This window comes from Miscanthus floridulus, chromosome 5, assembly GCF_019320115.1.
Source record: "Miscanthus floridulus cultivar M001 chromosome 5, ASM1932011v1, whole genome shotgun sequence".
NCBI classification, from domain to species: domain Eukaryota; kingdom Viridiplantae; phylum Streptophyta; class Magnoliopsida; order Poales; family Poaceae; genus Miscanthus; species Miscanthus floridulus.
This window is the reverse complement of record NC_089584.1, coordinates 137,079,009-137,130,020: the sequence shown is the minus strand read 5'-3', so window position 1 is coordinate 137,130,020 and position 51,012 is coordinate 137,079,009. Positions and strand designations below refer to the sequence as shown.

At 46.1% G+C, this 51,012-nt stretch overlaps 7 protein-coding genes across 8 annotated transcripts in view; all 7 read right to left on the bottom strand.

The window, feature by feature from the left end:
- Window positions 1-1,868, bottom strand: part of LOC136453777 (uncharacterized) — a 2,672-nt gene extending 804 nt beyond the window's left edge. Inside the window, exons 1-2 of the mRNA XM_066454327.1 lie at window positions 1,401-1,868; window positions 1-1,320 (exon numbers count right to left, since the gene is read on the bottom strand). The exon at window positions 1-1,320 is cut by the window's left edge and continues 248 nt beyond it. Coding sequence (XP_066310424.1) covers window positions 1-1,320; window positions 1,401-1,868 — 1,788 coding nt within the window. The remainder of the gene's footprint in view (window positions 1,321-1,400) is intronic.
- A 94-nt stretch (window positions 1,869-1,962) lies between these two features.
- On the bottom strand, window positions 1,963-4,998 carry LOC136450910 (PTI1-like tyrosine-protein kinase 3). The gene is made up of 6 exons (XM_066451593.1): window positions 4,862-4,998; window positions 4,457-4,707; window positions 4,221-4,347; window positions 3,839-4,112; window positions 2,853-2,985; window positions 1,963-2,118 (listed from the first exon to the last, which is right to left on the bottom strand). The coding sequence occupies exons 1-6, from the start codon at window positions 4,950-4,952 to the stop codon at window positions 1,963-1,965; spliced, it is 1,032 nt and encodes a 343-aa protein (XP_066307690.1). The 5' UTR covers window positions 4,953-4,998.
- A 13,497-nt stretch (window positions 4,999-18,495) lies between these two features.
- Window positions 18,496-22,900, bottom strand: LOC136453776 (probable methyltransferase PMT19). The gene is made up of 6 exons (XM_066454326.1): window positions 22,095-22,900; window positions 21,779-21,989; window positions 21,225-21,528; window positions 19,626-20,015; window positions 19,441-19,518; window positions 18,496-19,273 (listed from the first exon to the last, which is right to left on the bottom strand). Exons 1-6 carry the CDS (start codon window positions 22,764-22,766, stop codon window positions 19,060-19,062), a joined length of 1,869 nt encoding a protein of 622 aa, XP_066310423.1. The 5' UTR covers window positions 22,767-22,900; the 3' UTR covers window positions 18,496-19,059.
- A 3,493-nt stretch (window positions 22,901-26,393) lies between these two features.
- Window positions 26,394-30,107, bottom strand: LOC136453775 (protein ENDOSPERM DEFECTIVE 1-like). The gene is made up of 6 exons (XM_066454325.1): window positions 29,061-30,107; window positions 28,835-28,954; window positions 27,637-27,753; window positions 27,466-27,555; window positions 26,862-26,969; window positions 26,394-26,743 (listed from the first exon to the last, which is right to left on the bottom strand). The coding sequence occupies exons 1-6, from the start codon at window positions 30,039-30,041 to the stop codon at window positions 26,684-26,686; spliced, it is 1,476 nt and encodes a 491-aa protein (XP_066310422.1). The 5' UTR covers window positions 30,042-30,107; the 3' UTR covers window positions 26,394-26,683.
- Window positions 30,108-31,540: 1,433 nt separating this feature from the next.
- Window positions 31,541-37,322, bottom strand: LOC136450909 (uncharacterized protein At3g49140-like). 2 transcript variants are annotated; one of them, XM_066451591.1, is made up of 13 exons: window positions 37,031-37,322; window positions 35,929-36,037; window positions 35,620-35,845; window positions 35,333-35,435; window positions 35,178-35,242; window positions 34,413-34,532; window positions 34,209-34,304; window positions 33,458-33,614; window positions 33,309-33,371; window positions 33,116-33,225; window positions 32,888-33,040; window positions 32,303-32,398; window positions 31,542-32,215 (listed from the first exon to the last, which is right to left on the bottom strand). In XM_066451591.1, the coding sequence occupies exons 2-13, from the start codon at window positions 36,003-36,005 to the stop codon at window positions 32,117-32,119; spliced, it is 1,365 nt and encodes a 454-aa protein (XP_066307688.1). In that variant the 5' UTR covers window positions 36,006-36,037; window positions 37,031-37,322; the 3' UTR covers window positions 31,542-32,116. The 2 variants fall into 2 exon arrangements, with proteins under 2 accessions (XP_066307689.1, XP_066307688.1); XM_066451592.1 differs by lacking the exon at window positions 33,309-33,371 and having other exon boundaries at window positions 31,541-32,215.
- A 2,332-nt stretch (window positions 37,323-39,654) lies between these two features.
- LOC136453774 (extensin-like) lies at window positions 39,655-41,457 on the bottom strand. Its single transcript, XM_066454324.1, has 3 exons — window positions 41,229-41,457; window positions 40,041-41,042; window positions 39,655-39,867 (listed from the first exon to the last, which is right to left on the bottom strand). Exons 1-2 carry the CDS (start codon window positions 41,455-41,457, stop codon window positions 40,066-40,068), a joined length of 1,206 nt encoding a protein of 401 aa, XP_066310421.1. The 3' UTR covers window positions 39,655-39,867; window positions 40,041-40,065.
- A 1,176-nt stretch (window positions 41,458-42,633) lies between these two features.
- Window positions 42,634-46,806, bottom strand: LOC136455435 (AP2-like ethylene-responsive transcription factor BBM1). Its single transcript, XM_066455461.1, has 9 exons — window positions 46,674-46,806; window positions 45,859-46,564; window positions 45,492-45,574; window positions 45,316-45,324; window positions 45,104-45,192; window positions 44,887-44,960; window positions 44,706-44,756; window positions 44,504-44,580; window positions 42,634-43,939 (listed from the first exon to the last, which is right to left on the bottom strand). Exons 1-9 carry the CDS (start codon window positions 46,804-46,806, stop codon window positions 43,053-43,055), a joined length of 2,109 nt encoding a protein of 702 aa, XP_066311558.1. The 3' UTR covers window positions 42,634-43,052.
- Window positions 46,807-51,012: the final 4,206 nt, after the last annotated feature.

Here is a 51,012-nt window from a genome sequence, read left to right as displayed (position 1 = left end):
TCTTCCTTCATAAGCAGCCCTAAATCTTGGTACAGAATAATATTCATGCACATAATCTTCTATTTTCATTCCCCTATTGGACAGTATCCAAGCTAATGCATGCTTGCAGGGCTTGCCTGTGAGCTGCCACTCTCTGCATGAACATGAATGATGTTGGAGATCAACTGTGTGTCTCCTCTGATTGTTCCAGTTGTCCAGAAGTGTCACTTCAGCCACGTCTTCATCACTACTTGATACCTTAACCACTTTGAGATTATTGCTGATAGCATTCAACTCCTTCATGACATTAGGGAGTATACCATCACGCATTTCCCTAGCAATCTTCCTCCTCAAAAACCTCTTCTCCATGATGAGCTCTCTCAGGCCATCAACCAATTCGTGCAGCAGCAGTCCTTTCATGTGCCTGATCTGAGCATTACAGCTCTCGGATACATTGTTGGTCAAGTAGTCACATTTACTCTTATCTGAAAACCCACATCTGTACCACAGTCTGTTGTGATGCTGCTCCAGGAATTCTATGGCATCTGGTGCAACATCAAATATCTTCTGCATGTGCCACTTGAACAGCCCCTCTGTGTAGCTTCTTGCTGCTGGATACAAATGATCAGTGAAGACATCTCCCTGATAGTGCTTCATGAAATTTGAATACAAGTGCCTCATGCATTCTCTGTATTCAGCTTGCGGGAACACTGCTCCCACTGCACTTCCTAAACCTTTACAAGCATCTGTACAGATCACTAGGCCTTCAGGTGATCCTATAGCTTTATGCAACTGCTCAATAAACCATTTCCAATTGTCCTCTGTCTCTGAGTCAAAAATGGCGTAAGCCAGATGATACAACCAGTTGTGCCCATCTACAGCAGTAGCTAAAGCCAACTGCCCAGTGTATTTACCATTTAAGCATGTGGCATCTACCCCTACAAATGGTCTGCAACCTACCAAAAATCCATCTACACAAGGCTTTAAGGCTACAAAAATCCTTTTGAACCTCTTCTTCTTATTCCCTTCTACCTCTATTTCTACAATGCTTTCTGGTGAACTAAGCTCCATTTGTGCTTTCCAGTTCACCAACAATTGGAAACTTTCCTCATATTTACCATGTATGTGCTGAAGAGCTAGCTTCATACCTGCCCATGCCTTAGAATACTTCAACTTGATCCCATAATCATCTTCCAGTTTGTCCCTAGCATCCTTGGCACCTTTGTTTGGATTTTTCTTGAGCCATTCTGTCAACCTGCTAGCACACCAGTCTTGTGTTGCCATTTTTCCTTCTCTCAGCTTTGTAGTAGGACAGTTATGCTCAGCAGGCAATACTTTAATCTGCAACAAAATTGAATACATGTTACAAAAGTGTACCAAAAACAGTTTACAATAGAAAAATAAGAATACACAGGTTGTACCTCTATTGTTTTGCCATCATAAATCCTTGATGCATGTATTCTCCATGGGCAGCCCTCAGCTTTGCACTTGGCAATGAACCTGGTCTTGTCAGTCTTCACATCAGCAAATTCAAATCCAGTGATCACAGCATAGTGCCTCACAGCTTTCCTGAATGCTATGATATCAGGAAACAAGGCACCTTTCACAATGTTGGGATTTTCTGGATCATGAAGGACATTTATCTCCTGAGGATCTGCATCATTAACTTCTGCCTCAAGAGGAACACCTCCTTCAGCAGGAATATAATCAGAATTGTCATCAACTGGTTGTGTTGCAGTGGCATTTGTGGTTGGCTGTGCAGGTGGTACTGAGATATAGATGTGTTCATCATCAACGCCCACGTACTCCTCTTCATTATCAAACATGTCTGGCTCCCTAACAGGCTCAAAGTCTGGCTCCTTTGTTGTAGCTTCAGTAGGTCCTGGCATGTTTTTTGTGGGTTCAGGAGCCTCTATATTGTGTTTTTTGGGTTCAGGGGCCTCAGGCTTTTGTGGTGGATTCACTTGGCTAGGTTGGTCATCATCAGGAGGAATAACACACAGAGGTTCTAGCTCCTAGCTCAGCATAGTCATCAGTAGTAGATACTGAATTATCAAATACACCTAGCAAGACCTGGCAACACATCAACCGTGGATCTACACACTGCTTCACCTTGTCTTCAGTTAACCTTGGTGTAGCCTGCAGAATCAGAAGGCATTATCAATGAGGCGCTGTTTTATTCTTCATTGTGTTTTGAGGGCACACAATGTGAAGTATGATGATCTGGTAGATTCTTTCAGATAGCAAAGAACTGCAGCCTATGCAGCAGATAAACTCCTTTGAAATAACTAGTGTTGTGCTGAAGTCACTTTTGAGGAGCCTGAGAACTTCAGGTCCAGCAGTGGTTCACTCTCCATAGATCACAGCTAGAATATTCTCACAGTTAAGGGCTGTTCATGAATCATGAGTGCCTAGACTCCTTATTCTTAATATAATAATCATACACAGCTCTCCTGTATGTACGAGAGGAAAAAAAAGGGGCTGTTCTGTTGGAAAGCGATTGGATCCACTAACTCTGAAGACATGTCTGATACTTCAGATTTCCTCTCTATTCTACTAAGATATTTGATACATGATGTTCAAGTTCATCATCATCGCATTTATTGCCACTCAAAAACCATTGATAAAAACTCTGGCTTTGGGATTAACAGAAGACATTATTATCTAGTTGATGAATACCCACATGATACCATACACACAAACCATAAATGATACAAAGCTTGGACCCTCTGGCACTAAATTAACTTGTTAAGAAACACCATTACAAACGTATACAATTTGTTCCTTCTCTATTGTAGACACTACTAATTAGATATAAATTCACATCTAACTGCAAAAAGAAAAAAAAGGAGAAAGTTAGCAAGTGAACATACCCAAGTTACCAGGCTTTGCTGGCCTCTAGGCATTGTATGGTCTACTGGCTTTCTACCTGTCAAAAGCTCCAAAAGAACTACGCCAAAGCTATATACGTCACTTTTCTGGGTTAGTTGACCAGTCATTGCATACCTGCAGAATCAAACCTCAAGTCAAATTGTAGATTGATCAGACAACAGCGTTACTTCAATCAAGAATCTAAAAAACAATGCCTATTATCAAATTAGTTGCTGCTAGCTGGAGAGTATCAGATTGTAGCTTGCTCGTAGTTCAGGAAATAATTGGCTGGTAGCAGCAAAAAATAGAACAAAAGATTCAAGATTGCCATGGACTGAGCTGTAATGTTAATTTTTTTCCTAATCTATGAGTGCTATGTAAAAATAATCTCATTTTTCCCTATGGAATGAGGTAAAGATTTAAGCAAGAATGTGAAACTCGGTGGCCTGCCGCCCAGTCTGTCTCAAGAACAGTCATGGAGTAGTCACCTGGCGCAAGGGATCCATACCATACTTTCGGGAACAGGACAGGTTGCACTATTAGCTCCAAGCAAGTGGTTTTCATATAACTTTCTGGGATAGAATTACAGCAAAACGAAATAGCTAACGTGGTCCACAGGTGGTCTTCATATACTTGGCAAAATGTGGCTTGCTATCCAATGGACAAAGGCTAAACGCTAAAGAAATTAAACTATTCATGTGAAGTGCCTGAAAGTTGGAAAGCTACAATATTAAGGATATGATTGATTTCTAATGTGTTCCTTTATGTCCTAGAAACAGCTTATCTACAAATATATGAAACAAATCTTCAACTTTAGAAATAACAAGGCATAATTTTTGAAAATTAATCAGACAACTTAGAAATAAACACCACCCAGCTTGCTGATATACTAAAATATTAATCAGACAACACATGCAAAAGTAGAAAGCACAACTGAAGTTAAGCAACATATTACAAAATATAGTTACTTTAAAAAAAGGATTTTTACTCTGGGGCATGATATCCGAAGGTTCCCAAGACACGAGTTGAATGCAACCGGGCAGCCATATCTGGTGCTTGATTTGAGAGATTAAAGTCTGCTATCGTTGCCTTGAAGTCTTCAAACAAGAGGATATTACTTGATCTAATATCCCTATGGATAATGGAAGGCTGAACTTTCTCATGAAGATATTCAAGTCCTTTTGCAGCACCAACAGCAATTTGCACTCGCTGCATCCAATCAAGCGCTGGGCCCAGTTGAGCACCTTGAACTCCTTTTCTTCCTATTGACATGAATTCAAAAACGAAATTGCAAATTATCAGTTGAAGCTACAGTATTCAATTAAGTGTGGAGTTGTGCAACAAATTGCAGAGGATATGCAAAATCATACCATGTAGAACGTCATGCAGAGAACCCATGGTGGCGAATTCATAGGCTACTATGCGAAGATTACGCTCCATACAGTACCCCAACATGTCAACAAAGTTTTCATGTTTCAACCTTGAAACCAATGAAACCTAGCATCAGAAGTAAGCATCATTTTTCGATTAGGAACCCATAACACATTAGCACTACTAAATAACAAAAGAGAAACCCCCATGATTAATAATCAATGACAACACCAACCTGGGTCAAGAATTCGGTAGTGGGTTCATTTTCAGTAGAATCAAGTTTCTTTACTGCCATTTTTGTTCCATTATCAAGAATCGCATAGTACACTCTCCCATAAGAACCTTCACCTATCAAAGCTGTTGAACCAAAGTCATCGGTCTTTTCTATTAGTTCATCCAAGGATAGAACAGGGATATTGATAGGGGGAGCAGCATTGTGCGGCTCGACTTTTCCAGTAGCAGAATCTTTCAACCCCTTGGTCACCCCTGAAGAAAAGGATACAATGACAACAAATTCTCTGTAGATGTTAGAAAAGGGAATTTCAAAAACAGCAGCACGAAGATGGTTCACATTTTCAGTAACTGGCAGCAAGTTAAGAATATAGGAGCAGATGATCCAAGTACACTTAAACGAACATACCATCAATGTCGTTGGTTGTGGCCTTGACATGATCATTTCCACGCTGATCGGATTCATCCACTTGGCAATTGCAGCAACAGCGGCGCCACATTGCTACCTCTTAGTCTAATTTACACCTATTCTGCAAACCAGAAATATGTCATCAGGAGAACACATTTATCACTGCAGACGTTTGGACATCATGCATCACGTATGTTAACGCAGACAATACTGAAGAGAAGCCTGTCGTGCCAGTAGAGTGCATACTGCGAACACAAGGTTGACAAGTACCCTTGTATGTTCGTTTTGTGATGAGTGATTGTCAATGTGATCCACGAAGTAGGTTGAGTGGTGACTAACCCTACCATGGCGAAAGCTATGTGTGCGACATGTCTTTTGGCTTGTGTTGTGCAGGTGTGGAGCTCGGATGTGGTGGTCGATGGCGAGGTGAAGGTCAAGGAGGACGTGCCGTGCCGACAGACCGGGAGCGGTGAAGGACGGACGTGAGGCTTGGACCGAGGGACCCAGAGGCCGGGTGACTAGCCATGGTGGCTGACACTTGGGACATCGACAAGTGCAAGAAGACATGGAGTGACGGTGTTGACCGGGTCAAGACGGCGGACGCGTGAGTCGAGCGAGGCTCAGGAGGACTTGGCGGGCCGGCCGGTCGAGGACGGCGGTGACACGCGTCGGATGGCGGGGGACGCGTATGGAGTACGCTACTCGCGGACGGTTTGATGGTTTGGGCCTCAAAACCATCGGATGGACGGTTTACGGGTTTGGGCCTCAAAACCCGGGCGGAGGTTCCGAGGAGGGACGGACGGCACGTGGCGGCATCGGGGAGTTCGCGTCGAGGCGAAGCTACCAGTGAGAAGGCGCGGTGGCCGTCGGATCAAGATTACACCGGGTTGGACAACAACGCCCTTGGGCTTAGCGGTTCAACTCATTTGTATCCAGGGGCAAAACTGGGAATGTGTAATAGCCCTGTTAAATAGGATGAGGGAGCCCCCATCTCCCTCACCTCCTCCAGTTTTCATTTTCTCCTTTAGGGTTTCTTCCTCTAGTTTGCTTCCATGTATGAGAGAGGTCCACAACTCAAATTATGACTTGGTTTTGAAGGAATCGGTGGCCGTAACCACCGTATGTCCTCCGGGATTCATGATTTAGTTGTGTTCTTGATGTGATTTTGGTGTTCTTCACGAGCTCCTTTTGTTCCTTCTTGTTTTCCCTCTCGTTTCTTCGATTTGGGATGGTTTTGGTTCGTTCTTGTTGCCTTGGATCGATCAGTGACATGAGTAGAAGCTTTCCACCGAAGGAAATCCACTAATTCCTCACGAGATCGCAGATCCGGGCAATTTTAGTTCTTGACCTATTTCTTGGGGGTTTTCTTCAATTCCTTCGATTCACGGAGTTAGAGTTTGTCTCGGGCTATGATCTTTTAGAGGTTGCCTTTCTACTCGCTTGTGAACTCTTGTGCAAAATTTCAAGTCATTTGGAGTTGATTTGATCAAGTTATGGCTTGATTTAATTTTTCCCGAGAAACTGCTCGTTCATACCGGACGTGTCCGATATCATACCGGACGTGTCCGATATTTCTCACTTTGGAGTTTTGAGCTGAAATTTTGTGGAGACCTTCCCTTGGTGTCTAAAGAGCTATGGTTAAAATTTCATGATTTTTGGACACCGTTTGATGGGGTTTTGGATTTTTCTCTTTTGGTCAGCTTGCTGCTGAAAATCCCGGACGTGTCCGATATCATACCGGACGTGTCCGGAAAATACCGGACGTGTCCGATATAATACCGGACGTGTCCGATATTTGCAGGAGCAGTGCTGATTTCTTTTGGGAGTTTGCTCGTTTGGGCTTTGATCTGTGTTCCGTTTGCTCTGTGGTGACCCGCTGTGTTCTGAGGGAGCATCCACCCTTCTCTAGGGTCGTGGTCATCAAGTCTTTCGTGTATGCTTTTTGGGGATTGATGTTGGGACAGTGGTCGAAGATTTCGAAAGAAATTTGAGGCTCCCATTCACCCCCCCCTCTGGTCGCCGTTTCCGGTCCTTCAATTGGTATCAGAGCCGGTTAAGGATCATTCCACCTTAATCGGTCCGTGATCCACGAAGGCGACATGGAGCGTGGTTCTGGCAAACCACCGCACTTCGATGGGTCAAACTATCCTTATTGGAAGATCCGCATGTCTGCGCATCTCCAGGGGATTGATTGGCTCGTCTGGGAAATTTGCGAGGATGCTACTTACGTTGTGCTCCCTACCGCGGCCCGTACCACCCAGGATCACAAGGATCGGCACAACGCAAATAGCAAAGCTCGCAGTGTGCTTTTCTCGAGTCTTTCGCTTTCTGAGTTCGAGCGTGTCTCCGATTGTACTACAGCTCGAGAGATCTGGGTGAGGCTTCAGAGCTATCACGAGGGGACCACATAGGTCAAGACCAGACTCTACGAGACGTACAAGCGCGAGTACGAGAACTTCTCTCAGCTTGATGGCGAGTCCATCGATGCCATGTTTTCCCGCTTTCAGACTATCGTCAACAAAATGAAAGCGAACAAGGCCAACCTACCTTATAGTGATCATGAGAGGGCGCTCAAGCTTCTCTATGCCCTTGATCGAAAGGTATGGGATGTGAAGGTGTCGGCGATCATCGAGTCCGCCAACTACGACACCCTCACTGTTGACGAGCTTTTCAGCAAGCTCAAGTCCACAGAGATCGACTACCAAACCCAAGCCAAGCTCAAGAATCCCTCTGCACCAACCATGGCTTTGGTCTCAGGTAGTGGTTCAAGTTCATTGACTAACCCTTCACAAGCTTCTTTCTCTTTGTCGTGCTTGATGTCAGTCACAGAGGAGCAGCTGGAGTCTCTTGGGGATGATGAGTTGGCACTCGTCATCAGTCGGTTCTCTCGGTTTCACAACAACCGTTTGAATCGCCGACGCAGTGGTGGCCCGAAGGAGGGATGCTATGGATGTGGAGATCCGAACCACTTCGTCGCGCACTGCCCCAAGAAGAAGCCCTTCATCAACAAGTACGACTCCGGCAAGCGCAAGGATAAGCGCGACTACACCTCTGGCAAGCACAAGGCCAAGGGCGGTTTCGACAAGGAGGCGATCAAGAAGGCGTACCGCAGGAAGGCCAAAGCTCAAGAACGCGCCTTCCTCGCCTCCCTCAGCGACCTCGACGACGACTCCGACGATGATCACTCTTCTTGTCCCTCGACCGACGATGAGTCCGAGAAGAAGCGCGAAGACAAGCTCAACGGTCTCTGCTTTGTCGTCGGTGCAAACCGTGGTGGGTTTTGCACTATGGCGGTTGACGGTGGAGCAAAGCTCAAAAAGGACGTCGACGTCGACGACGACGAAAACGAGGTACCGCCCACACTTGACTCACTTATGCTTGAGCTTGATACTATGAATGATACATTGATGAGTCAAGATAAGTTGCTTAAGCGTGCTGCCCGCGAGAGAAAAGAGTTTAAGGACCAGCTAGAGGTTGCTTTGAAGGAGTTGGAGCTTGCCAAGAGTGGTGTAGTGGTGTCAGAGGAGGAGGAGTGCGATGAGTGCGCTATACACATGTCTAACCTCTCTGACTTGCAATCCAAGTATGCTGTTTTGCTTGATGAATGTGATGAGTTGAAGTCTCGTTCTGGGTTGCTCGGTGCGTGCAAGTCCTGCTCAGGCTTGCAATCTGAGTTGGCAGAGAAGGTTGCCAAACTTGCTGAGTTTGAGAAGGCCAACTTAGATAGCATCACCACTACATGTGTTCGATGTGAAGCTTTGGTGTTGGAGCTTGAGTCCTGCAGGCACGACAAGATGGGAACCGAGGAAGAAAACACACAACTTCGATCCATCTTGAGCTGGGTGTCGTGCAGTGAGCCCCAGTTGGGCATGATGGTGAGCCAGTTCAGGCGGGGAACTGACTCATCGGGAGTAGGCTTTGCTATAGGTGGGAAGGGTGAGCATGTCTATGGCAAGGTTGGTGAACATAGTGGTTTGAACCCAAGTGAGAAACCCACCAACACTCCCAAATTGATCAGGATCCCTCCACCAGAGTCTACCAAGCCTATGATCAAAGATGGTGTGTTTGAAGAACCACCAAAAGCTCCACCATCCAAGCAAGTTTGGGTTCCCAAACCGAACCACTTTCGGAACTCACTCGATACTCTACCCAACATCTCTAGTGCACCCCTTCCTAAAGCCAAAAAGCCTCAGAGAGTGAACCACATCCACAAGAGAGTGAGTCAACCACCATCCAAGAGAGAGGTGAGGTACCACTGTGACTATTGCCATAGAGATGGTCATTTGGCTGAGTTTTGCTTTAGGAGGAAGAGAGATGAGCGGCGTGAGTACGAGTTGAACAACCGGAACATGTACCGTCCTCCCCATGGCGTACATGTACCGCCTGTTCAGAGGCACAGTGTTAGGCCTAGAGGTGCAATGCCTCAAGGTGCTAGGCCTCAGGTGGCGAGACCACGTGGTGGTCGTGCCCGGCGTGGCCCAAGTCATGATCTATATGACTCTGGACCTCGCGACCGTGGCTTTCAGTCCCACACTCCTAGCGGACCACGTTTTCCCCCACGTGGTGATCGCTTCTCTCTAATGGGACATGGCATGTATGGTGTTTTTCCTAACACTTTTCCAGGGCAAATGACTCAACACTGGTATTCTCCTCATTTCACTAACCCCAGTGTTGTGCCATTTGCTCACCCCCTGTCTTTCTATTGATGCAGAGCGGAGGCCTGGAGAACACGTGGCTTGTTGATTCCGGCTGTTCGCGCCACATGACCGGAAGTTCCAAATGGTTCTCCAGCCTCGACCCCATGCAATACAAGGAGTACATCACATTTGGGGACAATAGCAAAGGTAAGGTGCTGTCTCGTGGGACCATTCGGGTCAATGAGTCTTTTATCTTGAAGGACGTTGCTTTGGTTTTAAGCCTGCATTTTAATTTGCTCTCTGTTTCGCAACTCCTTCAAGATGGGTTTGAGGTGCGCTTTAAGACTGGACTTTCTCGTGTGCTCGATTCTCAGGGACATCTAGTGTGTCAGATCGTTCCTTTCGGCCGAGTTTTCAGAGCTGATTTCTCTCAGTCTTTCGGTTCTTCTCGCTGTTTGGTTGCCGGATCTTCTTCTGATTTGTGGAAGTGGCATAGGAGACTTGGTCACTTGAGCTTCGATCTCCTAGTGAGGTTGAGTTCTCTTGACATGATCCGAGGATTGCCCAAACTTAAGTTTGAGAAGGATCTGGTATGCCATCCCTGTCGCCACGGAAAGATGGTGGCTGCTTCCCATCCTCCAGTGACTCAGGTCATGACCACGAGACCCGGTGAGCTACTCCATATGGACACTGTTGGTCCGGCTCGGGTTCGGTCAGAGGGAGGGAAGTGGTACGTTCTAGTGATCGTGGATGATTTTTCTCGTTATTCTTGGGTGTTTTTCATGGAGGGCAAGGACGAAGCGTTTTCTCATGCTCGTGACTTGATCTTGAGGTTGCAAACTGAGTTACCAAAGAATGCCATACGAGCTATCCGCAGTGACAATGGCACTGAGTTCAAAAACTCTCAGTTTGACACCTTTTGTGCTTCCTTGGGTCTTGAACATCAGTTTTCTTCGCCCTATGTCCCTCAAGCAGAATGGTGTTGTTGAGCGCAAAAATCGGACTTTGGTTGAAATGGCCAGGACGATGCTCGATGAGCATAGGACTCCTAGGCGTTACTGGGCCGAAGCCATCAACACCGCCTGCCATGTTTCAAACCGCATTTTTCTTCGTGCTTTCTTAAAGAAGACATCCTACGAATTGCGGTTTGGGCGTCCACCCAAGGTGAGTCATCTTCGAGTCTTCGGTTGTAGGTGCTTCATTCTTAAGCAAGGTAATCTTGACAAGTTTGAATCTAGATCTTCGGACGGTATATTTCTCGGTTACGCTTCTCATTCACATGCGTACCGTGTGCTTAATCTTGAGACTAACCGTGTTGTGGAGACTTGTGAAGTCACCTTCGACGAAACCATGCCCTCTTCTATTTCGGTCTTTGAACGTGCAGGTGATGAAGAGATGGGTGATAGCATTTTTGTTGAGGATGACGATGACGTCGATTGGGATGATCCCAAGCCATCTCAACCGGCTGCCCCGATCGAGCCAGCTTCGACCACTTCGGCTCACGGCCCCGAGCCCTCCACCTCTACTTCATGGGGTCCGTGCGAGCCGCTTCCTCAATCGACTGAGGAGGCCCCAGCTGTGGATGAGGGGGAGGCGACTTCGTCTTTGGGTGCACCTCGACATATCCAGCGACGCCATCCTCCTCAGACCATGATCGGCGACATCGACAAAAGGGTAACGCGTTCCAAGTCTTATCATATTTCCCATTTCGCTCATTCTGCTTTCGTAGCTTCTTTTGAGCCTCGAGATATTGGACACGCAATATCTAATGCCGATTGGGTTAATACTATGCATGAGGAGTTAGAGAACTTTGAGCGGAACCAAGTGTGGGTTTTAGTTCCACCTCCACCAGAGTGCCACCCCATAGGTACAAAGTGGGTTTACAAGAACAAGCAGAGTGAGGATGGGGTGGTGGTGAGAAACAAGGCGAGATTAGTGGCTCAGGGTTTTTGCCAAAAAGAGGGAATAGACTATGAAGAAACCTTTGCTCCTGTTGCCCGTCTAGAAGCCATTAGGATTCTTTTAGCTTTTGCAGCTTCGAAAGGGTTCAAGCTGTATCAGATGGATGTAAAGAGTGCCTTCTTGAATGGGTACATAGAGGAAGAGGTTTATGTGAGGCAACCCCCTGGCTTTGAAAATCCAAAGTACCCCGACCATGTTTTTAAACTCCACAAAGCCTTGTATGGTTTGAAACAAGCCCCGAGAGCCTGGTATGAGCGTTTGAAAGCTTTCTTGCTTGATAAGGGTTTTAGGATGGGTTCCGTAGATAAGACTCTGTTCCTCCTCAAGCAAGGCACAGACATCCTTTTGGTTCAGATATACGTGGATGATATAATCTTTGGTGGCTCTTCTCATGCTCTTGTTGTCAAGTTTTCAGATACTATGAGCAGGGAATTTGAGATGAGCATGATGGGCGAATTGACTTTCTTCCTTGGGCTGCAAATCAAGCAAACTCGTGAGGGGACGTTCGTGCACCAAGGCAAGTACACCAAGGACGTGCTCAAGAAATTTGATATGGGTGAGGCCAAGCCTCTTTCGACGCCCATGTCAACCACGACGGCCCTGGATGAGGACAAGGAGGGAGAAGCAGTGGACCAGAAGGAATACCGAAGCATGATCGGGTCCCTGCTGTACCTAACGGCGACGAGACCGGACATCCAATTCGCAGTCTGCTTGTGCGCGCGTTTTCAGTCTTCTCCGCGCACGTCTCATCGTCAAGCCATCAAGCGGATCCTCAGGTACCTTCGTTTCACACCCGAGTTTGGTCTTTGGTTTTCAGCTTCCTCCTCCCTTTCTCTTTGTGGGTATTCTGATGCGGATTATGCTGGTTGTCGTGTTGAGAGGAAGTCCACTTCGGGGACTTGTCAGTTTCTTGGATCTTCTCTTGTGTCTTGGTCTTCTCGCAAGCAGTCTAGCATTGTCCAATCCACCACAGAAGCTGAGTATGTTGCTGCTGCTGCTTGTTGTTCCTAGTTGCTTTGGATGATAGCTACTCTGAGAGACTTTGGGTTAGAGTTTAGGCGAGTGCCTTTGTATTGTGACAGCACCAGCGCCATAAGTGTAGCCAAAAACCCAGTCCTTCACTCAAAGACAAAGCACATAGAAGTTCGCTTTCACTTCTTGCGTGACCACTATGAGAAAGGTGATATTGATCTGCACCACATTAATACCCAAAACCAGCTCGCAGATATCTTCACCAAACCACTTGACCAAGCCCAGTTTGCTCGCTTGCGAGGGGAGCTTGGAGTTTGTTTCCCTTTTTAGAGGAGGGGAACTTTGGTTGTTGTATTCTAGTTTTGCTTTTCTTTGTAGTTTAGTCTTTGTTTTTGTTTTTATATCATACTTGCATATCATATCATCATGTATCATATTGCATCCTGAGCTTCATCCTTATAGTAGCTAGATTGACACTATGCTCTTGTTGGGGATGTTATGGATATACATGATGTGCTTTTGGCTTAGGCTCCTCATGATCAATTGATGCATGTTATGAGCTAAGCTTATTTTCCAAACTGTGAACTTGATTAAAACTTGTTGAAACATGAAATGTGTTCACCACTACTTGTGGCACTAGCATGTGTAGAATGTGTTGAGATCCTTTTTCTTGCTTCATGTATATGCTTAGTTGCTACGGCTCATACTTTGAGTTACACACTTGCTTGAGAAACTTGAATTTGTGCTAAAACTTGAAAATCAAACTAAGTGAATTGAAAAGATCGGGATGGGTCTGTACTATCCTATGTCAGAGTATCGAGACAGCTCCAAATTGCACTTATTGGTGAACTTGAGCTCTGTAATGGATACCGAGATCATTGTCTTAAGCTTCTGATTGCTTTTGGCATAGGCTTGACATGGTCGCTAAGTCAGGTTTTGGTGGCACAGATAACCTCCCGCACACACTTGTCTGACAAACTTTGGTAATAAGCTGCATAACTCTGATAAATTTCAATTGGTGTCTAAAATTTGATCAAACCACAAGTTTGTCTCATGACATGATGTGTGAACTTTGTTTGGGGTAGTTCACTTTGCATACATGTGTAGCACAAGGTCGATCTCCTGTCTATTTTTGCTATGTGCTCCTTTGGTGGTGAACCCTCTTTTAAAATTGCTCAAACTTGATCAAAATTGCTTAAATGCCATATTTCGTCTCATTTGGTCACTTTGAGCATTTGCTAGCACTTGTATGTGTTGCTATATATACATGACAGCATCAACTAGAGCCTCTTTTCAATCTACTTACTATAATCTTGAAGCTTCTGCATTCGTGCATTTCTGCATTCATAGCATAATTTGAGGGGAAGATGCAATCTTTGGGCTCTAGCTTGATAAGTGCATGTGTCAACAAGGGGGAGAAGTTTCCACACTCACAATGTCACCTAAAGTTGAGCGATATGCATTCATTTGAGAGAGATTGCACTTGTTCAGGGGAAGTTGCATTTGAGGTGTGTTGCTAGATGTGTTGAGCTTTTGCCTCTTCTGGAGGGTCTAGCAGTTTTGCATTTGAGGTGTGTTGCTAGATGTGTTGAGCCTTTGCCTCTTCTGGAGGGTCTAGCAGTTTTTCGGTTTTTCGAGCTTTGCTAGTGGTGTTGAGCCCGTTGCCTCTTCTTGAGGGCTAGTTTTGTTTTACTTGGTTGCGTCGAGCCGTTGCCCATGTCTTTGGGGACCAAGTTTTGCTCACCTTCAAATGACCCAGTTTTTTGCTTTTCTTTGGCTTTTGGTCATTTGGGTGAGTTCTTTCTTTTCTCTTCTTCTTCTTTTTCTTTTGCTCAAGCTGTTCGTGTATTGGTGTTGACAATGCACTCATCAAGGGGGAGATTGCGAACACAAGGTTGACAAGTACCCTTGTGTGTTCGTTTTGTGATGAGTGATTGTCAATGTGATCCACGAAGTAGGTTGAGTGGTGACTAACCCTACCATGGCGAAAGCTATGTGTGCGACATGTCTTTTGGCTTGTGTTGTGCAGGTGTGGAGCTCGGATGTGGTGGTCGACGACGAGGTGAAGGTCAAGGAGGACGTGCCGTGCCGACAGACCGGGAGCGGTGAAGGACGGACGTGAGGCTTGGACCGAGGGACCCAGAGGCCGGGTGACTAGCCATGGTGGCTGACACTTGGGACATCGACAAGTGCAAGAAGACATGGAGTGACGGTGTTGACCGGGTCAAGACGGCGGACGCGTGAGTCGAGCGAGGCTCAGGAGGACTTGGCGGGCCGGCCGGTCGAGGACGGCGGTGACACGCGTCGGATGGCGGGGGACGCGTATGGAGTACGCTACTCGCGGACGGTTTGATGGTTTGGGCCTCAAAACCATCGGATGGACGGTTTACGGGTTTGGGCCTCAAAACCCGGGCGGAGGTTCCGAGGAGGGACGGACGGCACGTGGCGGCATCGGGGAGTTCGCGTCAAGGCGAAGCTACCGGTGAGAAGGCGCGGTGGCCGTCGGATCAAGAGTACACCGGGTTGGACAACAACGCCCTTGGGCTTAGCGGTTCAACTCATTTGTATCCAGGGGCAAAACTGGGAATGTGTAATAGCCCTGTTAAATAGGATGAGGGAGCCCCCATCTCCCTCACCTCCTCCAGTTTTCATTTTCTCCTTTAGGGTTTCTTCCTCTAGTTTGCTTCCATGTATGAGAGAGGTCCACAACTCAAATTATGACTTGGTTTTGAAGGAATCGGTGGCCGTAACCACCGTATGTCCTCCGGGATTCATGATTTAGTTGTGTTCTTGATGTGATTTTGGTGTTCTTCACGAGCTCCTTTTGTTCCTTCTTGTTTTCCCTCTCGTTTCTTCGATTTGGGACGGTTTTGGTTCGTTCTTGTTGCCTTGGATCGATCAGTGACATGAGTAGAAGCTTTCCACCGAAGGAAATCCACTAATTCCTCACGAGATCGCAGATCCGAGCAATTTTAGTTCTTGACCTATTTCTTGGGGGTTTTCTTCAATTCCTTCGATTCACGGAGTTAGAGTTTGTCTCGGGCTATGATCTTTTAGAGGTTGCCTTTCTACTCGCTTGTGAACTCTTGTGCAAAATTTCAAGTCATTTGGAGTTGATTTGATCAAGTTATGGCTTGATTTAATTTTTCCCGAGAAACTGCTCGTTCATACCGGACGTGTCCGATATCATACCGGACGTGTCCGATATTTCTCACTTTGGAGTTTTGAGCTGAAATTTTGTGGAGACCTTCCCTTGGTGTCTAAAGAGCTATGGTTAAAATTTCATGATTTTTGGACACCGTTTGATGGGGTTTTGGATTTTTCTCTTTTGGTCAGCTTGCTGCTGAAAATCCCGGACGTGTCCGATATCATACCGGACGTGTCCGGAAAATACCGGACGTGTCCGATATAATACCGGACGTGTCCGATATTTGCAGGAGCAGTGCTGATTTCTTTTGGGAGTTTGCTCGTTTGGGCTTTGATCTGTGTTCCGTTTGCTCTGTGGTGACCCGCTGTGTTCTGAGGGAGCATCCACCCTTCTCTAGGGTCGTGGTCATCAAGTCTTCGTGTATGCTTTTTGGGGATTGATGTTGGGACAGTGGTCGAAGATTTCGAAAGAAATTTGAGGCTCCCATTCAAACCCCCCCCCCTGTGGTCGCCGTTTCCGGTCCTTCACATACCATAGCTTGTCTCTAGCAACTTCAAAACGTGGGATGGTCAACTTCAAGCAAATTCTAGATTCAGGTTAAAAAGGTCAGCAAATTCTAGAGTGCATCACGCATGTTAAAAAGGTCAGCAACAGCACAAACGGGATGCACATAACCATTTTCGACTAAAAATCCAGACCACAAAAATCACCTCAGACAAATTCCCTACAAAAGTCACCTTAGAAAATCACCACAGATAAACCTCTACTGCTCTAGAGCCAGCAGCCACGCACCCACATACTCCTACATCATTTCGCCGCGCACCTCAGATGCAGCTCGCCGCACACAGCCTGGAGGCCGCAGTCCTGCACGATCACTCACCTCGACCGCAACCAAATTCCCAAGCGCACGCAGCAACACCGAGATCCAAGCCCCGGCACCAGCATGACTAAACGGAGCGCAGTCCTCTTTCCCCTAAAACGCTCGCCCAATTACTACACCCGGAAGCGCCGCCCACAATCCCCACTACAATTTCCCCCCGAATCGCGCGGTTTCGCCGCCCGATCGCCCGCATTTCAGTGGAGAGGCCGCAGAAGCTCGGGCCAGGGAGGAACTCAGGTGAGAGTCTGGGGATACCTCGACGGAGCGGGTGCTCTCGTTGCGGCGTCGGCGCTGCTGAGCTCGTCGTTGGCTTCGTCCCGAATGCAGGACGGGAGGTCAGAGGTGGGAGGCGGAGGGCGGTGGCCGCATTTTATAGCGCGTTTCCCTTTTTGTTTTCTCTCTCTCGAGCCTCTTATTTTATTCTGTCTATTTTCTGCTTGGTCGCCGGGTGCAACGGTTTTTGTGACGCCGGAGTGCCGGACAAGTTGGTAGAGCGTCCGGTTCCGGTACGTACAGCCGGCGAGGGAAGGAGTGGAATGGCCGCGTGGGCCCCACACGCAGGTGTAGCCTCCTTGCCAGTTGCACGGCTGCAGTTTGGCCGTGCCAGAGAGGACGTTTTGTTTTGTTTTGTTTTTCTGTTGGGTATCGCTGGTTCTCAAAATGTTAAGTTTCAGATTTTGCTACTTTTTTTTTAGTCTGTCTACTACACAACCATGTGTTTTATGCAGTTTCAATCCATGAATTTTTTTGCATCATAGGATTAAGATTCAACAGCTTCCACCCTTCTTCTACCTGACAATCACAAGATCACACATCACATATCACAAAAAACAATTTTTTCTATGAAAAGACAAATCACAGATCGCAAAGGAGGAGGAGGAGGAGAAGCCTACCTAGGGCCGGATCCGCTGCCGCCGCTGCTACCGCCACTGCCATGGCCGACGCGGGCACGGGGAGGCGCGCCGGGTGCGGGCGCGGGTGCCGCCACTGCCATGGCCGGCGCGGGCCCTAGACATCATATATGGCCACGCGCAGCGCCGCGGCCGAGGCGTTCTATCCTGCGAGCTCGAGCGGGTTGCCCCACGCGCGCTTGATCTAGAGCAGCAGCTGCGCCTCGTCCGCCGCCGGCTAGGAGGACTGTGGGGCCGCGTAAGGCAGCAGACCCAGCAGCAGGAAGCAGCGCGAGTAGCAGGCCAGGGAGGCACGGGCGTGGTGCCTCCATGCACGTCGGTTATAACATGTGGGCCCTAGACATTATAGATAAAAAAAATTCATGTGGTTTTTTTTTTTTTGCTAAAACATATGTGTGTTGTATAGTATTTCTATTTTTTTCACGTATTCTCAATTTAACCTGATGCGAACTACAATGTTTTTATGCCCTTTTTTCTTTACGCAAAAGAATTTTGTCCTAGTGATGTTTTCAGCTGTCGACACCTCAGAAGATTCTGTGATTGCTGTATCTGCGAGATGTGAGATGGATGATGTCGGGTTGCTCGTTTTGGTTTAAGTTTGTCTATTTGTGGAGCGGATTGGACCTCGTTTTGTTTACTCGGTCTATTCAAATCTTTTGGATCGAGCAAGTATAGAATTTCCAGTAGGGGTTTCTGAGCATTTTCTCATCGCCCCATCGTTTGAAGATTCACACAGTGCCTGCTGGAGCACCAGTCACAATAAGTAATTCTAACTGGGGATCAAACAAAGATAGCAAGGCTGCATTTGGAACATATACGTAAACTGCTAAAGTGAGCATCACCTCCACGCGGCAATAATAACTGCCATTATGAAAATTATGATAATGCCTACTGTATAAGAAAATCATGGCCATACTCGATCTGCACATTCACTTCGCTTGTACAACACCCCAAACAAACGTCCCGCTTTCGGCACCCCAGTCTGATGTCTGAACCGGGAAAGTTGGAAGGACAAGGACACCAGGTGAAATTTGGCCTCCCCTGTACCCCGTACAGATTACTCGTATGCAGTCCAAGCTGTAGATTGCTTAGCGACCAAACAAAGGTAGACTCAAACAGAACAGTGCAACACAACGTCTCCCGCATGTGCTGATGTACAAGTACAACACAGCTCACAAGATATATATACAACACTATATACAAATGTACAGGCAATGGATTTACCCAAAAAAAAAAGTACAGTCAATGTAGGCATATATATCTACAGAGTCGAGATCGCATGGTTACAGCTGCACAGCTAGTCGTCAGAGCTTGAGAAATCAGGCTACATATTGGAGCTAAGAAATGGCATCCATCCAGTGGAGTCGTCAGTGACTCGAATATATTGGACTGGTCATATATGTAGATCTGCAGTTCTGAATCCCTCACTGTAGGATAGCCAGTAGCCTTGTACCCTTCATCTGTATAGGTAATAACATTTTGTTTCTCGAACACCTGTACAGGTAATAACATCCCCGTCGCCTGTATACGCTTCGTCTGTACATGTAGTGATATCTTTTTAAGACAAAAGACGTACTGACAGGTAGTAAGGTCGCAGGCCACCTCGAAACATGAGAGGAGCTAGAACCTGTCGTCATGAACATGAAGAGCCTGCTTATCTCGGTTCTTGCTACTTGCTAGTACTCACTTTAGCTCCCTGGGAGTGGGAGGGAATTGTCCACAATGAGAAGCTTCTCAGGATCCAGAGGTCCATTTTCAGTGTCAACAACTCGGCTATGCCATTGTAGACGGTCGGCATCCTTCTTGACTTTGAGAACAACATCAGCTCTGTCCCGAACTATAACGGCACCCCCTGGCCGGAGAATGCGATCCATCTCAACAAGGATGTCGATAATCCCACATCTGAGAATAGCTTCGTGTCAAGATGGATAGCTGATCTAGGATTTAATTTAACTGCAAGGGATTATTATGTACTACTTGAATTGTTCATTTGCTTCGTGAGAAGCAGTCTATGCCTTTGTTGTTCTTTTTCAGAGGCTTAAACAGGGCAAGGTTAGCGGGTCACTTACTTGTGAATATGGGAGCTGAAGATTCCATTACCATGTATCAGATCATATGTTCGTGGATAAGTAGAGAAAGCTTCACACCTGAAAATATATTAACAAGTAACATGGAGAATTAATTCGTATATCTGACTGTATAGTTTGGAAAGAACAAATTATTTGAAGAAAAAAAAAGGTTTCATTAACATTACCAGTCAGTGTATGTTCCAATCAAACCACGCTCATAGATGACACCAAGAGTATTCTCTGTTGTATTTGCAGGAACCACATTCATGACCCAAACAGGATGCTTGGACATAGCAGCAGCAAAGCCACCAAAACCAGCACTCATGTCCATGACATTTCTGAAAGTTCCATTAGACAAATATTTTAGATATGTTAGATAGAAGTTTACTCTTTTCTCCCAAATCAAAGTGTCATTTTTATATCTCTGAATGGACAACCACTTCATTTCCCCACTCGCTATCCTTGGTGGCACTGCACCAAGTCTTTTAGGCCATTTTTCCATGGCACCACCAGCACAGCCATTAAAAGGTTCAGGTCTTGGAATACATGTCATACACATTGAAATATTTGCATACCTACAACCATAACAAAAGTTATATTTAGCAGGACTGTAATGTTGGAAGAATTCAATAAATGAAACTTTGATGCAAGGGCCTGTTTGGAACGGAGGAATAAAAAACATAGGAATGGAATGAAACACAGGAAACAGAGTGACAAAACAGACGAAAGGAAAAACACAGGAATTTCATAGAAGTGGGTGTTTGGAACACATGAAACAAAGAGTATATATCAAAGCTTCACTAATGTATTAGATGCTACTAAACAAGTAGTTGCAAGGTGCATGCATGGTTCTACTCCCACAGATGGCGCACGATGTGCCTTAATGAGTGAGTTTCCCTCGGACTTCGCAAAGGGAAAGAAACCATGAGGTTGAAGTGGATTTTAAATTTCCTCCAAAACGTACAGGTATAGGAATCTTTCCTTTGAAAAGGAATCAATGAATCCTTTGTTCCAAACACATCTACAGTATCTAAAACTACAGGAATGCCAATTCCTTTGAAATTCCCGTGATCCAAACGCAGCCTAAATATTAGATTATTCCATGGCTCGACAAGTGTTTTCCCCCAGTTCGGCAGCAAGTTCCTTGGAATACACTGGTGCACCTTTATTGTGCTCATATTACTTTGAACTATCCATACTGTGAACTCTCCTAAAATGTTCCTTGTACTATATTTGACTAAATAAACTTGACAGCTGCACATGACATTAACCCATTCAGAACAGAACATAGGTAGAAGATGATATAGTTTTAGAATAAGTTCATACTGCAAGGCCTTTAGAATAAACAACGAATACAACTTACTAATTTTCGTCAGTGTCAGATTAGCAACCACAAAATCAAATTAAATACGTTTATTTATCCAGCTAAACTATTGTGTGCATTGTCATATCGCAAGGATAACATGAACGAAAAAAAAAGGATTTGTGCCGTGGTTGATAAGACAACAACATTTCAGGATGCCGTGGTTTTTCTTAAGCCGGCGCAGAGCCTCTGCACTAGGCTGCACCACTCGCGCATGTAATGCTGATGATTGATTTCTCTATCCTTCTTATTAATGAAACGCCGGGTAACTGGGTCTTTAAAAAAATTCAGGATGAGTGTTATCCTTTTACAAATTTACACAACTTCTAAGTGGAACAGGATAGCTGAAGCTAAAATTTGCAAATGTTTCGTTGCAATGGACTGGAGATGCAAAGTGACAAGGAGGCTATTATAAACTTACCAGGCACTATCTGGGTCTTCTCCTGTACAGAGTGGTGGCGATCCTAAGAGCTTTGCATTTGCTTCTTGGTCACAGTGGAGATGACAAGAAGGTTTTCTCCAAACAGAAATTGTGCCATCTTCAGACACCTTGGTCCAATGAAGCTTATTCAACATATCATCCATAGCTAACTGATTGTCCTGCATGTCTCTCGTCGCTTCATTCGAAATGTTGTATGTCGATTTCCAGTTGACAGGTGGCCTAGAGAAAACCCAATAGCCACCAGGTTGGAGAAGACGGTCAATTTCCAGCATATAGAGCCCATCTGGAATCAGCTATAGGTGAATGAGAACAATAGCACTCGACCAAAAAAAAAAATGTACTTTAGTACTGACATCGACATATGAGGTGTTCTGTTCAGTGTTCACTTTAATTTGCCAATAGGAAATGAGTCACTTTAATTTGAAGAAATTAGTAATCAGTGAAATAATTAACTAGATACAGCGAATAGATGATGCATCAGGAAGTATGTTTGGTCAGGATTCAGGAATAGCATGATGTCTTGCATGTCCTACCATGAGCAGTCCATGGAACAAGGCAGTCCGCACAGTGCACCATGTCGAAGGACCTCGATGGATATGGTAGCCTGTGAGCAACAAGCGCTCCGATCATTGCAGGCAGTCCACGCTCCAAGGCGAGCTGCACTTGTGGTCCAAGTCTATTCCTCGGAGCAATGGACATGGTGAGTATGCCATAGTTGAGCAGATAGTCACCAAAGCTCGCAACCTGCAGTGACACACATCGGCACGTGAACAGGGAGGAACATGACAATTACATCGATCTCGACAAGGGATGGCAATCAACTATTAAAACTTTTATGCGAGTACACACCCCGCACCCGAAGTCGAGCGCCGTGCGCACCACGCCGCCACGGAGCGGCACGACGCGCTCCAGCTGCTCGACATAATCCCGCACCCCCTCGGTGAACACCAGCCACTCCCCGCGACGGCGAACGGGGTCCTGCTCCTGTCCAGCCGCCACCTTAACAGGGGGCACCGGCGGGAGGTCCACGTTGGCGTACCTCGCGCGGTCGCGGCGCGCGGGCCAGGGCGGGGGCGGGCGGTACCCGGGCGGCGGCGGGACGCGGCAGTGCGGCGGAGGCGGCGGAGGGTGCGGCGGTGGGTCCTTTGGCGGGTGGTGAGGAGGAGGAGGCGGCGGCGGGCGTGGAGGGCAGTGGCGCTCGCCCGAGGGAGGCTCGTGGCAGGGGACGTCGTGGGTGGCGTTGGGTGGGCACGGGGGAACGGGCGGCGGCGGGGGGTGGGGGTGGGGGTCGGGGCCGGGGTGATCGGGTGCGGGCGCCGGGGCAGCCGCGGTGGTGGAGGCGCTGGCGGAAGGGGGAAGCTGCGGCGACGAGGAGGAGGACGCCGCGTGGTGGGAGTTGGAGACGACGGCGGAGATGAGGAGCAGGGACGCGGTTGCCGCCGCGACGGCCGCGGCCGCGAGGGAGAGCGCCCGCGGCAGTGCCTTGAGCACGGCCGTCGTCGACGGCACCGAGAGCGGCATGGCCCCCGCGAGGCCGCGAGCCAAGTCCGCGTATCGCGCAGTACGCCGCGCAGGGAGCAACGGCTGGTGCGGGCGTAAGGTGGAGTGGTGGGGGATCGGATGCTCCGGCTCCGAGTGATGAGTGCGGCGAGAGTGGTGGCGCCGTGTTGGTATTTGAAGAGGCAGGGGCAGAGCAGAGGAGACAGGAGAGCAGTTGCTGCCGCGCGGGCCCGGCCGTTGGGGCTTCGTGGGGCCTGCGCCAGCCGTGGCTCGTGCTCGTTCGCTTTACCGTCTTTCGTCTGGTGCGCTCTCGTCGCTTCGACATGCGAAATCGCGATGGCCTAACGGATTTTGTTTTTTTCATCCGTGCAATGCCGTACAAACGTACAGCATCTCGTATGGTTCTTCAGAAAGACCGTAGACTACGTATTACTACTACAGTCCAAACTCCAAACTGAAAAGCGGCCGGCCTGTAGACGTACACAAGCAGGGTCAATGTCAGTGAATCAATGTTGTCAAAAAAAATGTCAGTGAATCAAGGCTCTGATCGACAGGAATTTGCTTAATTTGTTAGCACTTAAAAGTACAATTATTATTAGTACTCCTATAAAATGTATATATTTGCACTTGCACGGTTTCGAATTATTCCGACAATGGTAGTATTAATCTCAACGAGTCGTACGGGTAGGACGACAACCAATTTTGCAGCTAACGCGCAACACACCACGAGTCCAAAGGAGGCCGTGGCAGGTCGTACAGTACAACCCCACCGTAGGACTGCACGAACCCATGTACCCAGCACATCTTTTACCACGATCCAGGAGGAGGATCTCGGCTGCCGTCGTACGTTACGTTTACGTACAACTGCATCTGTCCGTGCTCCCTTCACCGCAACGATCTCGCGCGTCGTTCTCGACGAACGACGGCGACTCGTCATGATCGTAGCCGTAGCGTCGCTGGCTTGCAACTTTGCAAAGCAACACAGGACCGCGCGGACCGCGGACCCGTCGCGGCGGGCGCAGTAACGGCTCGTCGTCGTCGGGACACTTTCTACCCGTATCTTGCAAGCTACGTACGAGAGCGGTCAGACGCGACGGATCGGTCCGCCGAGCCCGTGCCGCGTGTGTGGCCGCCGTCTCTCGCGCCGGAGACTTGCGCGCGCAGGGCGGCGACGGCGACGGCGACGGCGCGCTCTCGATTTGACAACGCAATCTAGCTACCCGCCACTTTTTTCTCCGCGCCGCGTCGCCTTCTCGCCGTACGGTCACAAGGAAACGACGAGGAGGGAGGTTTCCCTCCATGATCTGATCTTTCCTAGCCTGCCGCCTGCACATCTGCTGTACACTGTCCTGTAGAGTGCGTTTTCTTTCTCCAGGCTCCGAATCTGCTTTTCTCGCCTCTCGCCTCTCGTTTGGCTCGACAAGGAAGAGGAAGAGCCGCTTGAGATGGCGCCAAGGGACTCCGCGTCAGCTTTGACGGGACCAATCCGGGCGTAGAGATGTGCGGCCGCGCGTGCGCGTCGTCTGGTTCGCCGGAGCATCACCGTGTCCCCTCTTCGGACGGCGACAGCCACTACCAACGTGCAAACATTATCGCGAGAGCTCAGTCACTGTCTTATCAGAGCAACGGCAGCACAAAAGGGCGCCTTTCCCAAGAAAAAAGGTATTCGCACCAAAACATGTGGGCTCCATCCCTCCATATATATTACCCCTGATACAAAAGAATGTAATTATAAAATCTGTGATGGTAAAAAAATTTAAGCTTGACCAAATCCATAGTTCATACTTCATAGTATTAGCATTTTTATCTCTGAATGAATAAACTTATTATTATAAAAATATATTCTATAACTAATTTAATAGTACTTATTTTGTATCACCCTTTTATATAACTTTAGTCAAAATTCAAACTGTTTGACTCCTCGATAAACGAGAATTGAATTCTTCTGTGGATGGAAGGAGTACTAGAATTTTGTAATTATAGTTACTTTACTTAGCAAAAATAATATTCTTAAAAATGATTAACATAATTTATTGATGTTTTCATCACTTTCATTTCTTATCCATATTCATAAATATATATTTCAAATTCTATACTGCATTTGGTTTTAGATACTTTTGGTTTAATGTGGTTCAGACAACAATAATTTAACATGTAATTGATGTGGTTCAAACAATAATAATTTAACATAGATAGAAGATTACACATGGATAACACAATACAGATAAAGAGATAGCCATTTTTCCCCATTTTTAGAGATACAAATGTCAATATTATTTTACCCTCAGTTTTGGGTTCTTTCACGGCCCAGTTTCGAGTTGTTGGGTTTCTTCACCCAAGTTTAAGGTCTGCCAACTCATTTTTTTTTTGAATCACTGCCAACTCAATTTCTCCAAATACATTAGCGACTCTTTTGCACGTTTCGTGAGAAACACTTGTCTCGCTAAAATCTTATGGTTTTTAGTAGACTAGTAGTTGGTGTTCCTTAACCAAGTTGTTCCTGTTTATTCTCAAAATAATGTTCTGTTTTAGCGAGCATGGGAACGCAGGTGTCGTGCAACTACATAGACCGTCTCCTTTTCAACGCTTCCAAGGTCATCACTGATAATGGCAACAGGGCGCGCTTCTAGAAGCACAGCTGGTTAAATGGGGAGGCACCCAGGTATTTGGCGCCCAACCTATTCAAGCTTGTGCGCCGAAAGAACAGGACGGTTTGCCAGAAAATTGCACAACGGTAATTGGATCAGGTCATTGCGAACGCGCATCACAACAGCCACACAAATCCAGGAGTTTGTCAGTTTATGGATCAGATTACAAGGTGTACAACTACAATCCGATGTACAAGACATGATTACCTGAAAATGGACGCCCGATGGCAACTACTCCACCCGCTCTGAGGATATAGTTCCGTGGTTCACGGCGGAAATTCTAACATGAACTCATCTGGAAGGCACGAGAGGAAAATAAGTGCAAAATTCACACCTGGATCCTCCTCCACAACAAAATTCTAACAGCTGATAATCTTCAAAAAAGAGACTGACCACACCAAGACCGTAAGACCGTTGTGTATTGTGTAATGGCCCTTTGGAAACAGGTTTGCATCTATCCTTGCTATGTCCCTTCGCAAAGGCCGTGTGGGAGCAGGTGTTGTCGGGAAAAAATTTCGGTGCAATGGTCACAGCAGGACCCGGCATCATTGGCCTATTGGTGGGAGCTTGAGGCAAGAAAGGTGCCGAAGCAAGACCGCAGGCGCTTCAACGGAGTAGTGATTTATATCATGTGGAATCTACGGAAGGAGAGAAATAGGAGAATCTTCGAAAACACGTTCAAGCCGGCGCAGCATGTCGCCTCCTTGACCAAAGAGAACATAGTGCAAAGACTAAGGGCTATGAATTTTTGTGTGCAGCCAAACTAGCACGGGGGCAGGTGCTTTATCTGTTTGGTCCTATGACCACTGTGTTTGGCACCTAGGGTGCCGTTGTGCACAAATCTCTTTTTCTCTACTTAATTGAGTGGCAGAGCTCCTGTCTTTTTCTTCAAAAATAATATGTATATTTTTCTGACACGTCTTAACAAGAGTGTGCTGATATTTATATTTTTCGTCAAACACAGACCTGGGTTCTTCCCAGATACTAACAAAAAGGCAATGGTATTTGTGCAACACGCGAACTACAAAGAATCAACAAATTTCCGTTTGTAAAACTATGCTTGTATCTGTTTTTCCAATAGCTTGACGGCAAAAATGGTTCCACAGAAAATTACATAACATATGTACTGGAAAAGAATCAGCCATTCGTAGAATCCACTTATGCCTTTGGTGATGTATATATGATCAGGCAACTTCCGTCCTCTTGGACATCCAACAGTGGAGCACAGTTAGCTCACTCAGTTGAAGTGTTGAACAAACGACCTGGCGGCGTGTTTTCCCCCTCTTCCTTCTACTTTGCTTCATTTTGTTTCAGTTGCATCACTTGACTCCTCAAGCTGGACTCCCTCATCTATGCAATTGGAATTTGTCATCGCATCAGTTGGATATTTTGTGGCAAAGTCATATGCCAGCCAGGGAAAGTGGTATATGCTGACTCAAGTGAGATGATCATCAATTTAGATCCATACCTGCAGGTTCTGTGCTTGGTATAGGAGATTACCGCACTCCTCTATCAAGGTTCTCTCAGTAGCGATAACCTGGGCCAGATTAGAGGCCACATCGTCGATTTGTTCAACCTACATGGTAATATAAATTTTCTTGTTGCATAAATAAGTATTTACATGACAGGATATTTTTTGTTGCATAATAAATAAGTACAACAAATCAAATGAGAACACCATATTCACCACAACACTGAATCTATCTAAAACTTGCAAATTTCTAAACACAAAACTTCATCAATATTAGTTAAGGCAAGAAGCGATGATAGGTATATGAATTAAAAAGAAACACTACTACACTAGGAACTAAGTTTCTATTTCATTAAATTTGCAATTTTATTCACCCTATCTGATTTTGAGTTATAGCTTAGAAATTGCAAATCATATGGTGGTAGGTTGAAAGGTTTAAATATTCTCACTATATTTCATCTAAAACTATATATCTGATACAATGAATTTACGGATATATTTAATGATTTTAGTTATTGAACATGTCCCAGAAGCATCTAAAGAAAGCTAGGCATCACACTGTTTTGGTATATATGTTTTTCAAAAATCCCTGTAGTCTCACCTTTGGTAGGAAATTTTCTATGCAAGGTGAAAGCGGTTCAAGTAGTTGTGCTGCTGACTTGAGGACTTCTGTAAGTTCCTCGCAGTTGGCCTGCAAGCATATCACAACATGATATTTGGCCTTATGCACATAATGACAGAACTGATGTCTAATGAAGTATTGAAGTCTTACATTTACACTCCCAATGATTGGTAGCCGTAACGAGGCGTTAGACAGTGCTGTTGTTGCCCCTCTAAGGCAGCTTGCATGACTCCCCTCAATCTCACCCCACTGAATCAAATATGGCACCTGAAAGTTTCACATCTCTCTTTTAGAGTTAATCAAATACGAGACCTGAAAGTTTCACATCTCTGTTCTAGCGTAACGTAACAGAAAGGTGTTACATGCAAAATTCATATTGACCATATATATATTATTTACCTATCATAAGCAAATAAATATAAACCAAAGCATGATAACCACTTTGGTACAAAGAATCTCAAGTGTCACAATACACATAAGCTTTCAAGAGCTTCACCTATATATTTTGTATATTCTATACAGAAAATCAAACAAGGAGAGTAACACACAAATCATGTAATATATTTTCTATTTTCTTTTGAAAAATAAGAAATACTAACTAAATGGGGCAACTGGTTTAATTCTGAATACTAAACGCTATTCTGTTACATGTAAAATTCACATTGACAATATATACATTCTTTTTACCATATATCCCACTAAACAAATATAAATCAAAGCATGGTACCCGATTTGATACAAATAAACTCAGACTATCAAAATATACATGGCTTTCAAGAGCTTCACCTATTTTGTCTATTTTATACAGACAACAAAAAGAAAAAGGAGAGTACCACACAAAGGCCCTGTTCGCTTGGCTGAAACACTGTTCCGGCTGATTTGTTGCGAGAGAAAAACACTGTTTCGGCTAAAAAAAAAAAGCTGAAAAAGACGGATTATAAGAGAAGCGAACAGGGCCAAACTGTAATACATTTTCCTTTTCTTTTTTTTTTAAACAAACTTCGGAATGGGAAAACTGGATTTAATTCTGGACAGTTAACCCTATTCTGGATTTAAATAATGTTGTTCTACTTCTGAATTCAGTTGATATAGTAGTCAAACATATCCATTTAGTGACATTCCTCAAAGTCTCAACTTTTTTGGTTTAAGTGAAGAGCGAGGTTCCCACATCAGTGTCTAACTCTCTTCACATGAAACGGACACCCAACATCCCCTATAATTTATCTGATTGAAGAATTTATGTAGCTTAGATTCAACAATCTAGCAATTTGGTTAGCACCTATTATGAAGAAATGCACACTGAACACAGCAGCAATTCAAAATTCAGAAAATCCCAGCTTCGCCTTACCTGCGCATTTACTACTGAACTCAATGTATGCTCCCTTTTCATCCTCTCCATCTCTGCCCTCTTCTCAGCAACAGATACCCTGAGGCTGGCAATCCTCTCTTCGAGCCCGTACAAGGATTTCTTTGCACCCAACAAAAAAAAAACAAATCGTCGTCAGCACCTTAATCAACCAGAACAAGATAGCCACCCCCGTGACAGCTGGCCCGATGCATTAACAACCCCTCACCTCTGCAGCCGCCGCCTTGGCCTTGCCTGCTGCCTCAGCCCGGGCGTTGAGGAACCTGTACTGGAGGTACGAATTGTCCATCAACCGCAGCTGGTGCACGTCTTCCTGCTTCCCCGCGACCTTCCTGCCCCCCACGATGGCCGCCCTCTTCAGATCAGCTGCCTTCGGCCCTTGCGGCTGTGGTGGCCTCCCTGCCGCCGTCAGCTTACCAGTCACCGCCGTTGAGATCGACAGTGCCGAGTTGAGCGAGCGGTAGCACAGTGGGTTGGACGTCCGCGAGGACCCGCCCGACTCCGGCACCGACGAGCGGAGCTCTGACGAGAGACGCCCCCCGCGGCAGGACGCTGGGCCCAGCAGCGGCGGGCTCTCGCACGACAAGGCTGGGGCCATCCCGAGCGCCCGATCGGCCTCAGACAAGTCAGTGGCCGTGGACGACGTATCAGACGAAGAGCAGCAAGAGGCGGTGTCGGATTCCACCGCGGCGGAGGCTGGGCAGGAGCCAGCACGCGCGGGCGTGGGAAGGCGCGGGTACCCCCTCCGCGCGGTGGGCGCGGCCGGCCCGCTGGTGGAGCGCGGGAGCTGCCGCGGAGTAGCTGCGGACACGGCGGAGGAGTTGGAGCCCACCGAGGCGCGCAGATTGCCGGCCCCGGTTTCCTCGAAAAGCTTCTGGACAGCACGCCGGCGCGCGACGGTGCCCGTGGGCGGCGGCGGCGGGGGCGGGTGGTTCTCGTTGGCGAAGGGCGTGGCCGCCCGCTGCCGTCCACGAGGCGACGGCGTCGGGGAGCGCGACCGCGTGGAGGAGGCCGCGGAGGCGGTAGAGAGGCGCGGGGTCGAGGGGACTGGCGTTGAGAGGTACCGGGAGCTGACTTCCCTTGCTCGGCGGCGCGGACGGGGCGCAGTCGGCGGCGGGATGGGCGGAGGGGGCGGCGGCGGCGGCATCAGGTCCGCGCTCTGCGACGGCGGGGCCATGGCCGCGGCCATGCCGGAGAGATCGGAGCGGAGCGAAGGGGGTGTGGCCGTCGAGGGGAAGCGGCCAAGCGGGATGGATTTTCGGGAAAGACGGGTACAACGGCTAGTTTCGTGGAAGCGGGTTTAATTGCGGCCGCCGGCCGGCGAGGAGGGACTTAACGGTATGCACGGGAAATGTGGAAGGACCGAATCTCTGTTGTTAGCTGTGTTTTCCAAACCATGGCCCATAAAAGCCCAAACATAGCTTTACTTTGGGCCGGATTGCAGTCCGGCGCGGAAGGAGTCAGGTTAATGGGCTGAGAGCAACTTCAGCAGAACCCGATTTCCGATTTAGGTGCTGGCTCTCTATTTTGTATTTGTTCCAGCAGAAGTCCTTAAGCCAAAGCCTCTAAATTCTCTTAGGGCGCGTTTGCGACCCTGTACCTAGCCGGCCTGGCCCGCCCAACTTGTCCAGGCCTGAGCTGGCCTGCCCCGGTGGATGCAACTGCTCATGTTTGCGCTCTTGTACCAAATGAGCCCGGCCCGAGCGAGATTGTGTTTGCTTCCAGCCCAAATGGAGATATGGCTACTCTGCACTAACATTTTGGTAGGCTTACCACCACACCGTCAACTTTCCATCCTTATCGGCATTTCATCGAGCACCTGGCCTGCTCTACCGCGGCCATGGCCGCCGGCAAGCTCGAGGCCATCGCGCGCGCTCGGCCAGGCCTCAGCACCACCTCGACGTCGTCCCACCTCGACTTGCTCCGCCTCCAGTCTCGGTGCCGCGACGAAGGCATGCCTCGCCATCCTCCCGCCGCAGTGCCAAGACGCAGACCGCGGTAGCACCACAAGCGGCACGGTGCTCACCAGGTCCAGCTCCGCCACGATCGCCGCCGACTCCACATGGTCCAGCTGACCAGCTCCGGGGACGAATGGTCGGGACTCGGGACGGGGGGCTTGTGCAGACGACGTCCACGCGTTCGTGCATCGGTGATGAGGAAGAACGGCGACCTAGCCATAGCCACATGAGGTGAGCAGTCGTACACGCTCGGGAGGTGATTCCATCCTCGCGTGAGCGCTGCAGCGAGCCACGGGAGCGCTGCCACCAGCCCGGCCGTGGAGAAACGGCCATTTTCTTCGCTTCCCCAGAGCCAGGAGAAAGAAGACTTTTTGCATGAGATGGGCCAGGCTCACTTGGGGATGAAGGGCAGCAAACACGGGAAGTTGCAGCTGGAGGGTGCAGCCGGGCCGTCCGGCCACCCTCGCAAACGCGCCTAATAGATACTGACCATTGGGACTCACTTGACATTTTCAAGCTTTCACCACGAGCGCCGCACGGACTCCTAAATTGGGGGCTCCATTAGGGGCGGACCTAAGTTTTTGGCCCAGGCACTTCTATTTAGCTATGTGGCTCAAGTAAGGGCCTGCATATAGGGTTTCTTTGTTATGTAAATTTACCTGAAAAAAAAAACTGCACGGCGTTTTTCTTACAGTACACGAGTACAGTCGAGCACAGTAGGCTCTGACAGCTAAAAGCACTCGAAACTTTATCATTTTTCGTTTTTGTATAGTTCACCAACGACATAATCACAGTAGCGTTACATTACATTTATTCAGACATATTGATCGAAAAAAAACATTTATTCAGACATGAAAGAGACAACAAAGTTACTGTAGTTACAAGTTGGGGTAAGATGAACTGATTCAGGCCAACGAGACCTTGTTGCTCTGCCCTTTCCTCTCGCAGCTCGTTATTACTGGGAATTTGTAGCTGACAAAGCTTGGTCAGCTAACCAGTTTCCTCTTGCAGTGCGTCTTTTACACGAATTGGCACCTTATTTGTTTTTTATTATCTGTCAGAAACCAAACTATATTCTTGGAAGCATGTTAGAGACCATGCATGGCCAACTCTTCCTTCATCAGCGAGGTCAAAACCTCAATCAGGTATTCTGATGCTTTTGGTCATCCTCATAGTCGACAGGTTGTGCGCTATGTCCTAGCAAACTCGCATAAGACCAAATCATTAATATTGTGGTTGATTCCCTTGACACCCTTGTCTTTCAACCAGGTGCTTACATGCTCTCTAAGAAAAATCAGCTGATTGATTAAGACACATCTTCAGTAGAGGTTTTCACGTTTTTACGCTGGTAACGGGGGAAAAGCATTCGCCTGATCTTCTTTTCAGCTGAACGTTCAGAGAGCGCCTGAAACCAAAGTTTACAAGGGATTGTTCTAGCTTCCATTAAAAGAAACGAGGTAATTTTAAAAGTTTATGAAGCCCAATAACTAACCTGTGCATTGAATGAAAATCGAACGGTCCTAGCTTCCAAGCCACAAAAGGCTCTTACATCAATACCAAGGCTGTCAACACCAATCAAGCTTGCCTCCTACAGAACATATCAGATTGCAAACAAAGCTTATGCTAAAGGAGTGCTTGTCCTATTGGCAATGCAACAGTGAGAACATCATGCTTAATTAGGGTAAAGTGCATTTTTCAACCTCCAAGATAACATTTTTAGAAAAAAAAAATTGGTACTAGGTTCATATTTTTCTGATTTAAAATAAATTAGTTATGAATTTTTAGAGATTGATCCAGATTTTTATTATTTTTAGAAAATAGAAAACTACCTTTGAAACCAGGAAGAGGACCAAATTTGTCTAGTTTTGACAGTCGAAGGGTGTTTGGTACTCGATTTCGTAGTTCAAGATTGAAAATCGAGCCACCACCAAAGTTGGCGGTTGAAAAATGGACTATACCCTTTTCACAGTGAAATACTGAATTTGGACATATGGTTAAAATAAGAGCATTCCATGAATAGGAATGATAATTTGAGATTGTGAACATGAAAATAACTCATCAGTGGTAACAAACACACCTCGACAGTAAGGCCCTTTTTCCTGCGACAGAGCGACCTGAGAGCCATTGCACATTGGTCACTGTTTTCTTTGATCCGTTCTATAATCGCTGAAGCAGAATTTGCAAGAATATCTGGTTCTGAATCTTGAAAATCTTGTGGATCAATCATAAACTGCAGTGATCCACAGAATATATGAAACTGTAATGGCCACAATACTGAGAACAAGTAGTCATGTGATATACTTACCTGCTTGCCATACATGGAAAACAGTTCAATTGTCATTATCTCCAGCTTGTAGATCATTGAATCAGTACTAGTTTCAGCATCATTGAAGTCAAATCTTGATTTATCACCATCTGAATATTTGCTTAATACTAGTCAAATAAAAATTGGAGTAAAGTGGATAGCTGACGTGCAAGATTTCAACCAACTAAATTACCAATGAGGCGATTGATTCCAGAAACTGGCCGAGTTTCTCTTTTGTATTCATCTGTTTCATTTACTACATCCAAAATGGCATTGGATTGACGAATAAGATTTGAGAGAAGGAAAGAAGCGTCTTCTTATCCAATTTTGCTATGGGAGTACCTTTCCGGTCAGATGAATAACCATCACTGTTGCATTCACCATGAAACAAGCTCCTCAAGTAAGATTCTTCCTCTATGAAAGCAGGTCTCAGATATCCTACAATAGAGAGACCATTTGATGGACTATCCATCTTCTCCCCATTATTATTATGAATGGCCTGTATAGTAAAAGAGCAGCTAACGTGATTGCCTAGTTCTCTGCAACTCGAGTGATTTGATGAGAGACACATTTAGGGCTGTGCTCTTGTGAGTTGTGACCACTCATGCTATGAGACATGCTTTGGTGAAGCTTTTACTCTACAACAAACCGGCACATGAAAGTTCAGACAAATAAAAAAAGTGCAGATTGACATATATATAAAAGCCACAATGTTCTTTAAATATATTCCATTTTTAGCAGAGTTTTTATCCAATACTAATTGATGAGAAAAGGGATACTCAGAGCAAGACATCAAACTGCTGCCGCTCTTTCTTTTGTTTTACTGACATTTGTTGTCCCTGCTGAAAGATACCATATTCTGAAGCTAACGAGAGACAATCTTGATTTTCTACCTTTGCTTTTTTTTCAGAACTTGATATGTGACAACCCAAGTGGTCTGGAGTCTGCAATCTAAAGTGCATTCAAATCGTGCATGATGTAGTGCGAATTCAACGAATCGTTAATAGCATCTTTATCAGCTTGACCATTTTCACTATTTCAAGGGCTGCTGGTTTGTGGTGTCTGCACTCTTCAATAACTATTTATCGCTTACCTTTGTCAAACATTTGGCAAAGTAAATTGGATGTATTGCACGCATTGTTGCAGGCATCCCCCACTCTATGAGAATATCAGTTATTTCTGTATCAATCTGGGGACATTTCACAAAGGAAACATCAATAATGATAGTGCTTCTTGCTAATAACAAAAATGACCCATAGCACCTGCTGAAAGCAGGAAAGATAACTTGTTAGCAAACCTTGGTGTGGTGCTCATCAGGAACGTCCATTAAATTTTCACCATCCATGTAATCACTAAAATCAGTAATCACCACACTACTTTCTCCAATAATGGGTCCGTCCATTCCAATCAAAACTGTCTGCAATAGTGCAATTATTAAATCATCATTTCAAGCAAGTAAATCATCCATCCAAGCACTGGTGCACATTTTTTTTTAATTCAGAATAACACTGTTTTATAGCATGTTGACTGCAGCACTAAACTTGCAAGCTGAAAAAACTCAACAAGGGCAACCCATTAACATCACATTACTGACCATAGAATGCATCTGCGCTAACCTACATAGATAGAGAAAAAAAGGGACAAATGATACTATATTGTGAACATTGGCCCTTAAAGGAATAACTACCATGCAACATAAATACCAGATGATCCCTGGCAGATAGACTATGGAGTCTAGACTGCTATGAGTAGATGACTTTAACTTTTCGTAGAGAGAAGAATAATTTAAATTTTAGCCTTATTCATAATGGATACAAGGTCACTCATCAGGACTACCCAACTTGAGCCCTAAGGAATAATATGTGAGCTATGTAAACTTGTCCGTCTGTCTAGATAGAAAGTAAGAACATGTATCTAAAAAAAGCCAAAATAAACCTATAATTTGGAATGGATGGAGTACATATCCACCTACGAGGAAACTAAACCACTAACAAGGAAAGCAAATTATTATTATCTAGTTTTTAACTAGTATTGTGCTGGTGAGCACAGTAGCACATCTTACCACAGGATTGTTTGCAGTATCATCTTCCAAGATGTTCTCGCTGTCAGGTACTTCAAAGAAAATGTCTGTACATAAGTTACCAACGGGTTAGCTGCACAAGATGAGCACTGTGAAGGCTCTACTGTATATTTTTTTCCTATGCATTAAGGCATTACCTCCATAGTCATCAACAACATATTGAAACTCTGACCAAGCAACATGTCCATGAGGTTCATTGTGTACCCTAGCAGGAAATACAAGCAACCCCTTGCTATTGGCCTAGACAAGATGGAAAATTGTAAACGTTACCTACGCCTGGAGGAATTTGTGCAAGTTTTTACAACATATATTTGGATTAGTTTGAGGAGCTCTATACTACAGGCCATAACCATACCTATGAAACATTAAATAGCTTGGTGCATAAGAAACACAAGTAGTATTTAGTTGCACCAGGTTACCATACCTCTACTACTGTTCTAGCTGTTTCGACATCTGTCAGCAACAGGTCCTTCTTCTTTGGACGTTCTTTAACTTCTTCAAGAGGGTGATAACCCCGATCTCTCGTGTACTTTGAATCTGGCATTGAGTCTGAATAATCAGCAGCCACACGAACTTTGATTAGGGATGAGTCTTGATCAGTTGGCAGCCACCAGGGCTGAATTGATCCAAAAGGGTTTCGGCATCGGAAACTGCAAGAAATGGTTGCAGGTGTTAGTTTCAAAATGCAAGAAAGCCATTGAGAGGAAGTGCTCACAATGAGAATTGGAAGGACCTTAAACTAGATTGGTCATGAAATCTCCGGGTGTCGAATGGGGTTTTAACCCAGTTTAAGGTGGCTCCTGCCGCCATTGTACACTACAGCAGAGGCCACGGAATGAGTTCTGCAAAAAGAATAACAGAATTGTTAGGCCCAAAAAAGAAAATGCTGATGGCACATGTACTTAGTAAATACTCGTTTCGAGGAATATGTACATAACATGGATGATTCCGCATGGATGGTATTTCTCTTGACACAATTTAAATATGTGTCTATTTACCAGATCAAAACAGAGGTTACTGGTATTCTCAAAGAAAATGCTACAGAAGAGGGTACCAAAACAAATGGTGACAAATCACAAAACAAAGGGTCAATTGCCTTTTCTGAAAAAAGAACAAATGGCTAATTCATCTAGCAAAGGGAGGGAGCATAGCAAATACTCCAACATTGAGCCCGGTGCACTATTGTGTTGATTATCAATCAAATACAGCGGATTAGAACACATAACATGGTAAAATGCATCCAGATGACCAGATGGAAGAAAATTTGGGTGTTCACGAACATCTTCCTTCAAAGAAGTTAGGCATATCACTATTTCCCTCAACTGCAATTGTGCATATCAGGGGAGAAACAGGGAAAGAGATGCCCTGGACAGTGCCAAACATAATGAAGTTCGAGTCAGATGAACCGGAATAATCCCATGAGGGAAACGAGACACTTGTGAATGTGCAAACTGCCACTCATACTCACGCTCGGCCTAATTCCTCAGCACCATGTATTAACGGTGGGACCCTGTGGATCAGAGCACTTTACCAACTGAAGCCGTTGCAATTAACAGAACACTGCAAACGCCACTTGTAACAAACTAGTAATACCAAAGCGATTCAACCAAATTCTCCAATCAATCAAGACTAGATGATCCAGTGAGCAATCGCACACGAATTAGATGCTGCGGTGATCACGGAACAGGTCTCCTATGTTCTTCAAGCTAAGCATCAGTATGGACATTTAGAAGGAAACAGTAGACATCTCCGGGACGCCAATCCTCGTAGTCGCAGCAGTGATTCTAAGCGCAATCGAATTGGATACGGGGAAGGGCGAGGTCAGCGGCACTCACCGGCAAAACCAAGGCTGGCCACCTGAAACGACAGGGGAAAAGAAAACAGGGCCGCACCGCCGCAGGATCAAGCGGAGCAGAACCGTGGCGTGCGGCGTGCGGCGGCGAGAACGGCAACCTCCTGTCTCTGCCGCAGCCCGCAACACGGCGGAACACCCAGGGGAGACGGATCACCGCGCAGACTAGGCTGGCGAGTTCTCTCTCCGTGTCCTGCGCTGCGCTGCGCCCGGTTTCCCCTCTTCCCCCTTTGGGAGTTGGGACCGACGAGAGACTAGCCGCCAGCCCAGTAGTGAAGGGCCCTTTTGGTAATTTTTGCGCCTCCTGGCTCCTGCACGCACAGCGCAGGGTTTGCTGCGCTCCTGAGCTGCAGATTCTTCTCTCAAATTTCGTTTTATTTTTTAAAAAATATCTTGAATATAAGGGGAAGATGTTGTAATTAACATGAACATAAACATGGTTTGGCTTAATCATGCCCAACACACGAGCACAGCATTTTTGGGGTTTTCCTTCCCGTACCGTGTGACGGTATGAGCGTGCTAGCCCTATGGTAAGCACCATGTTCGTTTGATAGTACCATGTTTACCCGTCATAATATAGTATTTTTTTTTTATAATAAAATAACATCAGTCGACTTATAAGGATAATAAAGTAAACAGGGTGAAGGTTATTCTTTGGAGTTGGTGAAGTTGGATCTCGAGGTAAATTCCGCATTTATTATTGGTCCTTAGTCTGGTCCCATATGTACAACCAAAAAATTGATGACGATGGTTGCAGTTCGCTTCCTACTTTGAATGATAACACGTGCAGTGACCACTGTACGTGAGCCGTAGACGTGGTAGAGAACTGCAATGCACTCCCTATATACGGCTAAGACGGTCGATCCAAATTCAAAATGGATAATGAGAGATCTAAAATTAGCTTTTAACAGAGTATCTATACGGAAAATTTATTTTAGATTGTTTGAGAGACACAACTTAAATATGGGTATCCTCTCTCCTGAAAACTCATTTGCAGAAATGATTCTCTTTTGAGTTTTGTTGTTAGAGAAGATACCGAATAGGTATTGAACCTTTTACCTGTAACACTACCCAAAGTACGAATATGTCTTGTATTTTAAATGGTGTGGTCAGAGAGAGCCTAAAGATGTTGCTATTTACTCCGTACAGGATACTACTAGCATTCATTGCTGATTGCTCCTCCTCTGAATAGCATTGCCAGTCTGACGATTTTGGGCAGCATAGCAATATTGGGATTTGGGGCTTGTTTAGTCCACCAAAATCCAAACTTTAACACTATGCAAAAAGAAGATTTTCTATTATATTAAATTTGTAGTATATGCATGGAGTATTAAATATTGACGAAATCAAAAACTAATTGCATAATTTTATTGTACTTTGCGAGACGAACGTTTTGAGCCTAATTAGTCAACGTTTTGAGCCCAACTAAACGAGGGCTTGGGAAACGTCGCTGGCTGCCGTCAGCAGGTGAAAAGGATTGGAGACGTATGGATAGCATTTGGGCGAGGGAGAAGACAAGAGATGAGGAGTAGCGCTCGTACCTGAGACCTGACTGGCAGTTTGGATTGGATTGGATTGGAACAAATTTGGATGGTCGTTTGCGTGCACAGGCAGGGAATATCTCACCCAGATTCCGTTGGCATCAAAAAAAAGTTCCGCAGGGCCTGCGAGCAACGCCGACCGCAGCCTCATGATCGGCTTCGGCTCACGAAAAACGGACGACATGTTTCTGTTTGTTTTCACCCTGTTTTGGTTCGTCCGCTTGCCGCTTTTCTTTCAGTCGTCACTTTGGACCCTTTTCTGGAGAGCGATGGCCGAGCACTCGGAGCCTCTGCATACCTCGCCTACTCGCCGAGGTAAAGACAACAACACTCTGACCGATGGCACGACAGTTTTTACATGGGGCTCTACAGGTCCATGCGCTGTGTTACGCTTTCCAAGTCCTGACTCCTGAGACGCATGGAGTTTTTTTTTTTCTTCAGAGTTCGGATAACATGTTTTTGGTGCCGGTACACCTGAAGTCCTGAACCGCCGAGGATGAGAATCGTCCACATGAAGAATGGTGCGACGGATCGTGTCTCCATGAGTCCATGTGCTGGATATGGAGTGGTGCCGCATTGATCGGTGTGCTGCACACTTTTTTTTTGTTGAAAGTTTCGTGTGCTGCTGCACACTTGACCATCGAAGTTCGATGCAGAGAGCTGTTTTTTCCTTCTCTGTTCTCTCGCGCGAAAAAGAAGAAGATGAAACGATTTTAGTGTGTTGAAGCTTTTCGTGATTCGTGAAGATTGTGTTGCCTGTGTGGTGTGTGCCCAGGGGTTGCTGATCTACAACGATTTTTATTTTATTTTATTTTTGCTGGCGGGTAAATAATGTCAGTCATTTTTAATCTTCTCGTACAGAGGAGATATCTCTTCTGGATTGTGAACCTCGTTTAGATGCTACAGTATAAACCAAAAACAAAGTGAATTATTGGATTAAAAAAGAGAGGAACAAGTGAATTCTGAATTTCTGATTCGTTCCATTTTCTTGACAACTGACAAGTAAGGGCATAAGCAAGAAGTCTTTTTTTTAGCCGCAACGAGTACACACCATATGTTGGATTGATAGAGTTATTAATAAATCTCATTTAACTTATGATTACATTGCTGAAATAGCTATAGGCAAGAAATGAAAGCTGCAACAACTCTAGATAATGCAATGGACAAACTCTACATATAGAGTACTGACGGAAGCTGAAGGCTCCAGCTATGACACTCCTTCCTCTTGAGAATCAACATGGGCATCAAGCTTGTTTCGTTTATTTGCTCATGCCTGGTCCTGAAAGGCAACCAGAGTCATATGGTTAACTATTGTATTGTGTATTTTGAGTTTGCAAAAGTCATGTAGAATGTTCAAACTTGACAAAACCGTGATTTAATTTTTGAAGACAACGCACAATATCATCTATGTAAAGTTTCAGATGGTGTATTTGACTACAAAAGGAAACTTACACTTAAATAGCACCAGTGCTGATGCTCAAGATAGCTGATTCGTTGGCGGTGGGGATTGGTAGGAGTGCAGAGGTGGCATCGTCGATGGCATGACCTCCTTGGGAGGTGGTGGGGTGTTGTACTGGTAAAGAGGTTGTGGAGATGCTGGTGGAGATTTTGCATGGGGAACAGTTGGATGTAGATGTTTTGGAGCATTTGGAGGTAATGGTGGGGAATACTGGGCAGGTGGCGGTGAAGATTGATAGTTATATGGAGGTGGTGAATACTGGTATGTAGGTGGAGAGTTATAGTGGTATGGAGACGCTGGTGATGATGGTACAAGTGGTGACTTCTGGATGTATGGAGGTGGGGGGTACTGGTAAGCTAGTGGTGGAGGCACATAGTTGTATTGGTGTTGTGGTGGCGGAGAGTTGTAGTAGTATGGTGGTGGTAAATACTTGTGGGGTTGTACTGGAGACTTGGTGCCTTGTGGAGGTGGTGGAGTTTGGTAGCTATTCGGAAGCATGGACTGTTGGTAAGGTGGTGGCGAAATATAGTAGTTTTGTGGAGGTGATGGGTACTGGTATGCTGGGGGTGGAAGCTGGTAAGCAGGTGGTGGTGAATATTGATAATGCAATGGTGGAGACTTGTGGGTAGCAGGAGGCGAGGGATACTGGTAAGGGAGTGGTGGGGAACTGTAGGGATGCATTGGTGGTTGCGTCTGTGGTTTCGAACAGCCAAATGTATTCTTTGATGCAAATGCCATTATCTGGTTTGCTTTAAAAACCAGCTCCTCGCTTGATTTGGAGTAAACACTGAGCCCAGACAAATTTAACTCAATTGGCACATTGCAGTCTGATCCTCCTGGTGCTCCATGGAGCTCAACCTTACACGAGTCAGCCCCATAGTTGTTGCTAATTGGCAAGCCCTTAAGGATCACACTGTATTTGCCATTGCTTCTGGTGTAGCCAAATGCCACTAGTGCTTGGTCATTTGCCTGACAAGTGACCTTGACCATGGCTCCTGCGTCCAGATCATTGTAAACAGATAAATATGAAACACAGAAGGACATTTAGGGATGGTATGCTAAAGGTCAGCATTGATGTTTAAGGAATATTACTACTAGCAAACAGGGGCATTGATATTTTTCCAAGCTGACTGCATTAGCATGATGAGATCATAAGAACAGGGGTAGGCACAAAATTTCACCTTCCAGGTTCATCTTCCCACGTGATTCGTCTGGGTGTGCCTCATTGAAGCATCTGTAGCAGTACACCTTCCCAATCACCTTAATAACAGGATCATATGTTGGTGATATGGAAAGAGAAGGTGGTGCAAAGTTGCCCGCTCCCTCGATGTGCATTGCAGAAGTGACGAACAACATGGTGAAGATCAGCCATAGGTGACCCTTTGGCTGGCCTGTCATGCTCATTTTCATAGCTGGATAGTGCTTTGCCAAGTGAGAGCAGGAGAGGATGTGGATGGTTTTGGCTTTAGATGTGGATGGCTATTTATAGTTGCCATGGTTGCAAGGTTTGAGGGATCGAGAGCAGGTAGGCGATGGAGTGAAGTGGGTCAACATTATCCTGTTCTAGTTGCTTGTAAATTTGCACTGTATATTGCATACCAAATCCATGCCTATGTTTTTTTTTCACTGCTGTGCATGTTTCCGTCAAGGAAAAAAAAAACTGACAGGATTTAGAAGAAACATGCGATGGCAGGCCATCGTATGAAAATGAATTTGGTCAGGATGTCCTAGTCATCTTGTTGTACCCCCAGAACTCACTGAAAGTGTGTTGCGGTGCCATTTCTTCAGGCACCTATTTTTTTCCGTTTTATGTAATGTTGGTACTAGCGTAATTAAACAGAAGTACAGGAGCTAGGAGAACATATACTGTGTGCCTGCTGCATTACAATGCTCTTCTTCTCGGAGCAAATTTTCTTTGGTCATCTAGCTACTCAATTCCAGCAGTTTCAGTTATTGAACATGTGAATGTTTGATATTCAGCATTTGTAGCTGGGAACACAAAAAGGTTACTAGAGATGGAGCTAAACTGCTTCACTTTTTCATCCCTGTCAAAGGTATGCATGGAGCATGGTGTGTGTAGCTTCAACTGCTCTGCTCAAACACATAGCCCACTGGCCACAGGATAGGGGCTAATCTCAAGTCAAAAGGGTGCCGCTCTTGGTCAGCTCGAATGGTTCAGTCTAACAAAACTGTCCTGCTCCATCTCCGTGCAAGAGTAGGTTTAACTAACAAATGATTGTTTACTTGCTCGTTTGTTTCATTTGCATGCTCTTTATTTAATCAGTCCTCTGGTTTCGCGACAGAACAAAGAAATCAGCTGGAATATGGTGGTGACTTTTTTTGGTGCCCAAAAGAAAGGAAGTGCACCTGGTTTGGTCGGTGGGAGCCAAAGTCAATTCAGGCGAACAGGTTGGGCCCAATCTGCACAATGCATTAAACTGGGCCCATAAAAAATTCTATCGTAAAGGAGAGAGAACTGAGCCCAAAAACAATCGGAGAGTATGAAGGACGACGGACGATGGACGATGGACAGAAAGGGAAACAGAAAAGGCAAATGAAATAATGAAAGAACTTTTGCTTGATTTCCCTGCTTCAATTTGATCATTTGAATGGAAATGCTAGACCATTAAGATGCCACATCAGTTTTCACCTCATGTCAGGTCATCCACCCTAGCTACCATTTACAAGCAGGCTTGCTGGTTCCATTTTCTACCCATCTAATTTAATATTGCTTGGTTAATACAACTACTTGGTAAACATCTTCTGAGCCTGAACCCCAAAATGTCAGCAAGTGAAGGTATCGTCATGGAGAAACCCCCATGGCACTCTTCACAAACCATCACCCCACCCTTCAGAAGAAACCCTAGCTTTCCTTCCAGCTACAAATTAAGAACTTAAGCATATGACAAATAACAACTTACTGGTCACCTCCATCAGGAACCCTAAGTGTTACTTATGTCAGTGTACGTTTTTCGACGGATCGGAGCCAGGCCGGCATACGTCGCTTAAGTGTCGTTCCAGACACTGAAGAGCTGCGCGCCGCCATGCCCGACGTCGACCATGTTGTCGTTGCTGCTTGCCGCCGTCGCCACAGGTGGTGCTGAGACAGTCGCCCAGGCCGCAGACATCCTCCCGCCACCATAGTTCTCCGCGTTCACCAGGTAGCTCTCGTGCCCCATCTGTGCAGCCTGCTTGGCTTCGCCGTTGTCCCCCTGTGCCCGTGCATGCACCTGCTCGTGGCTCACCATTGCCGTGGTGGTCGTCGCAGCGGCAGCGCTCATCGGCATCATGTAGCCACCGCCGACGACGACGGTGCTGCCGTTGCTGTCACCAATCCCGTTGTAGACGACGGAGTTGGAGCCGGTGCTGTGCTCGAGTGATGCATTGTCCATGCTACCCAGGCCGTGCATCGCAGCCACCTGCCCCGCCGAGAAGAAGTCGTGCGCGCCGGCGGCGACACCAAGGTTCAGGTGGTGGAGCTCCTGCAGGCTGTGCGCCGACGCGATCACCGCGTGGTCCTGCTCCTGCTTGCACCACCCGCGCATCGGCTGCGCGTACGGGTGGTACAGGCCCGTGGCCGCGGTCGTCTGGAACGCGATGGTGGGCCAGGCGCCATGGTAGTGCGCGCCGTACGCAGCCGCCAGGGCGCCGCCGTCACCGAGCTGCGACGCAATGCGACCGACGTCGTAGCTCACCACGCCCGCATGATGCTGCGCGGACGCGGCGGCCTCGGCCTCCTTGAGGCGCTTGGCGGCGCTGCCGATGGGGAGCGCACTGCTGTCCAGGATGCTCTTCACGTCGTAGCGGCTCATGTCAAAGTTGGTGACGGCGTTGAGGCCGCGGAACTTGATCGCCGCAATGTCGTATGCCTCCGCTGCCTCCTCCTGCGTGCCTGCATCCACACAAGGTTGCACACTCGGCTCAGCTCAAATATCCCAAGCACGAACATGGTGCAAGCATGGTGGTATCCTGGTATATGCATGCATGCATGCATGCATGAACAAGTTGTAGCTTAATGGGTAGAATCTTTTGGATGCTGTAGCCTAATTAGTTTATTAGTAAATGCTGGAACTTGATTAGTCTGCTGCTGACAGTGCATGCTCGTTTGTTTCTTATTGAGGCATAGTACTATTTTGACCTGATGCACGGGTGAATGGGAGGCAACAATAGCACCAGACATGGGATCAGGTTTGAAAAAGCCACTTGAGGAGCATGCACTAAGTAATGTACTACTGCAATGCAACTTTGCATGACTTGATGCAATGGTCACACTTTTAATAGTCATCATATATAACATCCATATGCAGCAGGTCTACAAATGTGTACTATCAGCTGTAACACTTGCTTCAATTCTCATTGCGTTGAGCTTGTTAGTTGACAGTAATTTGCTTGTGTGTGGTGAATATATATACGGGAGTACTCTACATACAATGAAAAAAACATCTCTGATACTTACTGAAGGTGCCCAAGTAGAGATCCTTGTTCCCTGCAACTCGTCCAATCCGTGCTTGCCATCTTCCATGTTGGTGATGCCTATAATTACAGAGAGTTCAAGTAAAACACCAGTCACACATTTTCAATCCATACATGCATTATTTGCCTCCTCAATCCAACAAGTGTATGTGTGTGTTTGTTGACGCCATTATATGAATTCATACCTAGTCACTCCCCTGTAAATGGATGCACCTCTGGAGAAACCACTGCTCTTCCTGCATTCATATACAGTGGTCTATAAGATCTAATTAATATGCAGTTGATCTTTCTCAAACTTTAACAATTAACAGAGTAGATGTTTATTCAGTAGAGTTGGCACTGATTAATCAATGCTGTTAGACCGACCTTCTCAGAGACGCTACAAACTCCTGCCTTGTCATGTGCTTCATATCTTCCAGCTCCTTTTCGTAGTTACTCACCTAGAAATACAAAAACAAATACCTTTAAGTACAATTCCAGCAATGTACATAATTAACAAAAAAATACAGAACCTTCACTCCAGATCACATTTAGCAACAATATGATCTTCAGTAAAGTAAAACTGCATTCTACATATACATACTGGAAAATTTGTTGTTGTTGTGGGACCCCAGTACTTAAGAGCAGCCAGATCATAAGCCCTAGCGGCTTTCTCCTCTTTATCATAGCCACCTATCAGTTGTACAAGATGGAAAAAATAAGAGAGGCGATGAGAATACAGATGAAAAAAGGATGGTTATAGGGGAAAACAAACTGAATTAAGTAGTTGGACCCAAATCAAGTGAAATCGCGTACCTAAATAGACTGTAGATTCAAGAGTTGATTTCAATGCCACAAATCATGATGACAAATCCAAAAATGATAATGCGAAGTAATGTCAGTTAATAATAACAACATTGATGAAAGTATAAACTTAATTACAGAAAAAACATATATATATTTAAATACGGTGTATTGCAATATATTGGTACCTTGACGACCCTTGCGAGTTTGTCCTTCCCTTCTGCAACTGTTGTCCCACAGATGTGCTTCATATCTCCCTGTCCATCTATGCCTAAAATAATTCAAAAGTGGTAGCCTTTTGTTAATTGTCTACTGCTATACCACAATCTATCATGCCCAATACAATGGCACTCCTAATAATCAGCGAGATCATCAAAGGCTACACATTGCCTTACTCATTTGATTCAGAACTGTCTAGATGCAATCAAATCTATCATGATAGCTCCTTGCATTACTAATGGCTTTTCTAAATTTCATGATTACTTGATTCATTACAGATTTGTGCTAGTTTAGTTCTCTAACGAAGTGACGATTTATTTTATACCGGACCCTTACCTTGTCACGCCACGGTAAATCGACGTGCGCTGCCCGAACGTGTCCACCGTCTTCCTTGCCGTGTTGTCAGCCGACGCGCCGCTGCCACCCGTGTCCGTGCTCACGGCAACCAGGGCGCCGGCGCCGGCAACACCGCTGCCATTGCTATCCTCCTTCGGGGCCGTGACGACGGCTCCACCCTGTGCCGACGACGTCGACACACTCTCGGGCGCCCGGCCGCGCTCTCCAGCGAGAAGTGGCATGACAGCGGCGCCTTGCGTCGTCCCCGCCATGTTCATGGACAAAGAGAGCCCCTGCGCGCTCCCAGCCGCCGCCACCCTCGGCTGCATGGGAGCTGGTTGGCTCCGCAGCCAGTTCTTGATCATGGACAGCCCGATGCTGCCGCCACCATTAGCACTGGCAGCGCCAGCGCCACCATTAGCGGTGGCCGCGCTGAGCATGGCACCGCCGTCGTGGACGCCGGCCAAGGAGGCCACCATGACGGAGTCCGCGAAGTGGAGCGCGGAGCTGGTGGGTTGGTGGTACAGCTGGTGATGGTAGCCGGTGGTAGCACCTGAGCTCGCGTAGCAAGCTGTGCTGCTAGTGCTGGGAATCATGTTGCAGTTGGCCTTGTGATGCTGCTCGGAGAAGGAGATGCCGCCGAGGAAGTCCTCCAGCTTCGGCTCGGCGACGAGCGCCGAAAGCTCTGATCCCCTCATGCTCCAATCTGACAGAACGACGACATTTCATGCTAGCTTCAATACGCATTCGGGCCACAAACTACAGATATATATGTTCGCTTATGTATGTACATATATCGATCGATAGACACATACCTTGGGGGATGTTGAAGCAGACATCGCCGGAGACGTCGTCGGTGGTGGCGGCGGAGATGAGGGTGGAGTCCGTCTGGGAGGGCGGCAGCTCCTGCGGGGAGAGGGAGAAAGCGAGCCAGTTGTTCACAGCCATGGTTGATTATCTGAAAGAGCAGCGATTTATTTGCCCCTAATGGTTTCGACTTGTGTTTCTTCTTAGATTGATAGGGGGAAGTGCGGAGGAGATCAGGAAGCCATTTTGGACAGTGCAAAGGTTAGGGAAGAGAAGGGGAAGTCAAGCAGAGTGTTTTGAAGCATTAAGCAACAGTGCTGGTACCGGTAGATATTTATACAACTAGAACACTCCAGAAGATTAGTGGCACTACTATGTGATGGCGAGATACTCTACACTACTATATATAATCTATATATAAATTGGATCGAGTATATGATATAAGTAGGGGAAGTTTCTTTGAGTAAAAAAAATGGAGTACTGTATTTTAATAAAAAAAAACATTGTAGTATGATTTAGCTGAACAGAAACCACTTTTTTCTTCTGCTTTCTGGGGAAGTCTCCACTATACTTTGTCTCATTTTCCTCAAAACATGTCTAGATGTGTGCCTATATGAGTACCTGATGATGTATCTGCGCATGCATGTACATGTACTACTAAAGTCACGACCTTTTACTCTCGATAATAGTATACCTTGTCACTGTCATTTGACTGGAAACTTGCTCTTAAGAACGATTAAGATATTGAATCCTTCTTGGAAGAAAAAAAAAAGAAATGACTCAAGATCTAAGAGTTGTTCTATTTGTCTAGGATCTCCATGAGTAAGCAGATGTTCTGGTATGATTTTTTTTCAAATATATGAAGGATGCACATGCACGCACACGGGTACAGTACATGAGTGCTGGACATTTATGCACATCCAGTTGACATATGCATGGATACGCTTCTCCAACTAGTGGTATATAATTAAGTTGTTCCGGCTATATGAGCCAAAACACTGTTCAAGCCTGCTGAAATAAGCATATGAACAGTACCCTAAATCCATTCACAGTCACCTGCAGAAGCTGAATATCTGACATGTTTTTACACAAAAAGCCCTAGGCTCGCATCACCTCTAACACAAACACACATTGCACAAACGGGTTAACATACATGCATGGGCAAATAGTGATCATTCTAAGATAACTACTAGTGCTACAATTATTATACCCTAAATATATTTCATTTATCAACAGTAGTAATTCTAAGATATACATAGCCATTTCAAAAATCCACAGTAGTCATGATCACGATTTAGCTATAAAACCAGAATTCCAACCCTAGCTATCGTAAAATGAATTAGTCTGTATCCAATTATATATGATACTATGAGATATGAATTATTCTTTCAATGCAATCAATAGTCACACATACTCTCAATGGAGTACTGTAGGGGGTGCACGACAATCCTTACTTGTCATGCATGCTTCAAAAAAGAAATACTACTCTTTGATTTGCTTCAAAAGATGAAGGTCGACAGGCAGAAAAGATGAAAAGAAGAGATCAAGTTCATGCATGGTGGACGGAGAGGACGTGCCACCTGCATCCTAGAAGAGAACACGAACCCTTGTCTTCCGGCCATAGAAAAGCTTGGCGCTCCCAAGCAAGTCCATCTTCTAGCTTCAGACGCCGCGCATAGAGAAGTGAGCAAAAAACACCCTAAAAACCTCGCATAGGATCCTCCAGGGAGAATTGTTAACAAGAGTGCTCTCTCTCTCTCTCTCTCTCTCTCTCTCTCTCTCTCTCTCTCTCTCTCTCTCTCTCCTCTACGCCAGGTTAGTACGGATGAACTAATCCTTTTTTAATCTCTCTTTACGGGGGAAGGAGAAGTGGAGGTTAAGATAGGGCGTGTGTGTTTTTATCTCGGTAACTGCACCGCTGGCCTCCCCTCCTCCCCTGGCCTAAAACTTTGACCGTCAAAGCTAGAGAGGTCTACCTGGAGAGGGTTCAAACTAATAGAGGACAAGTAACTACAGTTACCTGTTCATACTTACGCGGTAAAAGCTGGTTAATATCAAACTCATGAACTACTTTTAACCGGAGTTCACACAGTTCAGTTAATTAACCTAGCTTCACACAGTTCAGTTAATTAACCGGAGTACCTCGGTAGTGTGTGAATGTCGACGATCTATATTCACCAGGCCATTTGAGACTTGAGACTGCTGATGATATGGCCTTGTCAATAAGTGATGAAAAGTTACTCTGATCCTCTATCAAAAAACATGGCGTCTTCATTTATATGGTTCCAGGCATATTTTTGAAAAATACTTTCAAAATGCCGTCTAGTTTCGGAAGCACACGAACACATAAAGATTTGCCTAATCTTTTTTCACAATAGAATACTGGTATTGAATTATAAATATACATGGAAGAGATGATGCTTAAAACTATATGTGTCGGTGCGAAATGTGACCGACAAATAAATATTTATAGTTTTATCGTGCGCTGTGATCGGATGTGGCCTAGCACGCGATGACACAGGATTTATACTGGTTCAGGCAACGTGCCCTACATCCAGTTTCAGTCGGTCAGTGACTTTACTCTTGAGTCCAGGTGCTCGAAGTTTGCTGTGGGGTTACAAACAAGTAAGGAATGAGAAGGGGGTGTTAGAGGCCCGATCGGACTCTGATCCGAGTGGAAGAGAGTGATGGACGTGCGCTAAGTATTGGAGTGTATGCTCTGTGTGTCCAAGCTTATCCGTTGTTGAGAGCGTATAGACTGTATCCTTTTAGGAAAGAGCACATCCCCTTTTATAAATGAAGGGGATGACCTTACAAGTCAAAGACGAAAAGAGAGAGTGTGTGTACGGGTGCTACCTAGTCTTGTCGCCCACGCCGTCGGGTACGGCATGCCATCGCACGCGCATACTGTTTAAGCCGCCATCGCCCACCCTACTGTTCATGACCTGTTGTACCTGGCAGGCTACACAGTGTTCGCCTGGGACGGCAAACGACGGTGCCCACAATACTGTTTGTGCTCTGATGCGTCTGGCAGGCTGTATAGTGTCCGTCTGACATGGCCTGACGGTACTGTCCTGCAGGTGCGCAGGGCATGGCAGGATACGGTCCTCGGTATTGCGGTTGACTTGAGCGCCTTACCTTATCTGCTCCGCCTGCTCTCCGGGCCCATACCAAGCCGGCGTCCTGGTTGGTCGTTCCCAGTCAGCCCCGACCATGTCGGTCAGGAAAGAGAGGCGAGCAAAGGTCCAACATATCCTCGGTCGGAGGAACGGGGTCAAAGTCGGACTGCGGTCCCACCACGGCCAGGCCTTCCGGTCGGGGCTCCGACCAGGTCTCCTGGCCGGAGGTGCCGGTCGGGGACTGGATTGTGGTCTCGGCCTGTCATTGTGTATCTAGGCCGGACCAGACGCGCGTTGTCGCTGCGCCGCCTGTTGGGCCAAGTATTGTAGGGAAGCAGGTCCATTGGGAGACCCCGGGTTTATGAACCCGACAATATGTTTGATACAGGTATTTGATACACTGTCATAGTCCAAAATTTCATAAAGTAGTGATCAAAGTTATGAGTGTCATGAGTTGTCTCATTTTAAAATGTGTACATATTTAATGCTATAAATATTAATAGTTCTCTTTATAAACTTGATTGAAGTTAAAACATTTGACTTATTATAAAACCATAAAACCTTTTCAGTTATTCTGAAACAGAGATGTATATAGTATATATGGTAATGGTACTGATGGAGTGCACTAGAGAGAGAGATGGAGAGATTTTATGCCGCTTCCGACGTGCACACACTGATCTCAGTCCACCATCGCTGTCCAATCTTCTCTTGGAACGATAAAGTGCATGTGTGCGTCCATTGGCATGTGCATGCATGCTTTGTTTCTACTCAATGCAAGTCGACCGCTGGGCGCTGGCTAGTATGGACACTCACACGTGTGCGTCTTCTTGGATGTGCAATGCAATACTAGTAGATGATAAGTCTGTCTCCTTCATGACTTTGGAGACATAAACCACGTGCTCGCCACTTTGTTCGATCTCACGTCTTGCTAGTGTGGCATATGAACTTCCACGTACTATAAACCAACACAAAAGGTGAACAAATAGTGGAGGGTGGAAGAGTTTTGGAAAGTTTTTCTTGTTGTGTGCCCATATATCCAACAAGAATTTTCTTCAGGTGGTGGAGTATGGGTACGTGAAACGCAATTCTAAAGGAACCGTGGCGTCTAAGGAGTTGAATTAGGGTATGTTTGGTTCATGACCATAACCTACCATGCTGCAAATTAGGCGTGGGCTGGCTACTGGGCCGCCCACGTTGTGACCTGCGCTTGGGCCGCGGCCTCCGCGCG

Coding starts and splice junctions, on each gene's coding strand:
- LOC136453774 (XM_066454324.1), bottom strand. CDS start 41,457: ATGAAAATGAGCATGACAGGCCAGCCAAAGGGTCACCTATGGCTGATC. Junction 41,043..41,228: donor TGGGAAGATGAACCTGGAAG/GTGAAATTTTGT, acceptor ATCTGGACGCAG/GAGCCATGGTCAAGGTCACT.
- LOC136453776 (XM_066454326.1), bottom strand. CDS start 22,766: ATGCCGCTCTCGGTGCCGTCGACGACGGCCGTGCTCAAGGCACTGCCG. Junction 19,519..19,625: donor ATTGGAACATACACTGACTG/GTAATGTTAATG, acceptor ATATATTTTCAG/GTGTGAAGCTTTCTCTACTT. Junction 19,274..19,440: donor TTCAGCTCCCATATTCACAA/GTAAGTGACCCG, acceptor AGCTATTCTCAG/ATGTGGGATTATCGACATCC.
- LOC136455435 (XM_066455461.1), bottom strand. CDS start 46,806: ATGGCTGTGAACAACTGGCTCGCTTTCTCCCTCTCCCCGCAGGAGCTG. Junction 46,565..46,673: donor CTGCTTCAACATCCCCCAAG/GTATGTGTCTAT, acceptor TCGTTCTGTCAG/ATTGGAGCATGAGGGGATCA. Junction 43,940..44,503: donor TCTCTACTTGGGCACCTTCA/GTAAGTATCAGA, acceptor GTGTGGATGCAG/GCACGCAGGAGGAGGCAGCG.
- LOC136450909 (XM_066451591.1), bottom strand. CDS start 36,005: ATGGCGGCAGGAGCCACCTTAAACTGGGTTAAAACCCCATTCGACACC. Junction 33,226..33,308: donor TGGAATCAATCGCCTCATTG/GTAATTTAGTTG, acceptor GCAAATATTCAG/ATGGTGATAAATCAAGATTT. Junction 32,216..32,302: donor GATTTTCATTCAATGCACAG/GTTAGTTATTGG, acceptor CTTTGGTTTCAG/GCGCTCTCTGAACGTTCAGC.
- LOC136453775 (XM_066454325.1), bottom strand. CDS start 30,041: ATGGCCGCGGCCATGGCCCCGCCGTCGCAGAGCGCGGACCTGATGCCG. Junction 27,754..28,834: donor GTTCAGTAGTAAATGCGCAG/GTAAGGCGAAGC, acceptor TGAAACTTTCAG/GTGCCATATTTGATTCAGTG. Junction 27,556..27,636: donor CAATCATTGGGAGTGTAAAT/GTAAGACTTCAA, acceptor ATATGCTTGCAG/GCCAACTGCGAGGAACTTAC.
- LOC136450910 (XM_066451593.1), bottom strand. CDS start 4,952: ATGTGGCGCCGCTGTTGCTGCAATTGCCAAGTGGATGAATCCGATCAG. Junction 4,113..4,220: donor TCTGCATGACGTTCTACATG/GTATGATTTTGC, acceptor TCATGTCAATAG/GAAGAAAAGGAGTTCAAGGT. Junction 2,986..3,838: donor TTCGGATATCATGCCCCAGA/GTAAAAATCCTT, acceptor TTGATTCTGCAG/GTATGCAATGACTGGTCAAC.